The sequence below is a fragment of the Phyllobates terribilis genome, unplaced genomic scaffold (genome assembly GCF_046119375.1).
Source record: "Phyllobates terribilis strain yellow unplaced genomic scaffold, ASM4611937v1 Scaffold_3__8_contigs__length_932513732, whole genome shotgun sequence".
Lineage (NCBI taxonomy): Eukaryota > Metazoa > Chordata > Amphibia > Anura > Dendrobatidae > Phyllobates > Phyllobates terribilis.
Genome location: NW_027362763.1, coordinates 480110422 through 480182510, shown reverse-complemented (window position 1 = coordinate 480182510; position 72089 = coordinate 480110422).

The window sequence follows — 72089 nt, the reverse complement described above, 5'->3', positions numbered from 1 at the left end:
TATACAAAGTGCTGGAGAGTTCTGAAGTGACTAGCAAAGAGTCCTGGCCTAAATCCCACTGAATACCTGTGGAGAGACCCATGTCTGTGGGAGTAGGGTGTGTAAACAAATTGTTTTACTCTGCACCCATGTCTAAGGGTGTAGTGTGCCTAAAAATCACTTAAAAAAATGAGGAGCGCATCAAATAGGGCATATGGCCATGGTGTTGCTGAGGTAGCTGCTGCTGGTGGTGGTTGTGTAACTGCTACAGGGAGAGGACATGGTCGTTTTCTGCCTGCTGCATGCCCAAATGAAACACTTTCCTCTAGTGCACGCAAGCGACAGGACTTTCTGCATCATTTCATAGGGCCAAGTACTGCTACGCAAATGGTGAGGCCAGAAAATGTTGAGGCGGTGTTAGATTGGATGGCTAAGAGTTCCTCCAGTTACTTTGCATTATCTTCCACCCGGTCCCCCGCAGAAAGTGCAGAGTTGGCACCTGAGGACTTTGGTCATCCGGCTTCCACCTCACCCCCTTGCAAATCAGCCAGGCAGTCTAAGCCCCAAGTCATGCAGCAGTCTTTTCTGCTTTTTGATGACTTTGCTGGCTGGGGTTTCGTGGCCCATCCATCTGGCCCTGTCCCAGAAGTGGAAGAGACTGTGTGCACTGATGCCCAACCACTTATCAGGTTGCAGGATGAGTATGTGGCACCCCTGAGGGTTCAGTCGCCACAGGGGTACTGCACCTCAGTTAGATGTGTGGTATCTCCTCTTCCAGGTAAGGATGGAGCACTTCTCAGGACCCCACTTCACCATTCAACACTACACCACTCCTGTCCTGTAGGAGGCCTAAATGCACCAGGGTGCTGCCCCGGCCCGGGATAGAGGAGATGGGGGGAACCAAAGATACGGGGAACCATGTAGTGGGTGAGGGTGGAGGACACACTTTTAAGAAACACTTATTCTTTCATATTTAATCTACGGCCATCTTAAGTTCAAGGTCTTTGATTGTGATCTTCGTCTGTGACTGTGGTCTTCGTCTCTGATTGTGGTCACCCGCCAGAGTCCAGCATAAGGCCGCAGCTGACTGAAGATACACTGAAGGAGCGGGTCAGAGTTAACCACTGTCTCTACCCAGTCAAGGTCCTTACCTAAGAAGGCCTGCAGGGGAGCAGAGGAGATAGGCTCCACAGGCAAAAGGATCCCAGGGGGATACGGACGGAGCGGCATACGCCACCTGTATTCTTTACTCTGGCCTAGTCAGAGGGATTCCTGCTGCAAGAAGGGTGACCGGCCCCCGATATCTGACTTTGTCACTTCACGTCTCAGTCAGAAAAGCCCGAAGGCTTAGGGGATCCCAGGGGGATACGGACGGAGCGGCCTACGCCACCTGTATCTCTTACACTGCGTTTATCCAGTGGGACCCGGCCTTACTACACGTTCGTACCACACACAGTCAGGAGAAGACTTAGTGGGAGAACTTACCAAGGAGAGGAACACACACCAGCGGGGTCTCGACAGGTGCTCTTGATCTACCTGGGAAGTCCTGGACCCCCTTCCCGGTGGCCGCAGTACACCGCGAGTAGCAGAGAGAAGCTTTACCGCTGAAAGATCATCCCAAGTAAGTAAAGACCCGGATGACTTCATACACCATCTCATCTCATTATTTCCTGCACGGCACTGCACCCACCATCTCTTCTCACACTGCCCTGAGGCCTGCTCCACCTGTGGGGAGCCGTCCCATCTTAGCTGCCCGTAACACCGGCCTCCGTGGACTGAAGCAGCGCCGGTGCCCATCACCCCATCACCGGAAACCTCAGGTGGCGTAGTCGAAAAATACCACTCTTAATTGAAAGCCCCATTTACAACTCCTTTTATGTGACCGCCCTGGGCACGGACCGGGTCCAGGCCACGACTGCCTCCCCCGCTGCCCCTACACCGACCCGGCTCCGAGTAAACCCATTTCTCAGGGAGGGCCTCACAAGTACATGGGAGGGCTAGTGCAAACGGTCAGAGGACCACCGCAGCACATCTCTAAAGATGACGAAACACAGTGGAAAAATAATGCGGGGGAGATGAGGTTCTACTCCCCACATGGAGCGAAGGCCATCCTACTGACGTGCGCAGTTCGGAGGAAGAGAAGATCGTCACGCTTGCAGCAAAGCAAAAGATGGAGCATGGTACAAAAGCAAAGCGGGTGGCCCCTAGCCAGCACTTTGGCTGCTAATGTCCACCGCACCGAGGATATGAGCAAACATTGCTAGCTCAAAGCAGCTCTCTGTTGTGGCATTTCTTCAGCCAATGTGCTGATGACAGGCGATGGGTGGTTTGCACGCTGTGCCGCCAGGGCCTGAAGCAAGGCATAAATGTTCTGAACCTTAGCTCTACCAGCAATACACCTTCCACCTACACCGCCACGCCCACCTCCACCTACTCCACCTCCTCCTCCACTTGGACCTCAGCCTCCTGGTTCAAGATGATTATTTTTTATTCTTTTATTTTAAGTCATATCCCTATCAACATTTGTTTGCAGGGCAATTGTCCTGCTCTTTTCCCTATTTTTCTTCGTTTTGCAGCATCCTAGCCCTTAATATAACCATTTTACAGCCATTTTAAAGCACCTAACTTCGGGTCCCCATTAACTTCTACTGGGTTTGGGTTAAAATTTGGATGCCAAACCAAGCTTTATACTACTGTTCGGCTGAACCCGACAAACTCGAACTTCCACGAGTTGCAACCCTAGTGCCAACACTTTAGGCCATGACTATATAAAAATATATATAAAGTGGTGTGAAAGAGCGTTCCTGATCCTGATTTCTTATTCTCTTGCATGTTTGTCACACTTAAATGTTTCAGAACACAACATAAATTTAATTATTAGACACAGATAACACAAGTAAACACAAAATGCAGTGTTTAAATGAAGGCCTTTATTATTAAGGGTATGTTCACACTATGTGTTTTTTTCAGCCTATTTTTTCTGCAGCAGAACCTGGTCTCTTGGCAGGAAAGAAGCTGCATCAAAAACACATGTTTTGGTGCTTTTATTAATGCATTTTTGTTGCGTTTTTCAGGATCCCAAAGTTTAGTTTTGCTTCCACCCACCACAGAAGCATGAACACAGGTCACCAATGCAAGACATACTGGTATGTGAAACCATATCAACCAGAATTTCAAATGTAACAGTGGGGGGAGGTGAATTATTTGGGAATAGTTTACCTAAGACATTGGCAGTGCATTGAGTTTGTAGGACACTATTTACTTTCACACTATGGTCTCACAGGTATTGCTCAATCTCACACCTACGTCAGCCAATTTTTAAAATTGTACACATCACTAATTTAAATAAACTGTCCTAATCCAAACTGCCATCTCAGGTGACCAAGTCAAGATGGTAAAATCACAAAAATAAATGAGTTTCATATACTGCTGTACTTGCTTTTTTTTTTTACTAATAACGCAGCAAAACCTGATAGCTATGTTCACACTAGGATTTTTTTCAGCGTTTTTTCACCATCCACTACTTTCAATGGGTGGAAAATGTTGAACAAATGCAGAAAAAACTCTGAAAGAAGTGACATTCTCTATTGTGCAAAAAAAAATGCAATGTACAAAATACTGATGACACAAAAACCAATGTGTGTGCATGAGGTTTCTGAAATCTCATAGACTTTGCTGATACTGTAAAACGCAGCTGAAAATTTGCACAATAAAATGCATAAAAAACGCTGAAAAAACACCTAGTGTGAACATAGCCTAAGGGAAAAATAAATCCAAACCTACAGGGCCCCCTAAACCTAATAACTGGTTGGGCCACTCTTAGCAGCAATCAAGCATTTTCCATAACTGGCAATTAGTGTTGAGCCACCCCCGTAGTGTTCGAGTTCGGTTCGGTTCGTCGAACACCCGTGTGTTCGCCGAACTGTTCGTCGAACTGTTCGTCGAACACCTTCGAACACCGTTAAAACCAATGGCAGGCAAACAAAAACACATAGAAACACATAGAAAACACCTTCAAAGGTGTCCAAAAGCTGACAAACTGCTCAGAAGACACAACTAACACATGGAAAAGTGACAAGTACATATAGTCATGCGAAAAGAAAAGAGGTGGAGGAGTAAAAGGAGGGGGAGACACAGATATAGGCATGTCATGCCCTTCTAAAATCCAAAAAGTGAGAAGCCGAGACGGCCAGTCCGCTCCTGCCCGTGCCACCTCCGTGTCGCCGGGTTTGTGCCAGAGCCGCGGTGAACCCTGACGGCCAGCCCCCCTCTCCCAATACTGGTGCCTGTCCGCTGGTGGGTCGAGAGAGCCCCCCTGTGGTGGAGGCAGCTCTAAGCTTTTTAATTTAAATTGTCCCTCTAATTTGAATGAATACACTTTAAATCCATTTACAAGGATCTATTGGAGGGCAAGTCTCATGCCAGCAGCCGCGTAATTCCAGCTCCAGTAGCGTCCACTAAAGCTGCTGCAGTTAAAAAGCTTTTATAAGGATCGAGCTCGGCTGTCCACCGCAAGGCATCCTAGTGCCAGTCCCAGCCCCTATGCCTTGGGGTGCCTCCTGATGCTCTTCACTAAGTATCCCGTGGTCCCGAAGCATTTCCTTTGAAAAAATTAAGTGTCCAAACTACAGGTGGTGTAGCTTGCTTAACAGCCGGGATAATCCGCTGACTAGCAGACACTGCTACTAGGCACAAAGTATTTCCTGGGCTAGATGCAGTTAAAAATTTGTAAGTAGATACTCTCGTTGGATGCTGAGAAAGCATTCCATAGAGTCTCCTGGCACGCCATATATGATTCTCTTAAAAAGCTTGGGGTAGGGGTCTAGGGGACCCTTTTATAGCCAAAATCACGGCCCTGTATCACAATACGTCACCTAGGCTGAAGATAAATGGAACTGTAGCACCGAGGGCTCGGTTGCTACAGACGTATTGCACCTCACCCAGAGGTGTGATATCTCACTCTCAGATAAGGATGGAGTGTGGATCAGGACCCGACACCTGCATGCATTACACCACATTGCCGTGGGGCAGGGCGACCAATATGCCCCTGAGATGGGCACGACAGTCCCTGTCCCTGGCTGGAGTGGGGGGAGGGAACACTGAGGAAGGGGAACCCTGCAGTGCAGGAGCAGGGAGGAAGCAGTTCCTGGGTGCATTGAGAAGGGAGTATAAAAGGTGGGCACCATCTTAGTTCAGTGCAGAGAAGTCTGAGCAGAAGTGGCAGGGAGCAGGGGCTCTGCATGAGCTCTGCTCCGGAGGCGGGCCTAGTAACAGAGGCCCAGGCCTGCAAGAGGGAGAAGGAAGGAAGAGGAGCGGAGAAGGCTCCAGGAACGAGGAATGAAGGGATCCCAGGGGTGCGGACGGGCGAGTCGCCACCGCACGCCCGAATCCACCTGCGTGGAGGGGTCAGGCCAAAGGGGGAGACCGGTCCCCGAACTAGTGGAGGCAGGAAACGACCCTCAGCTAGAAACCGGAGGCTCTGACATTTTATGTGGCGCAGCCCCTTGCTCCACCCGCTAGGAAGGCACCACATAGGGTCAGGGAAACTGGCGCCAAGTTTACCAAGAGGAGGCCCGAGGCAGCCGGACAGAAGTGTTGGTAAGAAAGGCCAGACAAAGGACACACAAAGGGGGTCCTGTGAAGCGCTCCAAAGTTATCTGGGAGTTGTCTGAGCCCCTCACCTGGTGAGCACAGTACGACGTGGGCAGCCGTTACCTGCAGACGTGGTCTGGATAATAAGAACTGTGAGTAAAGGCCCTGAACTGCATCACTGACTCCGTGTCGTTACTGCTGCTGCCCTGCACCATCACCCCCATCCTCCGCATACACTGCCCTGAGGCTATACTCCTCCCGTGGGGAGTTATGCTACGCTCTGCTGCACCCACAACACCAGCCTTAGCGGTCTGCCCTGTTGCGGCGGTTCACTCTGACCGCAATCCACGGGTGGCGTAGTCGGACATTTAAACATCAAAACCACATAAATAGTTCCGCCACTGGTTTGACCGCCCTGAGCCACGGAACCGGATCGCCGCCACGAAGACTACAACCACCAGCATCCACCAAAAAGGGTCCGGCTCCGGGTGTCCCAAGGCCCAGGGGGTGCGTCAGAACATTTTCATCACCTTTCACAATCACCAATGGGACAAGGCAGGGATGTCCTCTGTCCCCTCTCTTATACATCCTAGTGATGGAGCACCTGCTCTCATCAATTCGCCATAACCCCAATATTAGGTGGATTGAGGTGGGAGGCACTGAGTACAAGTGCTCTCTATTTGCTGATGATGTCCTAGTATATATCACTCAATCACATATATCCATCCCTGCTGTTATGGCTGAAATAGATCACTTTGTTACATGGTAAAATTTTAAAATCAATGCAGCGAAGTCTGAGGCCCTCGATGTCTCCCTCCCTAAATCCATATAGGATTCCATCCAGTCCAACTTTCCCTTTGCCTGGCCCTCACAGGGTATCAAATACTTAGGAATTCCTATTCATAGAGACCTCTCCCATCTATGTTATCTTAATTTTGGGCCCTTTATTGAACAATTCCATACAGACCATGGTTGGCAAGTTGGAACTGTGAGATTCACTACGTGCACCACTGGTATTTTGTGGAAAAGCACATGTAAGATTCTGCAACAGTCTCTGCTGATACTCCTGCATGCGTGCATCCCTTTCTATGGCAGGAATAATTTCTGCAAATTTACTTTTGTACCGGGGATCTAACAGTGTGGCAACCCAGTAGTCAGGATTATTTCTAATTCTCACAATTCGAGGGTCATGTTGCAGGTAGTGCAGCAAGAAGGCACTCATGTGTGTTGCGCATCCAGGAGCACCAAGTCCCTGTTGTGTTGGTGGCGAGGTAACAATCATGCTTCCTTCCTCTGTCCTCTCCCCCCAACCTCGCACAACAGAAATGTGATCAAGGTCTCCCTCATCTGATGAGTCTTCCATCAGTTCGTCCTCCACTTCTTCCTGGGCTCCTGCACCTTCCTCACTAGTTTGGCTGCTACCATGCGCCCTGGTAAAATCATCTCCCCCACCCTCACATGCCTGCCGCCCTGGTGCTGCCGACCGTCTGGACCTTGCAGATGTTAGCCCTTCCGCATACAACTCCTCCTCCTCTACTTCCTCCACCTCCTCTTGTGCCACCACCTGACTCCGAATTCTGTTTAACATGTGCTCCAGCATGTAAATCACCGGAATAGTCATGCTGATAATGGCATCGTTAGCACTAAACATCTTCGTCGCCATTTCAAAACTGTGCAGAAGGGTGCATAGGTCCCTGATCTGAGACCACTCCTCCAGCGTGATTTGCCCCACCTCTGAATCTCGTTGGCCCAGGCTATACGTCAGAACGTATTGCACCAGGGCTTGTCGGTGCTGCCACAGTCGCTGCAACATGTGCAGAGTTGAATTCCACCGGGTAGGCACATCGCATTTTAGCCGGTGAAGTGGCAGGCCCAACGACTTCTGTAGAGATGTAAGTCGCTGAGCTGCGGGATGCGAACGGCGGAAGTGAGCACACAGCGACCGTGCCCTCTGCAGAAGGCCATCTAGTCTGGGATAGTGGGCTAAAAATTGCTGGACAACCAGGTTCAACACGTGAGCCATACAAGGCACGTGTGTGACATTGCCCCGGCGAAGGGCCGCACCCAGGTTTGCAGCATTGTCGCACACGGCCTTCCCTGGTTTCAGGTCCAGTGGAGACAACCATTCATGAAATTGGTTCTCCAGAGCTGACCACAACTCCTCAGCTGTGTGACTCACATTTCCCAGACATTTCAATGTAAAAACCGCCTGATGACGTTGAGCCCTACTGCCAGCATAGTAAGGAGGTGTGCAGGATCCCTTCTGCGCAGTTAGAAAGCTTGTGGCATGACCAGACAGGCTTTGGGTGCAGGTGGAAGACCGAGAGGAGGTTGAGGAGGCAGAAGCAGTGGAGGAAAAATGACATAAAGAGGATTGACGCACAACTCGTGGGGACGGCAAGACTTGGACAGCAGCCCCTTGTCCTGCTGTCACCATAGTTACCCAGTGCCCAGTCAGCGACATGTAACGCCCCTGTCCATGCCTACTCGTCCAAGTGTCTGTGGTGAAATGCACCCTGTCACACACAGAGTTTCTCAAAGAAGCGGTGATGTTGTGTGCGACATGCTGGTGGAGCGCAGGCACACCTTTCTTTGAGAAGTAGTGCCGACTGGGCATCTGGTACTGGGGCACTGCGACGGACATAAGGTCTCGAAAATCCTCTGTGTCCACCAGGCGGAAAGGCAGCATTTCTGTAGCCAAGAGCTTGCAGATGGTGAAATTCAACCTCTTAGCTTTCTCATGGCTAGGAGAAAATGGTCTTTTACTTGTCCACATCTGAGGGACCGAGGGCTGGCTATTGTGCTTAGACGGGGTTGATAAGGGTGTCCCCGGCAAACTGCCGGTCTGTGAGGAAGATGCAGGCGGACATGTTAGGTTGCCTTGATCCAAAGGTGGTGCTATCGATGTCGGACAGCGCTCAAGACCAGCTGGTGTTACCACCTCCAAAGAAAATGATGACCTGCCAATCACGCTGGCTGTTGCGGGTAAAGAGGTGGCAGGTCTGCGCCCCAAAACAGGTGTGACTGCTGTCCCCCCAGTCACAGAGGATGAAGAGGCCGCGGATGCACAAGATATGGCAGACGGTGGTTGGCCCGGCCGGCTAGACCGCATTGTAGCACACTGAGCTTCCCACTGCAACTTATGCTTCATGTCCATGTGCCGGTTCATGCATGAAGTACTCAAACTATGTATTTTTTGGCCTCTACTTAGCTTTTGCTGACAAATGTTACAGATAACACGAGTTGGGTCATCTTTATCGATCTGAAAAAATGCCCAGGCTATGCAAGGCTTAGCACCCATGCGACCTGAAGAGCCACCACGACTTGTGGTGAGAGGCAGAGTTGTGTTTGAGGATGCAGTTGTTGACGTGCTTCCAGTACTACGTCTCTGTCCAGGAAGGCGCAACCTGACCTCGTCGTCACTAGCATCTTCCTCCACCTCCTCTGCTGACCTCATCTCTTGGCTGACTGTGGGTTGACAGTAAGTGGGATCTCCGACCTCATCATCATCACCCTGTGCGTTATCACACCCGTCGTCCTCAGAGCCAACCTGTTCCTGCCCTGACAAAAAACTAAAGTTGTCGCTCCAATCAGGTATTTGAGTCTTATCATCGTCTTCCTCATTGTCTCCACCAACAGGAGTTACAGTTTGGGAATGAGGGTCTACATTATGGTCAGAACCTTCTGCGTCTGGTCCTGGATCCGACTCATAAAGATTCTGGGCATCAGTGCAGATCATTTCCTCGTCTGGATTCACAGAAGCGCTGGAGTCGACCTCTGATTCCCAGGCTATAGTATGAGTAAACAGCTCTGCAGACTCAACCATCTGTTCTACCTCATACTCAGACGGGCAGCTGGAGATTTGGGAGCTGTGAGGAAGCAAGTGCGATTTGGGTGACACCTTTGAGGACTGGAGTATTTGTGATGTTGAAGTTGATGTGGAGGAGAGCCCACTTAAAGGAGCACTTGATATCCGTTGAAGCACCTGCTGTTTTTGTGCCTCATCTGGAATTTGTAGCGATTGGCGTGGCCGTAAGAAAGGGATCTTATCACATTGTCCGCTAAAAGAAGTAGACATTTTAGTTTGGCTGGAAGATGGTCTTTCTTCTGCACCTACCCCACGGACACAACCTTTTTTCCCCTTCCCAACACGCCTATTCCCCTTTCCACCAGCAGCAGGCCTTTTTCCACTCATTTTGGTGGTTAACTAATTCACAACTCTGGAGTTGTTTGCACAAAAAAACAATGGATGGTAACCGAGCAGAGCTGAGTGGCCAAACTGTGGTATTAGGCCAAAACTATTGGCTGGGTTAGATGCAGAAAAAAATTATTTTTAATTTGCAACCTGATGGAGGTCAGTATAGATGGACTAATAGACCAAGTCCCACACACCGCTAGAAGCCCAAATATTTTTTCAGAGCTAGATGCAGAAATTTTTTTTATTCAATTTGCAACCTGATGGAGGTCAGTATAGATGGACTAATAGACCAAGTCCCACACACTGCTAGAAGCCCAAATATTTTTTCAGAGCTAGATGCAGAAAAAAATTATTTTTAATTTGCAACCTGATGGAGGTCAGTATAGATGGACTAATAGACCAAGTCCCACACACCGCTAGAAGCCCAAATATTTTTTCAGAGCTAGATGCAGAAATTTTTTTTATTCAGTTTGCAACCTGATGGAGGTCAGTATAGATGGACTAATAGACCAAGTCCCACACACTGCTAGAAGCCCAAATATTTTTTCAGAGCTAGATGCAGAAAAAAATTATTTTTAATTTGCAACCTGATGGAGGTCAGTATAGATGGACTAATAGACCAAGTCCCACACACTGCTAGAAGCCGAAATATTTTTTCAGAGCTAGATGCAGAAAAAAATTATTTTTAATTTGCAACCTGATGGAGGTCAGTATAGATGGACTAATAGAACAAGTCCCACACGCTGCTAGAAGCCCAAATATTTTTTCAGAGATAAATGAAGAAAAAAATTATTTTTAATTTGCAACCTGATGGAGGTCAGTATAGATGGACTAATAGACCAAGTCCCACACACTGCTAGAAGCCCAAATATTTTTTCAGAGCTAGATGCAGAAAAAAATTATTTTTAATTTGCAACCTGATGGAGGTCAGTATAGATGGACTAATAGACCAAGTCCCACACACCGCTAGAAGCCCAAATATTTTTTCAGAGCTAGATGCAGAAAAAAATTATATTCAATTTGCAACCTGCTGGAGGTCAGTATAGAAGGACTAATAGAACAAGTCCCACACACTGCTAGAAGCCCAAATATTTTTTCAGAGCTAAATGAATAAAAAAATTATTTTTAATTTGCAACCTGATGGAGGTCAGTATAGATGGACTAATAGACCAAGTCCCACACACTGCTAGAAGCCCAAATATTTTTTCAGAGCTAGATGCAGAAAAAAATTATATTCAGTTTGCAACCTGATGGAGGTCAGTATAGATGGACTAATAGAATGATGCTGTGCCCAAAAGATTTTACTTCACTAGGTGCAGTAAAAAAATTGGTATTCTATACACAGGTGGTATATCTTGCAACACAGATAGGCTACTCCACTGACTAACACACTCTGCAATAGGCCAAAAAGGATTAGCTTTGCTAGATTCAGCCAAATGCTGTGAAAAAAACTTGCACAGCACTGGCACAGACCTGCCTGGCAAAAACTGATAGGAACTGATGTAACCTAGTCCTGAAAAGGACTCCAATTACAATTAGTCTTTACTCCCACAATCTATCTATTTAAGAGCACAGACCTGCCTGATAAAAGTCGTAGGAAATGCTGTAACCTAGTCCTTAAAAGGACTGCTATCACAACTATTCCCTACTCCCAAGCTATCTGTATATTTGTGCGAAAATTGGCTTGAAATTAACAAGGTATAGCGCACACAGCAACAGCGGTGCCGTCTAACACGCAGCTGCAGCAGTGAGAAAATGGTGGCGACGGGGAAAATGGCTTGGTCTTATAGGGCAAGGACATGTGACATACACTGCCAATCACACATGCCCTTGCTTGTGTGAAAAAAAGCACTTCGCTCCGTGTGTGCGCTGCTGATAGGCTGACAGATTGCACCTCCCCACTGCAAATGCGGGAAAGAGAAAAAAAAATGGAGATCTTCATTGTTCCTGCAGAGATCCATCCCCTGCCCCTCCCCCCGCCCCGCTGTACACTCAAACTGCGTATTAACATTAATTTTCATCATTACTGAGAAAAAATCCAGTTATGATTTTGGTGCACGAACAGTTATCGAACATAACCTCGAACAGCCGAATTTTTCTCAAATTGTTCGTGTTCGCCGACCGGCTCGAACACCGCCCAAAACAGCTCGAATTTGAGATTGGCGAACAGTTCGAGTAGAACAACGCTCATCTCTACTGGCAATGAGTCTTTTACAACGCTCTGAAGGAATTTTGACCCATTTATCTTTTCAAAATTGTTGCAATTCAGCCACATTGGAGGGTTTCCGAGCATGTACCGCCTTTTTAAGGTCAAACCACAGTATCTCAATTTGATTAAGGTCAGGACTTTAACTAGGACACTCCAAAGTCTTAATTTTGTTTATCTTAAGCCATTCAGAGGTGGACTTGCTGGTGTGTTTTGGATCATTGTCCTGCTACATAACCAAAGTGCTCTTCAGCTTGAGGTTACAAACAGAAGGCAGGACATTCTTCTTCAGGATTTTTTAGTAGACAGCAGAATTCATTGGTTCATTTACCACAGCAAATCTTCCAGGTCCTGAAGCAATAAAACAACTCCAAACCATCACACTACCACCACCATTTACTGTTGGTATGATGTTCCTTTTCTGAAATGCTGTGTTAAATCTATGCCGGATATAATGGGACATACACCTTCCAAAAAGTTCAACTTTTGTCTCATCGGTCCACAGAATATTCTCCAAAAAGTCTTGGCGATTATCAGGACGTTTTCTGGCAAAAGTTAGATGAGCCTTTATGTTCCTTTTGCTCATCAGTGGTTTTTGTCTTAGAACTCTGTCATGCATGCCATTTTTGCCCAGTCTCTTTCTTATGGTGGAGTCATGAACACTGACCTTAACTGAGGCAAGTGATGCCTGCAGTTCTTTGGATGTTGTTGTGGGGTCTTTTGTGACCTCTTGGATGAGTCGTCGCTGCACTCTTGGGGTAATTTTGGTCGGCTAGCCACTCCTGGGAAGGTTCACCACTGTTCTATGCTTTTGGCATTTTTGGATAATGGTTCTAACTGTAGCTCGCGGGAGTTCCAAAGCTTTAGAAATGACTTTATAACCTTTTCCAGACTGATAGATCTCAATTACTTTGTTTCCCATTTGTTCCTGAATTTCTCTGGATTGCAGCATGATGTCTAACTTTTGAGGATCATTTGGTCTACTTCACTTTGTCAGGCAGGTCCTACTTAAGTGATTGCTTGATTGAGAACAGGTGTGGCAGTAACCAGGCCTGTGTGTGGCTAGAGAAATTTAACTCAGATTCTCAAAGATGTGATAAACCACAGTTAATTTATATTTTAAGAGAGGGGCAATCACTTTTTCACACAGGGCCCTGTTGGTTTGGATTTCTTTTTCCCTCAATAATAAAGATCTTCATTTAAAAACTGCATTTTGTGTTTACTTGTGTTTTCTTTGTCTAATATTTAAATTTGTTTTGTGATCTGAAACATTTAAGTGTGACAAAAATGCAAAAGAATAAGAAATCAGGACAGGGGCAAACACTTTTTCCCACCATTCGCCACCTTACATACCTCCACCCTCTGCCTAAAGCCATGGGGCTTGACACTTTCTACTACCAGACAGGTGGCGAATGGTCATGTAGTCGATGGCAGATATGTGTCACAGAGATGGCTGGTCTCTGTGATATAACCCGAAGTGTTTCTCTAGTACATGTAGCACTATCGTTTGGTGCACCTGGGAGCCGTGTTAGGGGGATGGACGGGTCTAGCTTTCCACATACCTCACCTCTAGGTGTGGTTAACAGCCTATATAATGGAGGTTGTTTGGCACATGGTCTGTGTTTGAAGGGAGAAGGCCTCCTGTGTGTTGTCCCCAGACTGAGCTGTGTGCTGGATGCTTACCAGCCTGTGTGACCTGACCACAGATCCAGTGTACGAGAGACTTTGCTTAAAGGACTGTTTTCTTTTGCTTTTGCCTGGACTAAAGGCAGTTTGTTTGCATTTTGCTTTTGACAGTTTATGAAGTCAATAAACCGGTATGGACATTTAAAGAAACATGCCTCCTCTTTGTCTCTCATCGCACCTAAGTGAGTACAATGCCTACAATTGGTGTTAGATGTACAGGCAGCATTCCCAGCAGACACATGTGACTGCTATAAGAAGGACTGCATGTCCTGGGTGAAGTCTGCCATAAGTCAGCAAGTGACACCGGGCAAGATGGAGGACCTGCTCTAGCATCTGTTGCAGGCACAGCAGAGGCAGCAAGCGCAGCATCAACAGGAACAAGCGCAGCACCAGCAGATGCAACAGCAACAGCAGATGGCACAACAAGAGACCACCAAATTGCTTATGCAGCAGCTCCAGCAGCAGGCCCAACAGGACCAGTGCCAACAACAGCAGCAGCAAATAGATTTGCTCGCAGAGGCGATCCTTGGCTCGGCAACAGCTCAGACGACAAGGTCAGTGGGCGACTTTTCCATCTGGAAGGCGGTAAGGGGAGCTCTGTAGAAAATGACCCAGCGGTAGGATATACACTGTGTGCAGAATTATAGGGCAAGTTGTATTTTAGAGGATTTTTTTTTATTATTGATCAACAACTATGTTCTCAATCAACCCAAAAGACTCATAAATATCCAAGCTTAATATTTTTGGAAGTTGGTGTGTTTTTTTTTTTAGATTTGGCTATCTTAGGAGGATATCTGTTTGTGCAGGTAACTATTACTATGCAGAATTATTAGGCAACGTAATAAAAACCAAATATAATCCCATCTCACTTGTTTATTTTCACCAGGTAAACCAATATTAGTGCAAAAAATTTAGAAATAAACATTTCTGACATGCAAAAACAAAAAACAAAAAAATTAGTGATCAATATAGCCACCTTTCTTTATGATGACACTCAGCAGCCTTCCATCCATAGATTCTGTCAGTTGCTTAATCTGTTTTCGATCAACATTGTGTGCAGCAGCCACCCCAGCCTCCCAGACACTGTTCCGAGAGGTGTACTGTTTTCCCTCCCTGTAGATCTCACATTTTATGATGGACCACAGGTTCTCTATGGGGTTCAGATCAGGTGAACAAGGGGGCCATGTCATTATTTTTTCTTCTTTTAGACTTTTACTGGCCAGGCATGCTGTGGAGTAGTTGGGTGCATGTGATAGAGCATTGTCCTGCATGAAAATCTTGTTTTTCTTGAATGATACCGACTTCTTCCTGTACCACTGCTTGAAGAAGTTGTCTTCCAGAAACTGGCAGTAGGTCTGGGAGTTGAGCTTCACTCCATCCTCAACCCGAAAAGGTCCCACAAGTTCACCTTTGATGATACCAGCCCATACCAGTACCTCACCTCCACCTTGCTGGCATCTGAGTCAGAGTGGAGCTCTCTGCCCTTTACTGATCCAGCCTCTGGCCCATCAAAAGTCACTCTCATTTCATCAGTCCATAAAACCTTTAAAAAATCAGTCTTAAGATATTTTTTTTCCCATTCTTGACATTTTAGCTTATGTTTCTTGTTCAAAGATGGTCGTTTTCCAGCCTTCCTTACCTTGGCCATGTCCCTGAGTATCGCACACCTTGTGCTTTTTGATACTCCAGCAACGTTTCAGCTCTGAAATATGGCAAAACTGGTGGCGAATGGCATCTTGGCAGCTTCACGCTTGATTTTCTTCAATTAATGGGCAGTTATTTTGCGCCTTTTTTGGCCAACATGCTTCTTGCGACCCTGTTGGATATTTGCCATGCAACACTTGATTGTTCGGTGATCACGCTTCAAAAGTTTGGAAATTTCAAGACTGCTGCATCCCTCTGCAAGACATCTCACAATTTTGGACTTTTCAGAGCCCGTCAAATCTCTCTTCTGACCCATTTTGCCAAAGGAAAGGAAGTTGCCTAATAATTAAGCACACCTTATATAGTGTGTTGATGTCATTAGTCAACACCCCTCCTCATTACAGAGATGCACATCACCAGATTTACATAATTGGTAGTTGGCTCTCAAGCCTATGCAGCTTGGAGTAGGACAACATGTATACAAAGTATCATGTGATCAAAATACTCATTTGAATAATAATTCTGCACACAGCGTACAGGCCTTTCTGATGGTGTTTGAAAGAGTCGCCGAGAGAGAGAGACTTCCGCCAGAGCAGTGGGCAGAGGTACTGGCACCATACTTGACGGGGGAGCCCCAGAAGGCTTATTATGACTTGGCTCTGCAGGACACCAATGAGTACGGTAAATTAAAAACCGAAATTCTGTCGTGCTTGGGGGTGAAGATTACTCTCAGGGCACAGTGGGTCCACCGTTGGGCGTATTACCTGGACAAACCCCCTCGCTCCCAAATGTTTGACCTGTTGCACCTGGTCCTGAAGTGGCTGCAGCCAGAGTCGTCTACGCCTGCACAGATGGTAGAGCGAGAGGTAATGGACAGGTTTGTGCACTCCCTACTGAGGCCCATACACACTTGGGTTGCCCAGGGAGATCCCCAGAATGCAGATGAACTGGTCTGACTGGTCGAGAGATAACAGGAGGTTAAAGGTTCCTTGGGAAGGCAGCCCATTCCATACTGGGGCTCACAAGGGGGGGCGGTGGTCCAAAAGGGGGTGGGGAATCCAAGGTCCAAAGGGGCGGGGGAGGTGTTGCCCAAGGTCCCTACTGGTGATGTGATCTGCTGGATGTGCCACGGCCCAGGCCATATAGCCGCCCATTGTCCCCTGACTCCAGAGCAGATTAACTGCAGCATAGGACGCTGCTGTTCATATTACACGTATCCGGCCTGCAATGTGACCTGTTCACCCAATGAGAGGCCACAAGCGTGTCCCTTGAAGGTGAACGGGCAGCAGGTAACGGCACCGCTAGACTCTTGGAGTCTGGTGACCCTTGTGAGGTTCACGCTTCCTCTCCAACTGATCCCAGGGAAAAAAGTCGGCATACAGTGCATTCATGGCGATGCTAAGGACTATCCTATGGCCAGAGTGGACATTTAAATGGCCCACAGTACTGAGTCCAATGAGGTTGGCGTCGTTCAGGACTTCTTGCACCCTATCATTATAGGCCAGGACTTTTGTTTATTTTGGGATCTGTGGGGGATTGGTTCAGGGTTTGCTGGCATGGTTAAGAAACCAGGTAACCCTGAAGAGTAATGATGAGCGAGCACTAAAATGCTCGGGTACTCGTTGTTCGAGTCGAGCAAATTGGAATGCTCGAGTGCTCGGTCCGAGTAACGAGCCCAATGTAAGTCTATGGGAAACTCAAGCATTTTTCTGGTAGCTCCCCCCGGCGGTCTGCAGAGGGACTAAAAATTGCCCAAATTGATGGGAACAGTGCTTAAATGACATGGGAACAGCATGGGGAAAACCCCTGGAAGCATTTCTGATTCCCAGGTCAACGCTGTCAACAATGTTGTCAGAGGTATTACGCCACTTTTACTTTTTTTACAAAAACAAAACCAAAATGGATTTTCCTGGAAAATATGTTAAGGGACATCCTTTTCAGGGTAATGACTTGTATATAAGGCAAAATAAATATACAAAAACAAAAATGCTCCTCCACACCTTGGGCTATGTTCACACGTAACGTTTTTGATGTGTTTTTGCACTTTTGCATTGCTTTCAACCAAGACAAATGCATTCACCAGGAAATGTCATTTTAACATTTTACAACCTTATCTGGCCATGTGGTGTGTGACACATCATCAGACACATCCTGTTTCATTTAGGATGGAGGGACTCTGAAAGTCATAAAGCCAATTTTTATAGGGCCATCAGGCAGCCCTTACTATTCTTAAACGGACAGAAGTTGGCCCTCGCTATTCTTAGGGGGCCATCAGCCGGCTATGCTTTGTTGTTCCCATTATAAATGAGTGGGTCTCCTATACTGTTATTGCATATGCAGTGACTGCAAGGGCTGCCAAAAATTTGGATGCAACCCAGTATCCGTGTGAAGAGACATAGAGGAGAGTCTCAGTAAAAGAAATGTTCCCATTATAAAGGAACAGGTCTCCTATAGTGGTAATGCCCATGCTGTGACTGCAAGTGCTGCCAAAATTTGGGAAAAACCCCACTAACAATTTAAAGACACATAGAGCTGGGCCATAGTAACGAGTATGACATGTTCCCATTAGAGATGAGAGGGTCTGCTATACAGTTATAGGGTATGCTGTGAGTCCTATGGCTGTCAAAATTTAGGAAAAACACCACTAACAATTTAAAGACACATAGAGGTGGGTCTCAGTAATAACATATTCCCATTAGAAAGGAGAGGGTCTCCCATACTGTTTGCCTATGCAGTGACTGCAAGGGCTGTCAAAAATTTGTAGGAACTCCAATGCCCCTTGCAAAAGACGTAGAGGTCGGAGGGCCTCCTGGAAACAATGTTCCCATTATTAGGAAGTGGGTCCCCCATACTGTTTGCCTATTCAGTGAAGCAATGGCTGCCAAAAATTTGGAGGAACTTCAATGTCCCTTGCAAGAGATGTAGATATGTTGATATGGTACATATGGTGGTGATATGGTGGTGGAGGATGAGGATGCAGAGAAGGAGGAGGACAAGAGTAAATAGACAAAATCAGGAAGCATATACCCATGTTTGGGTGTGAAGACAGAGGTGCATGGGAATAGAGTTAGACCTCCCAAAAAAAGACACTGTATTTGTGTTTATGTTACGCTGCTATCATTCAGTGGTGTTGAGAAGTCTGGCCCAATCCAGCCCTTGTTCATTTTTATGAGTCAGCCTGTCAGCATTTTCAGCTCACAGGTGGAGGCGCCTATTGGTTATAATAACACCAGCGGCACTAAACATCCGCTTTGACAAAACACTAGCAGCAGGGCAGGCCAGGACCTCCACAGAGTAGAGAGCCAGCTCATGCCACGTGTCCAGCTTGGATATCCAATAATTATAAGGCACAGAGGAATCATGGAGGACGTTGGTACGGTTGGCAAGGTACTCCCCCTCAGCATCTTCCAAAACTTTTCCCTCCTTGGGAGAGTACCCCGCGCATCAGGGCCTGTGCGATGGGAGAGTCTGAGAAAACTGTCCCAGAACTTTGACAGTGTTCCCCTGCCTCTGCTGGATTGGAGTTGTGTCTCTCTCGCCTGTAATCCTTGGTTGTCCAACGAAGTGTGACCTCTGCCGCCAGTGTTTTCAGATGGGAATTTTTTTAATAGTTCTGCAACAAGGGCCTTCTGGTACTGCCCCATTTTTGTAGACCTGTCCGACTCAGGAATAAGAGATAGAAAGTTCTTCTTGTAGCGTGGGTCCAGAGTTGTCCCCAACCAGTAATGACTGTCACCCAAAATTTTGAGAACGCGAGGGTCACAGGAAAGGCAGCGTAACATAAACTCAGCCATGTATGCCAGACTGCTAACAGACAAGACTTCTGTGTCCTCACCAAGAGGACCACTGACCATGCTTCCCTCCTCATCCTCCTCCTCCCTGTCCTCAGCCGATGCACGCTGAACAGACATTATGCGTTTTCAGATGGGAATATTTTTTACTGCACCATTTTATTAGGCCTGTCCTACGCAGGAATAAGAGACAGAAAGTTCTCCTTGTAGCGTGGGTCTAGAAGTGTCACCAACCAATAATAACTGTCACCCAAAATTTGGACAACGCGAGATTCACGCAAAAGGTAGCGTAACATAAACTCAGCCATGTGTACCAGGCTGCAAAGAAGCAAGACTTCCGTGTCCTCACCAAGAGGACGACTGACCATGCTCTCCTCCTCATCCTCCGCCTCTTCTTTCTTCTCCCTGTCCTCAGGCCATCCACGCTGAACAGATGGTATGACAGTTGTGCAGGTAGTACCTTCTATAGCGCATGAAACTATCTCCTGTTCTTCCTCCTCCTCCTCCACTTCCTCATTGTCACGCAATCCGCTTTGGGATGAGATGAGTCTGGGCTGTGTATAATAACCCTGAATGGTTCTGGTTCCATCTCATCGTGCTCAGCCTGCAATGCATCCTCATTAATTGTGAGCAGAGAGCGTTTCAGAAGTCAGAGAAGTGGGATGGTGATGCTAATTATGGCATCATCGCCACTCACCATCTTGGTGGAGTCCTCAAAGTTATGGAAGATTGTTCAGATGTCTGGCATCCATGTCCACTCCTGAGGTCTTATGTGTGGAGTCTGAACTGAATACTGACGGCCTTGTTGATGCTGGTAGTCAACAACTGCCCTCTTCTGCTCACAAATTCTTCCCAACATCTGCAGTGTAGAGTTCCACATCACAGATCAGTCGGTGAGCAGGTAGCTGCAAACGATGCTGAAGGACGGCAAGGGCGGAGGAAGCTGTAGCTGACTTTTTAAAATGGGCACACAGGCGGTGTACTTTGACAAGCAGATATGGCAGATCCAGGTAGGTTTTGAGAAACCGCTGAACCACGAGGTTAAGCACATGGGCCAGGCATGGTACGTGTGTGAGCTCGCCTCGCCTCAGAGCTGCTACCAGGTTCTGGCCATTGTCATAAATGACCATGCCTGACTGTAGGGTCAGCGGCGTCAGCCACAGATCTGCCTGCTCTTTCAGAGTTGTCCACAACTCTTCAGCGTTGTGCGTTTTTTCACCTAAGCACATTAGCTTCAGCACAGCCTGTTGCCGCTTGGCCAAGGCAGTGCTGCAGTGCTTCCAGCTTGTGACTGATGTGGTCATTTCGGAGATGGAGGCTGAAGAGGAGGAGGTGCAGGAGCTGTAGAATGTGGGGGCAACCTTAATTGACCTAGGGCCCACAATCCTCGGTGTCGGGAGGACGTGTTCCGTCCCAAGGTCCAACTGGGTCCCGGCTTCCACTATATTAACCCAGTGGGCCGTCAGCAAGATGTACCATTCGTGCCCACAAGCACTTGTCTACGTGTCCGTGGTTAGGTGGACATTCTCAGTAACAGTGTTGTTGAGGGCATGTCTAATGGTGTGGGACACGTGCTTGTGTAATTCGAGGACGGCACACCGGGAGAAATAGTGGCGGCTGGGGACCGTCTACCGATGGACGGCCACCGACATCAGGTAACGGAAAGCTTCCATCTCCATGAGCCTAAAAGGCAACATTTCGAGTGCAAGCATTCGCGAAATATGTTCAACAACAGGTGCAGGGCAGGAGGCATCTTGACATGCGCCATGGACAGGAGATTGGCATGCACGCTGAACAGCGGAACAAGCAGTGGTGTCACCCGCAGACATTGTTGCTGGACTCTAGGGTTCGGTCCACTTAGTCGTGCACTTTGCTGCCATGTGCCTGATCATGCTGGTGGTGGTCAGGCTGCTAGCTTTGCTACCCCTGCTGATGCTGGCCTGGCAGGTGGTGCAAATGGCCTTTTTGGGGTTATCTGCAGAGTCTTTAAAAAATAACCAGACTCAGGAAGACCTAACAGTTGTACTGGCAACTTCTGTTGTGTTGGCATTACAAGGAACACTTTCCTGTCTTGTGTCTGTGGCCACCACACTGCTTCTTCCTGCCTGTTGTAGTGCTATGCCTCCCTCCCCCTGTGTGCTGCTGTCCTCGCTCTGTATGTCCCCTTGCCAGGTTTGGTCATTTACTATATCATCTACCACCTAGTCTTCCACTTCCGCACCCTGGTCCTCCTCCTGACTTTCTGGCCATTGTGTCTCATCATCATCATCATCATCCACCTCTTGCGACAGTAATTGCACTTTTCCACAGTCGCCTTCGTGTGACCATAGCTGCTCTAAAATTTGAACATCGCTACACACGTTCTCCTCTTGACTCGCTTGAAGCTGGTCAGGCGAACAGCTCTTCTGAGTGTCCAAGTGTGGAATCAGATGTCTCCGGGCACTGCGCATGGTGGGAGGAAGGAGGATCAGGGTGAGGAATTTGTGGTCCAGACTCACGGCTATTGAGACTTGACCATGTGGAAGACAGGGTGGTGGTGGTGGTCGCAAGGTGACTGGAAGCACCAACAACCTTTTGACTCTGCTCTGTGTTCAATACTGGTGTTCCGCGATCCCCTAGTAATTGGGACAGGAAGATCAAGCAACAAGAAGTGGGTGTTTGTTGTGGCACAATTTCAGCTCGGCCTCTGCATGCACCATCACCATCACGTACACTTCCCTGTCCCTTGCCACGCACCTTGCCCATTTTTAATGGAGTACAATATTTTCCACGTTCATGAGAAATGGCTGATTTTGGAACGCAGTTATATGTGATACGTCTGAACAGTCTTTTAAGTGATATGTCTGACAGAGAACCACGGTTTTAAATAGCAGGCCTGTAATTTACTAATACTATTCTTCACAGACACCTAGTGTGAATAGCTTGACCGAAACACTGCAACAGAATGGAAAAGGAGGCCAATATTTTCCACGTTCAGTTTAAATTTCTGGATTTTTATCGCTGAAATATGAAACAGATCTGGCTTTATTCTGCAGTGAGAACAAGCAAATGGAGCAGAAAAATGGTGTACTCTGGATTGCTTTTTAAACAAATAACCAGGATTAAGATAAAAAAAAAATTTGCCCTGGCCCCTTGATATCTGGGGCTATGTCTACAAATATCTGTAATTATTGCAGCAGAGAGGACGTTCAATGGACCCTATGGTGCTATATCATACACTGCCATCTGCCACATACACTGCCTGCCTGCCTAGCACTGATTATATGCAGCTGGATTAGTCCTCAGAAGGACTGTTAGTTCAGTTGGATATATATATATGTTGTGGAATACCTATACTAACTATAAAGAAACAAATCTCTCCCTGACACAGCAGCACCTCTCCCTATTCTGCCTGATTCCTGGGTAGAATGTGACGAGCATAGCGGCATCAGGTCTTATAAAGACCTGATGATGCTGTGCGACCAGCCAATCACTGTAATGCCCACAACCAACATGGCTACGGCATTACAGTGCGTGGCAGGCAATCCCTGCATGTTCATTGGCTCTCTAAATAGCGCCAAACATGCAGAGAGGGGACCCAAGTTCCTGCCCAAGCAACCCAAAAATACTCACCGAGCGCCAAGCTTGTCGAGCACAGTGATGCTTGGGCAAGTACCGAGCAGTGGCAAGCACGTTCGCTCATCACTACTGAAGAGGTATCACCACACCCTGAGTCAGATGGGTTTCCCTTTTGTTTCCTTGTGGGGGATGAGGAGATAGGGTCCCCTGAGTCTGACATTTCAGAGTCAGGGGTGACCAGTGAGAATTTTGGCTCTACCAAACATAGGGACCTAACTCTGAAGGAAGCCTTCAATAATGTCACGGTCATAAATCGGGTAGCACAGGAGCCAGGGGCTGACACAAGGTTTCCCTATTTTATGATAAGTGGGGAATTGTTGTACCAGGTCATGAAAGTGAGGGAAGAGCTGGTGGAACAGTTAATAGTGCTGGGTCCCTATATACGGAAAGTCTTGGATATGGCCCATTCGCACATCTTGGGGGGACATCTAGGGGTGGAAAAAATGCAGGAACGGATTATGCAGAGGTTCTATTGGCCCGGGTGTCACCGGGAAATATTAAAGTATTGCAGGCCCTGCCCTACATGCCAGTTAACCTCCCCAACCTCTCACTTTCGAAGTGTCATTTGTGTCATTGCCCATTATTGAAGTGCCATTCGGGAGAATTTCCATGGACTTGGTTGGTTCCCTGGTTAAATCTGCTCGTGGGCATCAATATATCTTGGCCATCCTGGACTATGCCACATGCTATCCGAAAGTAATTCATCTGAGAAACTCCTCCCTCTAAGAGTATAGCCCACAAGTTGGTTCACGTTTTTTCCCGGACAGGTTTACCGAATGAGATCCTGACCGGCCAGGGAACTCCCTTTATGAGTAAGTGATGAGGGAGTTGTGCACGGTCCTGCAAGTCTCCCAACTGAGGACTTCAGTATACCATCCACAGACAGGTGGCCTTGTTGAAAGGTTTAATAAAACTCTGAAGAGCATGCTGAGGAAGGCTATAGAAAAGGAGGCAGAGATTGGGACTTTCTCCTATCGTATCTGTTATTTTCCATCCGAGATGTTCCACAGGCCTCTACGGCTTTCTCGCCATTCAAACTCCTGTATGGCCTACATCCGCGGGGTCTCCTGGATGTAACAAAGGAAACTTGGGAAGCCGAAGTCACACCACACAGGAGTGTCGCTATGGTGCAGGAGAGGATTGCGAAGGTGATGCTCAGCGCAAAAGAACATCTTCTGCAGGCACAAGAGGTGCAGGCCAGGGTCTACAACTGCTCAGCCAGAGTGCGGCAATTCAATCCTGGTGACAGAGTCCTCGTTCTGATTCCTACCGTGGAAAGCAAGTTCTTGGCCAAGTGGCAAAGGCCGTATGAGGTGGTGCAAAAAGTTGGTGAGGTGAACTACACGGTTCATCAACCGGGACGAGGTAAGCCATACCAGATATACCATATCAACCTCATCAAGCTGTGGCAAGACAGAGAGGCTGTGGAAGCTCCATGCTTGCTGGGCAAGCCAGAAGGTGACGTTGGAGGAGTCACAGTAGCGGAAACGCTCATGAAGGCCCAAAAACAGCAGTATCGGGAGTTGCTACAGAAGAACAGGGATCTGTTCTCAGAATTGCCAGGCTGCACAAAGGTCATAGAACATGAATTTCTGATGGAACCACATGTGCAGGTGAACTTGAAGCCCTATCGGATTCCTGGGGCTCGACGAGAGGTGATCTCCAAAGAGGTGGCTCATATGCTTAAACTCGGAGACATTGAAGAATCCAAGAGAGGTTGGTCGAGCCTGATTGTCTTGGTCCCAATGCCCGATGGTGAATGGAGATTCTGCAATGACTATCAGAAGTTGAATGAAGTCTCAAAATTCGACACATATCCCATTCCACGCGTCGATGAGCTGATCGAGCAACTTGTGCCAGCAAGGTACATAACCACCTTGGATTTGATCAAGGGTTATTGGCAGATCCCCATGGCACAGGGAGCCAAGGAGAAGACTGCATTTTCTATGCCGGGCGGATGCTTCCAGTATGTCCTGATGCCATTTGGACTGCAGGGGACCCCCGCCACCTTCCAGAGAGCCATGGATCGAATCCTTGTGCTCCATAAGAAATACACCGCGGCATACCTGGACAATATTGTTATATTCAGCCCAGACTGCGAGGTCATCTGGAAAAGGTCCAGGTGCTGCTTGATGCTCTAAGGAAGGTGGGGTTTTCAATTAACCCGAAGAAATGTGCCATGGGGAAAGAAGAGGCCAAATATCTCGGATATGTAGTGGGTAGAGGCGAGATTAAACCCCAAATCAGTAAAGGGGAGGCAATCCAAACCTGGCCGAGACCGCTGTTGAAAAAGCAAGTTAGAGCTTTCCTGGGAATCGTGGGATACTACAGAAGGTTCATCCCAAACTTCGCCATGATGGCCGCACCCCTGACCAAATCAGCCATGATCAAGTGGACTGCAGAGGCGGAGACGGCCTTTCAAGAGATGAAAGTGGCTCTGTGTAAGCAACCTGTTCTGGTTGCCCCCGACTTCAAGAAAGAGTTTGTACTACAGACAGATGCCTCTGATGTTGGTTTAGGGGAAGTCCATTCCCAGGAAATACACGGTGGAGGAGCACGCTGTCCTCATGTGAGAAAAATTATTCTGTCATAGAGAAGGAATACTTGATCATCAAATGGGCGGTGGACATGTTACGGTACTATCTGTTAGGTCGAAAATTTAGATTGGTATCCAACCATGCCCGACTCAGATGGATGAGGGAAACAAAGGGGAAAAATGCCAGGGTCACCTGGTGGTTTTTAACCCTGCAGGATTTTAACGTCTATGTAGAACATAGAGCAGGGAATCTACATGGTAATGCCTATACCCTATCAAGAATCTCCTGTCTGGTAGTAGAAAGAGTCAAGCCCCATGGCCTTAGGCAAAGGGTGGAGGTATGTAAGGTGGCGAATGGTCGCTTAGTCAATGGTTGGTATGTAACACAGAGATGGCTGGTCTCTGTGATGTAACCCGGAGTGTTTTTCTAGTGCATGTAACACTAAGAGGATCATTTGGAGCACCTGGGAGCTGGGCTAGGGGTAGTTTAGAGAGATGGATGGGTCTAGCTTTCCACATACCTCACCTGTTTGGCACATAGTCTGTGTTTGAAGGGAGAAGGCCTCCTGTGTGTTGTCCCCAGACTGAGCTGTGTGCTGGATGTTTACAAGCCTGTGTGATCACAGGTCCAGTGTACCAGAGACTTTGCTTAAAGGACTATTTTCTTTTGCTTTTGCCTGGACTAAAGGCTTTTTGTTTGCATTTTGCTTTTGACGGTTTATGAAGCCAATAAACCGGTATGGACATTTAAACTAACATGCCTCCTGTTGGCCTCTCATCGCACCTGAGTGAGTACAATACCTACTATATATATATCTATATATATATATCTACTGTATATATATACATATATACAGTACAGACCAAAAGTTTGGACACACCTTTTTATTTAAAGATTTTTCTGTATTTTCATGGTTATGAAAATTGTACATTCACACATCAAAACTATGAATTAACACATGTGAAATTATATACTTAACAAAAAAAGTGTAAAACAACTGAAAATATGTCTTATATTCTAGGTTCTTCAAAGTAGCCATCTTTTGCTTTGATGACTGCTTTGCACACTCTTGGCATTCTCTTGATGAGCTTCAAGAGGTAGTCACCGGAAATGGTTTTCACTTCACAGGTGTGCCCTGTCAGGTTTAATAAGTGGGATTTCTTGCCTTATAAATGGGGTTGGGACCATCAGTTGTGTTGTGCAGAAGTCTGGTGGATACACAGCTACTGAATAGACTGTTAGAATTTGTATTATGGCAAGAAAAAAGCAGCTAAGTAAAGAAACACAAGTGTCCATCATTACTTTAAGAAATGAAGGTCAGTCAGTGCGAAAAATTGTGAAAACTTTGAAAGTGTCCCCAAGTGCAGTTGCAAAAACCATCAAGCGCTACAAAGAAACTGGCTCACATGAGGACTTCCCCAGGAAAGGAAGACCAAGAGTCACCTCTGCTTCTGAGGATAAGTTTACCTGAATCACCAGCCTCAGAAATCGCAGGTTAACAGCAGCTCAGATTAGAGACCAGGTCAATGCCACACAGAGTTCTAGCAGCAGACACATCTCTTCAACAACTGTTAAGAGGAGACTTTGTGAAGCAGGCCTTCATGGTAAAATAGCTGCTAGGAAACCACTGCTAAGGACAGGCAACAGGCAGAAGAGACTTGTTTGGGCTAAAGAACACAAGGAATGGACATTAGACCAGTGGAAATCTGTGCTTTGGTCTGATGAGTCCAAATTTGAGATCTTTGGTTCCAACCACTGTGTCTTTGTGCAACGCAGAAAAGCTGAACGGATGGACTCTACATGCCTGGTTCCCACCGTGAAGCATGGAGGAGGATGTGTGATGGTGTGGGAGTGCTTTGCTGGTGACACTGTTTGGGATTTATTCAAAATTGATGGCATACTGAACCAGCATGGCAACCACAGCATCTTGAAGCGGCATGCTATTCCATCCGGTTTGCGTTTAGGGTTAGGGTGACTATGACTATGAAAATTGTACATTCACACTGAAGGCATCAAAACTATGAATTAACACATGTGGAATTATATACTTAACAAAAAAGTGTGAAACAACTGAAAATATGTCTTATATTCTAGGTTCTTCAAAGTAGCCACCTTTTGCTTTGATGACTGCTTTGCACACTCTTGGCATTCTCTTGATGAGCTTCAAGAGGTAATCACCAGAAATGGTCTTCCAACAATCTTGAAGGAGTCCCCAGAGATGCTTAACACTTGTTGGCCCTTTTGCCTTCACTCTGCGGTCCAGCTCACCCCAAACCATCTTGATTGGGTTCAGGTCTGGTGACTGTGGAGGCCAGGTCATCTGGCGTAGCACCCCATCACTCTCCTTCTTGGTCAAATAGCCCTTACACAGCCTTGAGGTGTGTTTGGGGTCTTTGTCCTGTTGAAAAATAAATGATGGTCCAACTAAACGCAAACCGGATGGAATAGCATGCCGCTGCAAGATGCTGTGGTAGCCATGCTGGTTCAGTATGCCATCAATTTTGAATAAATCCCAAACAGTGTCACCAGCAAAGCACTCCCACACCATCACACCTCCTCCTCCATGCTTCACGGTGGGAACCAGGCATGTAGAGTCCATCCATTCACCTTTTCTGCGTCACGCAAAGACACGGTGGTTGGAACCAAAGATCTCAAATTTGGAATCATCAGACCAAAGCACAGATTTCCACTGGTCTAATGTCCATTCCTTGTGTTCTTTAGCCCAAACAAGTCTCTTCTGCTTGTTGCCTGTCCTTAACAGTGGTTTTCTAGCAGCTATTTTACCATGAAGGCCTGCTGCACAAACAGTTGTTGAAGAGATGTGTCTGCTGCTAGAACTCTGTGTGGCATTGACCTGGTCTCTAATCTGAGCTGCTGTTAACATGCGATTTCTGAGGCTGGTGAGTCGGATAAACTTATCCTCAGAAGCAGAGGTGACTCTTGGTCTTCCTTTCCTGGGGCGGTCCTCATGTGAGCCAGTTTCTTTGTAGCGCTTGGTGGTTTTGGCAACTGCACTTGGGGACACTTTCAAAGTTTTCCCAATTTTTCGGACTGACTGACCTTCATTTCTTAAAGTAATGATGGCCACTCGTTTTTCTTTACTTAGCTGCTTTTTTCTTGCCATAATACAAATTCTAACAGTCTATTCAGTAGGACTATCAACTGTGTATCCACCAGACTTCTGCACAACACAACTGATGGACCCAACCCCATTTATAAGGCACGAAATCCCACTTATTAAACCTGACAGGGCACACCTGTGAAGTGAAAATCATTTCCGGTGACTACCTCTTGAAGCTCATCAAGAGAATGCCAAGAGTGTGCAAAGCAGTCATCAAAGCAAAAGGTGGCTACTTTGAAGAACCTAGAATATAAGACATATTTTCAGTTGTTTCACACTTTTTTGTTAAGTATATAATTCCACATGTGGTAATTCATAGTTTTGATGCCTTCAGTGTGAATGTACAATTTTCAAAGTCATGAAAATACAGAAAAATCTTTAAATGAGAAGGTGTGTCCAAACTTTTGGTCTGTACTGTATACTATTGTTATCCATTACAATACTTAAGGTAGACAGTAAAAAAATGTCAGTCTTAAGCTAGACAGTTTTAACATGTACCAGAAGTCACAGAGACATTATTTGTGGTAGCCTGGCAACTCTTAATAGGTTTCCCACATACAGGCTAACCATATGCCACCCCATTTACCAGATCCAAGGGGTCTAGAATTACACAGGGGCCCCTGGGATGGGGCCACGTTGTAGGCTGCTGTTCAGTGGAGTACTTTGTCAACAGGAAGATTCATCACAAGGGGTTGGTAATAGTAGGTCATAGTTAGGGACAGAATCGTAAGTCAAAAACACAGGCGTAGGTCAGAGCAAGAATAGGAAATGCAGAAGAGAAAGTGAGCAACAGGAGTGTTCCAGAGATAGTATAGATCAGGGGTATCAAACTCAGCTGAGTAAATGGGCCGCACATAGAAAAAAATTTGAATTTCATAGGCTGCAGTTATTGTGAGATGACATTCCGTTTTTAGTGATACAATTTTATTTTCTATATGACTTTTTGATCACTTTTATTACATTTTTTTGTGGCACTATAATTAACAAGCTACATTTGTGGAAAGCTGGGTTTTTTTTTAACGGTGATCATTGTATGGGTCGTAGTACAGTTTAATAGCTTGAGATTTTTCTGATACAGCAATACCAAACGTATACTTTTACTATTTACTTTTATATAAAACAGTGTTTTAGTGGCAAGCTATCTTTTCATGATTTTTTAATAATGTCCCCCCTCTTGTAATAATGTTCTCCACCCTGTAATAATGACTTTGCAGCCTGTGATTGGCTGCTGTGGTTTTTTTTTGCAGCAATTCGGTGGCTGGTTGAAAGGTGATGTCGTCACTTGCTGTGCTGGGCCAGAACACACAATGGATCAGCCTGCTATGGAACCAGGTTGATGCCGATAGGTAAGTATTAATTATTTTAGTTTATTATTTTATTGGACAAGCTTTTATTTTGCCAGGTGAAACCACTTAAAAAAATAATATTACAACAGGCTCACTAGTGGAGGCTGCAAGCTGATGGAATTTTGTTCTTTAGCTATATTGTGCCTGAAGTAATGAAGTTATATGAATGCTGTTGGTCCTGGGTGGACATTCACTTCAAGGATATTATATCAATTTTCCTGCTTTTATGCCACCCAAATTTGATGATGAAATACAGATTTTATTAGTTAGGTAGCTCTGAAATGTGTTTGTGAAAAAGAACACCTATATGGGAATTTTGTAATTGGCATGAAAATCATTTTAAGTACCATTTTTATAACAATTTGGAGACAGTAGGATCAAAGTAAGCATTGCTTCCATTAATCAAGTTATGAAGTATACAGACTTTTATTAAAAAATCGTCTTGTTTCAAAGAGTTGAAAAGTATTAATTTATGAGACAGTGAAATAATTTTCTCAGCCAAAAAACATATGAAACATGACCTACAATCCTGGCTGAAATAAACCAGAATTTAATGATTCAGTTTATTCAATTGTGATGCTTAGTTGAGTGTTGAGATATTGTGAAAGAAATCAATGAACTATTACAACGGCATGTGCCACATTTTGTAGAAAGAGGCATGATTCACGCAATTAAAGCCAGTATAAAGAACACAAATGGCAAACGTTAATTGAAAGTTTTTACAATATGAGTTAATTTATTCAAATTATCTCATTTAATTAGGCATAGTTTATGCTATAAGCCTCAGCAGCCATAACGCATAAGCTGCATTATGTAATGCTTACCCTAGAAAACATTGCCAAATTCAGACACCTCAGGAATCAATTGCTCTGAGATGAATAAATGTTTGACTTCATTCATTTCGTTGTTCTTTAATTGGCATCTCTTGTTATCTAGTGTTGAGCCACCCCCGTAGTGTTCGAGTTCGGTTCGGTTCGTCGAACACCCGTGTGTTCGCCGAACTGTTCGTCGAACTGTTCGTCGAACACCTTCGAACACCGTTAAAACCAATGGCAGGCAAACAAAAACACATAGAAACACATAGAAAACACCTTCAAAGGTGTCCAAAAGCTGACAAACTGCTCAGAAGACACAACTAACACATGGAAAAGTGACAAGTACATATAGTCATGCGAAAAGAAAAGAGGTGGAGGAGTAAAAGGAGGGGGAGACACAGATATAGGCATGTCATGCCCTTCTAAAATCCAAAAAGTGAGAAGCCGAGACGGCCAGTCCGCTCCTGCCCGTGCCACCTCCGTGTCGCCGGGTTTGTGCCAGAGCCGCGGTGAACCCTGACGGCCAGCCCCCATCTCCCAATACTGGTGCCTGTCCGCTGGTGGGTCGAGAGAGCCCCCCTGTGGTGGAGGCAGCTCTAAGCTTTTTAATTTAAATTGTCCCTCTAATTTGAATGAATACACTTTAAATCCATTTACAAGGATCTATTGGAGGGCAAGTCTCATGCCAGCAGCCGCGTAATTCCAGCTCCAGTAGCGTCCACTAAAGCTGCTGCAGTTAAAAAGCTTTTATAAGGATCGAGCTCGGCTGTCCACCGCAAGGCATCCTAGCGCCAGTCCCAGCCCCTATGCCTTGGGGTGCCTCCTGATGCTCTTCACTGAGTATCCCGTGGTCCCGAAGCATTTCCTTTGAAAAAATTAAGTGTCCAAACTACAGGTGGTGTAGCTTGCTTAACAGCCGGGATAATCCGCTGACTAGCAGACACTGCTACTAGGCACAAAGTATTTCCTGGGCTAGATGCAGTTAAAAATTTGTAAGTAGATACTCTCGTTGGATGCTGAGAAAGCATTCCATAGAGTCTCCTGGCACGCCATATATGATTCTCTTAAAAAGCTTGGGGTAGGGGTCTAGGGGACCCTTTTATAGCCAAAATCACGGCCCTGTATCACAATACGTCACCTAGGCTGAAGATAAATGGAACTGTAGCACCGAGGGCTCGGTTGCTACAGACGTATTGCACCTCACCCAGAGGTGTGATATCTCACTCTCAGATAAGGATGGAGTGTGGATCAGGACCCGACACCTGCATGCATTACACCACATTGCCGTGGGGCAGGGCGACCAATATGCCCCTGAGATGGGCACGACAGTCCCTGTCCCTGGCTGGAGTGGGGGGAGGGAACACTGAGGAAGGGGAACCCTGCAGTGCAGGAGCAGGGAGGAAGCAGTTCCTGGGTGCATTGAGAAGGGAGTATAAAAGGTGGGCACCATCTTAGTTCAGTGCAGAGAAGTCTGAGCAGAAGTGGCAGGGAGCAGGGGCTCTGCATGAGCTCTGCTCCGGAGGCGGGCCTAGTAACAGAGGCCCAGGCCTGCAAGAGGGAGAAGGAAGGAAGAGGAGCGGAGAAGGCTCCAGGAACGAGGAATGAAGGGATCCCAGGGGTGCGGACGGGCGAGTCGCCACCGCACGCCCGAATCCACCTGCGTGGAGGGGTCAGGCCAAAGGGGGAGACCGGTCCCCGAACTAGTGGAGGCAGGAAACGACCCTCAGCTAGAAACCGGAGGCTCTGACATTTTATGTGGCGCAGCCCCTTGCTCCACCCGCTAGGAAGGCACCACATAGGGTCAGGGAAACTGGCGCCAAGTTTACCAAGAGGAGGCCCGAGGCAGCCGGACAGAAGTGTTGGTAAGAAAGGCCAGACAAAGGACACACAAAGGGGGTCCTGTGAAGCGCTCCAAAGTTATCTGGGAGTTGTCTGAGCCCCTCACCTGGTGAGCACAGTACGACGTGGGCAGCCGTTACCTGCAGACGTGGTCTGGATAATAAGAACTGTGAGTAAAGGCCCTGAACTGCATCACTGACTCCGTGTCGTTACTGCTGCTGCCCTGCACCATCACCCCCATCCTCCGCATACACTGCCCTGAGGCTATACTCCTCCCGTGGGGAGTTATGCTACGCTCTGCTGCACCCACAACACCAGCCTTAGCGGTCTGCCCTGTAGCGGCGGTTCACTCTGACCGCAATCCACGGGTGGCGTAGTCGGACATTTAAACATCAAAACCACATAAATAGTTCCGCCACTGGTTTCACCGCCCTGAGCCACGGAACCGGATCGCCGCCACGAAGACTACAACCACCAGCATCCACCAAAAAGGGTCCGGCTCCGGGTGTCCCAAGGCCCAGGGGGTGCGTCAGAACATTTTCATCACCTTTCACAATCACCAATGGGACAAGGCAGGGATGTCCTCTGTCCCCTCTCTTATACATCCTAGTGACGGAGCACCTGCTCTCATCAATTCGCCATAACCCCAATATTAGGTGGATTGAGGTGGGAGGCACCGAGTACAAGTGCTCTCTATTTGCTGATGATGTCCTAGTATATATCACTCAATCACATATATCCATCCCTGCTGTTATGGCTGAAATAGATCACTTTGTTACATGGTAAAATTTTAAAATCAATGCAGCGAAGTCTGAGGCCCTCGATGTCTCCCTCCCTAAATCCATATAGGATTCCATCCAGTCCAACTTTCCCTTTGCCTGGCCCTCACAGGGTATCAAATACTTAGGAATTCCTATTCATAGAGACCTCTCCCATCTATGTTATCTTAATTTTGGGCCCTTTATTGAACAATTCCATACAGACCACGGTTGGCAAGTTAGAACTGTAAGATTCACTACGTGAACCACTGGTGTTTTGTGGAAAAGCACATGTACACCGCGTTCCAAATTATTATGCAAAAAGTGTTTAGGAGTGATAAGGGAAGAATTTGTTTGTTTGTCAGTTAAACTCATTGATGGTGATGTGTGTCAGGGCTCTTTATATCACTGTAAGCAATTGCAGACACCTGTGCTAATTAGTTTGGCAGGTGTGTCCAATGAAAGGCAAGACTACTTAAGAAGGCTCTCTCACATTATTAAGCAGCCTACATTTTCTGCCAAAATGGGAAAGAAAAAGGATGTGTCGGCTGCTGAGAAGCAACAAATTGTGGAGTGTTTAGGTCAAGGCATGACTACAATCAACATTGTGCGATGATCAGGATGAAGTGTCTTGGCAATCAAGAAGTATGTAGCTGATTCACAGTACACACGTGTGCGTGCTGATAAAGGCAAATTGAGGACTCTTTCCTACAGGCAATTACGTCAGGTTGAAAGAGCAGCGGCAAAAAAGCCTTGTCATAGCAGCAGACAAGTTTTTGAAGCTGCTTGTGCCTCCAACGTCCCCCGAACAACAAGATGCAGGGTCCTTCAGAGGTTTGCAGCTGTGCATACGCCATCCTGTCGACCTCCTCTATCCACTTCACACAAGCAGAAACGGCTCCAGTGGGCCAAACATTACATGAAGACTGATTTCAAAACTGTTTTGTTCACGGATGAGTGCCGTGCAGCGCTCGATGGTCCAGATGAATGGAGTGGAGGATGGCTGGTTGATGGACACCCCACGCAAACACGGCTACAGCGCCAACAAGGAGGAGGTGGAGTAATGTTTTGGGCTGGAATCATGGGGAGAGAGATTGTCGGCCCCTTTAGGATCCCTGAAGGCGCTAAAGATGAACTCCATAATGTATGTGGATTTTCTCAAACAGCACTTCCTGCCATGGTTCAAGAAGAAGAACCGTGTATTTCACAGCAAGATCATTTTTCTGCATGATAATGCACCATCTCATGCTGCACATAAAACATCTGCATCTCTGGCTGATATGGGCATAAAAGGGGACAAACTTATGGTGTGACCCCCATGCTCCCCTGACCTCTACCCCATTCAGAACCTTTGGAGCATCATTAAAAGGAGTGTCTATGATGGCGGGAGGCAGTTCACATCTAAGCAACAGCTCTGGGAGGGTATTCTGTCCTCATGCAAAACAATTGAAGCAGAAACCATCCAAAACCTGACAAATTCAATGGACGAGAGAGTTCAGAAGCTCCTTTCGAACAAGGGGTCCTATGTGAAAATGTAACATCACCTAGAATAAAGTTTTGAGTTGAAAACTGTTTGATTTCAGTTTCTAACAACCTGCTAATGCTTATAATTTCAAAAATGACCATTTTTTTGGTCTTTATTAAAATGAAAAGGTTGATCGAAAAGTTTGGGGGATCTAAGAGTGTGGCAACCCAGTAGTCATGATTACTTCGAATTCTGACAATATGAGGGTCATGCTGCAGGTAGTGCAGCAAGAAGGCACTTATGTGTCTTGCACATCTCGGAGCCCCAAAATTATTTTCCGGGCTAGATGCAGCTAAAAATTATTTTTAATTTTAAATCTGGTGAAGCTTATTATAGATGGCCTAATAGGATCAGTGCTGCACACTGCTACAAAGCCCAAATTATTTTCCAGTCAAGATACAGATAAACATGATTAGTAATTTGAAAGCTTAAAACGGTTGGTAGGGTGATTTTAACCAATCATCAAGCTTTTACTCTCCCCAGGATGACACAGGGGTAGAAAAGTCGTTTCGGATCCATGATTTGTTCATCTTTATGAACGTGAGTCTGTCTACATTATCAGTGGAGAGCCGCGTGCGCTTATCTGTCAGCACACCACCAGCAGCGCTGAACACACGTTCAGACAGAACGCTGGCTGCGGGGCATGACAAGATCTCCAAGGCGTAAGTGGCTAGCTCCGGCCATTTATCCAGATTGGAAGCCCAAAAAGAGCAAGGGTCCAGTGACACAGTCGTGGCTTCAATGTTTACTTGGAGATACTCCTGTACCATCGTCTCTAGGCGTTGACTATGTGTCAGACTTCTTGTCTCCTGTGGCCTTGCAAAGGATGGGCTAAAAAAGTGGTGAAATGATTCCGCAAAATTGATGTTACCAGCAGATACTGTGGTTCTGTTACGGTTTGAGTGCTGAACACTTGACGGTCCCACGGTTGGCAAGTTGGAACTGTGAGATTCACTACGTGCACCACTGGTATTTTGTGGAAAAGCACATGTAAGATTCTGCAACAGTCTCTGCTGATACTCCTGCATGCGTGCATCCCTTTCTATGGCAGGAATAATTTCTGCAAATTTACTTTTGTACCGGGGATCTAACAGTGTGGCAACCCAGTAGTCAGGATTATTTCTAATTCTCACAATTCGAGGGTCATGTTGCAGGTAGTGCAGCAAGAAGGCACTCATGTGTGTTGCGCATCCAGGAGCACCAAGTCCCTGTTGTGTTGGTGGCGAGGTAACAATCATGCTTCCTTCCTCTGTCCTCTCCCCCCAACCTCGCACAACAGAAATGTGATCAAGGTCTCCCTCATCTGATGAGTCTTCCATCAGTTCGTCCTCCACTTCTTCCTGGGCTCCTGCACCTTCCTCACTAGTTTGGCTGCTACCATGCGCCCTGGTAAAATCATCTCCCCCACCCTCACATGCCTGCCGCCTTGGTGCTGCCGACCGTCTGGACCTTGCAGATGTTAGCCCTTCCGCATACAACTCCTCCTCCTCTACTTCCTCCACCTCCTCTTGTGCCACCACCTGACTCCGAATTCTGTTTAACATGTGCTCCAGCATGTAAATCACCGGAATAGTCATGCTGATAATGGCATCGTCAGCACTAAACATCTTCGTCGCCATTTCAAAACTGTGCAGAAGGGTGCATAGGTCCCTGATCTGAGACCACTCCTCCAGCGTGATTTGCCCCACCTCTGAATCTCGTTGGCCCAGGCTATACGTCAGAACGTATTGCACCAGGGCTTGTCGGTGCTGCCACAGTCGCTGCAACATGTGCAGAGTTGAATTCCACCGGGTAGGCACATCGCATTTTAGCCGGTGAAGTGGCAGGCCCAACGACTTCTGTAGAGATGTAAGTCGCTGAGCTGCGGGATGCGAACGGCGGAAGTGAGCACACAGCGACCGTGCCCTCTGCAGAAGGCCATCTAGTCTGGGATAGTGGGCTAAAAATTGCTGGACAACCAGGTTCAACACGTGAGCCATACAAGGCACGTGTGTGACATTGCCCCGGCGAAGGGCCGCACCCAGGTTTGCAGCATTGTCGCACACGGCCTTCCCTGGTTTCAGGTCCAGTGGAGACAACCATTCATGAAATTGGTTCTCCAGAGCTGACCACAACTCCTCAGCTGTGTGACTCACATTTCCCAGACATTTCAATGTAAAAACCGCCTGATGACGTTGAGCCCTACTGCCAGCATAGTAAGGAGGTGTGCAGGATCCCTTCTGCGCAGTTAGAAAGCTTGTGGCATGACCAGACAGGCTTTGGGTGCAGGTGGAAGACCGAGAGGAGGTTGAGGAGGCAGAAGCAGTGGAGGAACTTTGACATAAAGAGGATTGACGCACATCTCGTGGGGACGGCAAGACTTGGACAGCAGCCCCTTGTCCTGCTGTCACCATAGTTACCCAGTGCCCAGTCAGCGACATGTAACGCCCCTGTCCATGCCTACTCGTCCAAGTGTCTGTGGTGAAATGCACCCTGTCACACACAGAGTTTCTCAAAGAAGCGGTGATGTTGTGTGCGACATGCTGGTGGAGCGCAGGCACACCTTTCTTTGAGAAGTAGTGCCGACTGGGCATCTGGTACTGGGGCACTGCGACGGACATAAGGTCTCGAAAATCCTCTGTGTCCACCAGGCGGAAAGGCAGCATTTCTGTAGCCAAGAGCTTGCAGATGGTGAAATTCAACCTCTTAGCTTTCTCATGGCTAGGAGGAAATGGTCTTTTACTTGTCCACATCTGAGGGACCGAGGGCTGGCTATTGTGCTTAGACGGGGTTGATAAGGGTGTCCCCGGCAAACTGCCGGTCTGTGAGGAAGATGCAGGCGGACATGTTAGGTTGCCTTGATCCAAAGGTGGTGCTATCGATGTCGGACAGCGCTCAAGACCAGCTGGTGTTACCACCTCCAAAGAAAATGATGACCTGCCAATCACGCTGGCTGTTGCGGGTAAAGAGGTGGCAGGTCTGCGCCCCAAAACAGGTGTGACTGCTGTCCCCCCAGTCACAGAGGATGAAGAGGCCGCGGATGCACAAGATATGGCAGACGGTGGTTGGCCCGGCCGGCTAGGCCGCATTGTAGCACACTGAGCTTCCCACTGCAACTTATGCTTCATGTCCATGTGCCGGTTCATGCATGAAGTACTCAAACTATGTATTTTTTGGCCTCTACTTAGCTTTTGCTGACAAATGTTACAGATAACACGAGTTGGGTCATCTTTATCGATCTGAAAAAATGCCCAGGCTATGCAAGGCTTAGCACCCATGCGACCTGAAGAGCCACCACGACTTGTGGTGAGAGGCAGAGTTGTGTTTGAGGATGCAGTTGTTGACGTGCTTCCAGTACTATGTCTCTGTCCAGGAAGGCGCAACCTGACCTCGTCGTCACTAGCATCTTCCTCCACCTCCTCTGCTGACCTCATCTCTTGGCTGACTGTGGGTTGACAGTAAGTGGGATCTCCGACCTCATCATCATCACCCTGTGCGTTATCACACCCATCGTCCTCAGAGCCAACCTGTTCCTGCCCTGACAAAAAACTAAAGTTGTCGCTCCAATCAGGTATTTGAGTCTTATCATCGTCTTCCTCATTGTCTCCACCAACAGGAGTTACAGTTTGGGAATGAGGGTCTACATTATGGTCAGAACCTTCTGCGTCTGGTCCTGGATCCGACTCATAAAGATTCTGGGCATCAGTGCAGATCATTTCCTCGTCTGGATTCACAGAAGCGCTGGAGTCGACCTCTGATTCCCAGGCTATAGTATGAGTAAACAGCTCTGCAGTCTCAACCATCTGTTCTACCTCATACTCAGACGGGCAGCTGGAGATTTGGGAGCTGTGAGGAAGCAAGTGCGATTTGGGTGACACCTTTGAGGACTGGAGTATTTGTGATGTTGAAGTTGATGTGGAGGAGAGCCCACTTAAAGGAGCACTTGATATCCGTTGAAGCACCTGCTGTTTTTGTGCCTCATCTGGAATTTGTAGCGATTGGCGTGGCCGTAAGAAAGGGATCTTATCACATTGTCCGCTAAAAGAAGTAGACATTTTAGTTTGGCTGGAAGATGGTCTTTCTTCTGCACCTACCCCACGGACACAACCTTTTTTCCCCTTCCCAACACGCCTATTCCCCTTTCCACCAGCAGCAGGCCTTTTTCCACTCATTTTGGTGGTTAACTAATTCACAACTCTGGAGTTGTTTGCACAAAAAAACAATGGATGGTAACCGAGCAGAGCTGAGTGGCCAAACTGTGGTATTAGGCCAAAACTATTGGCTGGGTTAGATGCAGAAAAAAATTATTTTTAATTTGCAACCTGATGGAGGTCAGTATAGATGGACTAATAGACCAAGTCCCACACACCGCTAGAAGCCCAAATATTTTTTCAGAGCTAGATGCAGAAAATTTTTTTATTCAATTTGCAACCTGATGGAGGTCAGTATAGATGGACTAATAGACCAAGTCCCACACACCGCTAGAAGCCCAAATATTTTTTCAGAGCTAGATGCAGAAAAAAATTATATTCAATTTGCAACCTGCTGGAGGTCAGTATAGAAGGACTAATAGAACAAGTCCCACACACTGCTAGAAGCCCAAATATTTTTTCAGAGCTAAATGAAGAAAAAAATTATTTTTAATTTGCAACCTGATGGAGGTCAGTATAGATGGACTAATAGACCAAGTCCCACACACTGCTAGAAGCCCAAATATTTTTTCAGAGCTAGATGCAGAAAAAAATTATTTTTAATTTGCAACCTGATGGAGGTCAGTATAGATGGACTAATAGAACAAGTCCCACACGCTGCTAGAAGCCCAAATATTTTTTCAGAGATAAATGAAGAAAAAAATTATTTTTAATTTGCAACCTGATGGAGGTCAGTATAGATGGACTAATAGACCAAGTCCCACACACTGCTAGAAGCCCAAATATTTTTTCAGAGCTAGATGCAGAAAAAAATTATTTTTAATTTGCAACCTGATGGAGGTCAGTATAGATGGACTAATAGAACAAGTCCCACACACCGCTAGAAGCCCAAATATTTTTTCAGAGCTAGATGCAGAAAATTTTTTTATTCAATTTGCAACCTGATGGAGGTCAGTATAGATGGACTATTAAACCAAGTCCCACACACTGCTAGAAGCCCAAATATTTTTTCAGAGCTAGATGCAGAAAAAAATTATTTTTAATTTGCAACCTGATGGAGGTCAGTATAGATGGACTAATAGACCAAGTCCCACACACTGCTAGAAGCCCAAATATTTTTTCAGAGCTAGATGCAGAAAAAAATTATTTTTAATTTGCAACCTGATGGAGGTCAGTATAGATGGACAAATAGACCAAGTCCCACACACTGCTAGAAGCCCAAATATTTTTTCAGAGCTAGATGCAGAAAAAAATTATTTTTAATTTGCAACCTGATGGAGGTCAGTATAGATGGACTAATAGACGAAGTCCCACACACTGCTAGAAGCCCAAATATTTTTTCAGAGCTAGATGCAGAAAAAAATTATTTTTAATTTGCAACCTGATGGAGGTCAGTATAGATGGACTAATAGACCAAGTCCCACACACTGCTAGAAGCCCAAATATTTTTTCAGAGCTAGATGCAGAAAAAAATTATTTTTAATTTGCAACCTGATGGAGGTCAGTATAGATGGACTAATAGACCAAGTCCCACACACCGCTAGAAGCCCAAATATTTTTTCAGAGCTAGATGCAGAAAAAAATTATATTCAATTTGCAACCTGCTGGAGGTCAGTATAGAAGGACTAATAGAACATGTCCCACACACTGCTAGAAGCCCAAATATTTTTTCAGAGCTAAATGAAGAAAAAAAATATTTTTAATTTGCAACCTGATGGAGGTCAGTATAGATGGACTAATAGACCAAGTCCCACACACTGCTAGAAGCCCAAATATTTTTTCAGAGCTAGATGCAGAAAAAAAATATTTTTAATTTGCAACCTGATGGAGGTCAGTATAGATGGACTAATAGACCAAGTCCCACACACTGCTAGAAGCCCAAATATTTTTTCAGAGCTAGATGCAGAAAAAAATTATTTTTAATTTGCAACCTGATGGAGGTCAGTATAGATGGACTAATAGACCAAGTCCCACACACTGCTAGAAGCCCAAATATTTTTTCAGAGCTAGATGCAGAAAAAAATTATTTTTAATTTGCAACCTGATGGAGGTCAGTATAGATGGACTAATAGAACAAGTCCCACACGCTGCTAGAAGCCCAAATATTTTTTCAGAGATAAATGAAGAAAAAAATTATTTTTAATTTGCAACCTGATGGAGGTCAGTATAGATGGACTAATAGACCAAGTCCCACACACTGCTAGAAGCCCAAATATTTTTTCAGAGCTAGATGCAGAAAAAAATTATTTTTAATTTGCAACCTGATGGAGGTCAGTATAGATGGACTAATAGACCAAGTCCCACACACCGCTAGAAGCCCAAATATTTTTTCAGAGCTAGATGCAGAAAAAAATTATATTCAATTTGCAACCTGCTGGAGGTCAGTATAGAAGGACTAATAGAACAAGTCCCACACACTGCTAGAAGCCCAAATATTTTTTCAGAGCTAAATGAAGAAAAAAATTATTTTTAATTTGCAACCTGATGGAGGTCAGTATAGATGGACTAATAGACCAAGTCCCACACACTGCTAGAAGCCCAAATATTTTTTCAGAGCTAGATGCAGAAAAAAATTATATTCAGTTTGCAACCTGATGGAGGTCAGTATAGATGGACTAATAGAATGATGCTATGCCCAAAAGATTTTACTTCACTAGGTGCAGTAAAAAAATTGGTATTCTATACACAGGTGGTATATCTTGCAACACAGATAGGCTACTCCACTGACTAACACACTCTGCAATAGGCCAAAAAGGATTAGCTTTGCTAGATTCAGCCAAATGCTGTGAAAAAAACTTGCACAGCACTGGCACAGACCTGCCTGGCAAAAACTGATAGGAACTGATGTAACCTAGTCCTGAAAAGGACTCCAATTACAATTAGTCTTTACTCCCACAATCTATCTATTTAAGAGCACAGACCTGCTTGATAAAAGTCGTAGGAAATGCTGTAACCTAGTCCTTAAAAGGACTGCAATCACAACTATTCCCTACTCCCAAGCTATCTGTATATTTGTGCGAAAATTGGCTTGAAATTAACAAGGTATAGCGCACACAGCAACAGCGGTGACGTCTAACACGCAGCTGCAGCAGTGAGAAAATGGTGGCGACGGGGAAAATGGCTTGGTCTTATAGGGCAAGGACATGTGACATACACTGCCAATCACACATGCCCTTGCTTGTGTGAAAAAAGCACTTCGCTCCGTGTGTGCGCTGCTGATAGGCTGACAGATTGCACCTCCCCACTGCAAATGCGGGAAAGAGAAAAAAAAATGGAGATCTTCATTGTTCCTGCAGAGATCCATCCCCTGCCCCTCCCCCCGCCCCGCTGTACACTCAAACTGCGTATTAACATTAATTTTCATCATTACTGAGAAAAAATCCAGTTATGATTTTGGTGCACGAACAGTTATCGAACATAACCTCGAACAGCCGAATTTTTCTCAAATTGTTCGTGTTCGCCGACCGGCTCGAACACCGCCCAAAACAGCTCGAATTTGAGATTGGCGAACAGTTCGAGTAGAACAACGCTCATCTCTATTGTTATCGTCTCACAAATCTCAAATAAAATAAAAGCTGTTGAACTTCCGTCTAGCTATTTTAACCCCTTTACGACCTTGGGATTTTCCGTTTTTGCATTTTCGTTTTTTGCTCCCCTTATTCCCAGAGCAATAGTGTTTTTATTTTTTGGGCAATATGGCCGTGTGAGTTGTACTTTGAAACGCCATTACTAGTTTTACCTTATCGTAAACTGGAAAACGGGAAAAAAATTCCAAGTGCAGGGAAATTGCAAAAAAATGCAATTCCACAGTTGTTTTTCTTTTTTTTTTCTTTCCACGTTCACTGGATGTTAAAACTGACCTGCCATTATTATTCTCCAGGTCATTACGAGTTTGTAGACACCAAACATGTAGAGGTTCTTTTTTATTTAAGTGGTGAAAAAAAAAATCCAAAGTTAGCTTAAAAAAAAAAAAAAAATGCCGCTATTTTCCGAGACCAGTAGCGTCTCCATTTTTCGGGATCTAGGGCCGGGTGAGGGCTTATTTCTTGCGTGCCGGGCTGACGTTTTTATTTATACCATTTTGGGGTAGATACGATGTTTTGATCGCCCATTATTGCATTTTATTGCAATGTTGCGGCAACCAAAAAAACGTAATTCTGGCGTTTGGAATATTTTTATCATTACGCTGTTTACCAATAGGATTAATTCTTTTTTTGTATTGATAGAACCCGGCAATACCAAATATGTGTATGTGGGGTTTATTTTTTATTATTTTATTTTGAATGGGGCAAAAGGGGAGTGATTTAAACTTTTATATTTTTTAAATTTTTTAAATATTTTTAAAAACTTTTTTTTACACTTTTTGCTTGCTTCTATAGTCTCCATAGGAGACTAGAAGCAGCAACTGTCTGATCGCCTCTGCTACGTAGAGGTGATGAGCAGATCACCTCTATGTAGCAAAAATGCTCCTGTACTATGAGTGCCGACCACTAGTTGGCGCTCAAAGCGATCTTTACATGACAACCACTGGGGTCTGCTGCAGACCCAGGGTTGTCATGCCCACCCATCAGTGACCTGCGATCATGTGACAGGGTCACCGATGGTTGGGGTAAGTGACGCACTTCCGACGCGGCGCTGTTAAATGCTGCTGTCAGAGATTGACAGCGGCATTTAACTGGTTAACAGCCGCGGATGGATCACGATTCCACCCGCGGCTGTTGCGGGCACATGTCAGCTGCAAGAATCAGCTGACATGTGCCCGGTTCAGTGCGGGCTCAGCGCCGGAGCCCGTGCTGAGCCAGGGGTGATGGCCTGGGGCGTACTAATACGCCCCAGGCCAGTAAGGGGTTAATTTCTCAAAGAGTTTTTGCTTTACAAGTGAGAAACAAATTTTATATAATTTATATAATGTACTAATATTTTGTATGGAGTGGTGAGTAGTTACTTATTATTAACACATGACTTGACATACATGGCTGCTTTGCCTCCCTCTTACCTGTCAATCAAACAAAAAGGAACAGGAGGGACACCGTTCTTCTGAAAGGCCCAGTAAGACTAGAAAAAAATTGGAGGTGCACTTTCCTGTAAGATACACTGTAAGGCTGAGTTCACACGATGCGTTTTTCATGCGTTTCCGCGGCGTTTTTGCAGTTGCGTAAACGCCGCGGAAACGCATGAAAAACGCATGGTAGAAGGGCAGCAATGTTCCCCAATGGAAATCCGCATGTGCTGTGCCCATGATGCGGATTTTTCCGCAGCGTAAGGGTATGTGCACACGATGCAGAAATGCTCAGGATTTTTTCCTGAGCGTTTCTGCATCTCTCTGGCAGGAAAAAACGCATGCGGATTGTACATGCGGTTTCCTGCCAGGGACATGCGGAAATGAAGCGGTCTTCACTTTTATTTCCGCATGCGGGTTGACAAGCGCTTCCCAAGCGATTTTAGCATCACTTGGAAAGTGCTTGTCAACTTCACACTATATAAATCCATGCAGCCGGCATGGATTTATATAGTGTGTGATGTCAAAAAATAAAAAATAAATCTATACTTACCCTCTGATGGCCCCCGGTGTCCTGCTTCATCGGTCCCGGCTGCCGGCAGTGAAGACTGTAGGACCTTCCGACGTCAGCGTCACGTGACCCGTCACATGACTCTGACATCAGCGAAGGTCCTTCATTCAACCGTGAAGTGCGCGGGAAGCCGGCAGGACGCAGCGCGGGCCGTCAGAAGGTGAGAATATATATATTTTTTATTTTATTCTTTTTTTTTTTAATGGTACCTGGGTCTGGATCCACACCCGGGTACCATCCGCACATTAGACCGCACGGAATGCGCATCAACATATACAGTGATGCGGATTCCATGCGGTCTAATGCAAGTCAATGGCGGCAAAAGAGCAGCGTTTCCGCAAAATTAATTGACATGCTGCGGATTTTTGACCGCATCATGGGCACAGCACATGCGGATTTCCATTGGGGAACATTGCTGCGTAAACGCCGCGGAAACGCATGAAAAACGCATGGTAGAAGGGCAGCAATGTTCCCCAATGGAAATCCGCATGTGCTGTGCCCATAATGCGGATTTTTCCGCAGCGTAAACGCTGCGGTCAAAAATCCGCAGCATGTCAATTAATTTTGCGGAAACGCTGCTCTTTTGCCGCCATTGACTTGCATTAGACCGCATGGAATCCGCATCACTGTATATGTTGATGCGCTTTTCATGCGGTCTAATGTGCGGATGGTACCCGGGTGTGGATGAGAGGACTCTCATCCAGACCCAGGTACCAAAAGAATAAAATAAAAAATATATATATTCTCACCTTCTGACGGCCCGCGCTGCGTCCTGCCGGCTTCCCGGGCACTTCGCGTTTGAATGAAGAAGGACCTTCGCTGACGTCAGAGTCATGTGACGGGTCACGTGACGCTGACGTCGGAAGGTCCTAAAGTCTTCACTGCCGGCAGCCGGGACCAATGAAGCAGGACACCGGGGGCCATCAGAGGGTAAAGTATAGATTTATTTTTTATTTTTTGACATCACACACTATATAAATCCATGCCGGTTGCATGGATTTATATAGTGTGAAGTTGACAAGCACTTTCCAAGTGATGCTAAAATCGCTTGGGAAGCGCTTGTCAACCCGCATGCGGAAATGAAAGTGAAGACCGCTTCATTTCCGCATGTCCCTGGCAGGAAACCGCATTTACAATCCGCATGCGTTTTTTCCTGCCAGAGAGATGCAGAAACGCTCAGGAAAAAATCCTGAGCATTTCTGCATCGTGTGCACATACCCTTACAATTACCTATTTACATGTAAGCTATGTGTTTACATTTATATCTTCAGAAACTATGAACCAGTGTTTCACATTGCAGAAAATTGACCTCATGAAGTATGATTTAGATAATTTAATATCTGATTAGGGATCCATGGTAGAAACACTGGAGATTGTTTTCCTGTTGAAGGTGCTTGCTTTTAGGACATGAATTTATTTTCCCTTCCTACCCTGTAAAAGCTTCTGGCTGTATTTTTTTAATCTTTTAAAGATAGGTCACATAGTTTTAGTTTTTGAAAAAACTGTTTTAATTGTTCAGTTTATCAATTTACAATGTACACCACACGACCATATTATATGCTGCCACATTTTTCATTTCCAGCTGCGAACCTACATATAGCTATATCGCATTGTAGCATTTTAGAGTTTTAGGGTTACATAATTTAAGTGACATTTTTGTTAGAGAGGGACAGTTAAAAATAAAAGAAAAATGCAAAAAAAGCAAAAAATTTTAAATTTTGCAACTGTTTTATAAGTTGCATTTACCAATTGTGGCGCAATAACTAGAGATGAGCGGATCTTTTGAAATTTTAATTAGCCAACTTTGCCTTTAACCCCTTTACCCCCGAGGGTGGTTTGCACGTTAATGACCAAGCCAATTTTTACAATTCTGACCAGTGTCACTTTATGAGGTAATTACTCTGGAACGTTTCACCGGATCCCACTGATTCTGAGACTGTTTTTTCATAACATATTGTACTTCATGACAGTGGTAAAATTTCTTTGACATCACTTTCTGAAAAAAATGCAAATTTGGCTAAAATTTTGAAAATTTTGCAATTTTCAAACTTTGAATTTCCATGTCCTTAAATCAGAGAGATAGGGCACACAAAATCGTTCATAAATAACATTTCCCACATGTCTACTTTACATCAGCACAATTTTGGAGCCACATTTTTTTTTTGTTAGAACGCTATAAGGGTTAAAAATTGACCAGCGATTTCTCATTTTTACAACAAAATTTACAAAACCATTTTTTTAGGGACCACATCACATTTGAAGTGACTTTGAGGGGCCTTTATGACAGAAAATACACAAAAGTGACACCATTCTAAAAACTTCACCCCTCAAGCTGCTCAAAACTACATTCAAGAAGTTTATTAACCCTTCAGGTGCTTCACAGCAATTTTTGGAATGCGGAAGAAAAAAATGAACATTTATTTTTTTTCACAAAAATTTGTTGTGCAATTCCTCCTGAGCATGCTGATACCCCATATGTGGGGGAAAACCACTGTTTGGGCACACGGCAGGGTTCGGAAGGGAAGGAGCACCATTTGACTTTTGAATGTAAAATTTGCTTGAATAATTAGCGGACGCCATGTTGCATTTGAGGAGCCCCTGATGTGCCTAAACAGTGGAAACCCCCCACAAGTGACCCCATTTTGGAAACTAGACCCCTCAGGGAACTCATCTAGATGTGTGGTGAGCACTTTGAACCCCCAAGTACTTCACAGAAGTTTATAACATTGAGCCGTAAAAATAAAATTTTCACATTTTTCCAACAAAAATATTTTTCAGCCTCCAATTTAGCATTTTCATAAGGGTAACAGGAGAAATTGAACAATGCCATTTGTTGTGCAATTTCTTCTGAATAAGCCAATACCCCATATATGGGGGAAAACTACTGTTTGGGTGCACGGCAGGGTTTGGAAGGGAAGGAGCGCCATTTGAATTTTTGAATGTAAAATTTGCTTGAATAATTAGCGGATGCCATGTTGCATTTGGGGAGCCTCTGATGTGCCTAAACAGTGGAAACCCCTACAAGTGACCCCATTTTGGAAACTACACCCCTCAAGGATTTTATCAAGGGGTATAGTGAACATTTTGAACCCAGAGGAACGACACAGAATTTGATAACATTAGGTAATCATATTGAATAAGTTGTCATTAGTCTTGCGTGCAAGTGCTTGCTACTTGAGTTTGCATCGGGTGCTCGGGTATGCACCAAGTATGGCGGGTGCTCAAGTGACATGCTCGAGTCACCGCCCGCATGTTAGGCACCCATAAAAAAATCTGCGGGGATCGCTCGTGCATGGCAGGCAATCCCCGTGAGGCTTTTTTGGCTGCAAAACATATGGGGCAGAGACTTGAGCATGTCACTCGAGCAGTCGCTATACTCGGCGAATCCCCGAGCAAATTCAAATAGCGAGCACTTGTGCTCAATTTTAGTCACCATATCATCATCATTTTTTTTTCTTTACTTCTGAAAAAATCCCAACCCCAACACAAGCCTAACCCCAATCCTAATACAACCCCAACCCTAATACAACCCCAACCCTAACCCTATCCTTAGCCCATCCCTAACCCTAGCCGAACTCTAACCCTAACCTTAGCACAACCCTATGTTAGAATCTATGTTGTTTTACTTTTCGGCCATCTTTTTATTGTTTGCTGGCTTCTAGTCTTTTCCTCTGGTGCTGGATGTCTTGGTCACGTGATTTCCTCACTCTTTATTACTCAGCACTACTTCGTTTCTGCAACTAACTTTTCTGTTAGGAGGTCTCCTGTTTTTGCTCCCAGTCCTTAGATCTTTTAGGGACCCCTTTCCCTTTCCTTAAGGTCTTCTTTTGAGTTCAATGCAGGAGTGTTGGTGGAGCTATTCACAAGGAATAGGGCACCCATCCCAGCGTAGGGTTTAAGCTTAGTCTCAGTGCAGGGAGAGCTTTTCCCTCCTATTCCATAGTTCTTAGTTGCAGTACATAACACCCTAACCCTAGCACAACCCTAACCCTAGCACAACCCTAACCCGAGCACAACTCTAACCCTAACCCTAGCACAAGCCTAAGCCTAACCCTGCACTTGGGGACACTTTCAAAGTTTTCCCAATTTTTCGGACTGACGGACCTTAATTTCTTAAAGAAATGATGGCCACTCGTTTTTCTTTACTTAGCTGCTTTTTTCTTGCTATAATACAAATTCTAACAGTCTATTCAGTAGGACTATCAGCTGTGTATCCAACAGACTTCTGCACAACACAACTGATGGTCCCAACCCCATTTATAAGGCAAGAAATCCCACTTGTTAAACCTGACAGGGCACACCTGTGAAGTGAAAAAACATTTCCGGTGACTACCTCTTGAAGCTCATCAAGAGAATGCCAAGAGTGTGCAAAGCAGTCATCAAAGCAAAAGGTGGCTACTTTGAAAAACCTAGAATATAAGACATATTTTCAGTTGTTTCACACTTTTTTGTTAAGTATATAATTTCACATGTGTTAATTCATAGTTTTGATGCCTTCAGTGTAAATGTACAATTTTCATAGTCAATAAATACAGAAAAATCTTTAAATGAGAGGGTGTGTACAAACTTTTGGTCTGTACTGTATATATATATATATATATATATATATATATGTAGCACCCCGAGGGCTCGGTTGCTGCAGAGGTATTGCACCTCACCCAGAGGTGTGATATCTCACTCTCAGGTAAGGATGGAGTGTGGATCAGGACCCCGACACCTGCATGCATTACACCACATTTCCGGGGGACAGGGCGACCGATATGCTCCAAGTAGAGCACGACAGTCCCTGTCCCTTGCTGGAGTGGGGGGAGGGAACACCGAGGAAAGGGGGAACCTGTAGTGCATAGGAGGGAGAGGGCAGTTCCTGGGTGCACCTAGAGGGAGGTATAAAATGTGGGCACCATCTTAGAGACGGGGAGAAAGAGTGAGTTCAGACAGAGAGAAGAGGGAGCAGGAGGTGGGAGGAGAGGCTCTGCATGGGCTCTGCTCCGCAGGCAGGCCTCAGACAGAGGCCGGAGCCAGGAGGAAGCAGAAGGAAGGAGAAGGAAGGAAGAGGAGCGGAGGAGGCTCCAGGAACAAGGAACGAAGGGACCCCAGGGGTGTGGACCGGCGAGTCGCCACCACATGCCCGAATCTACCTGCGTAGAAGGGTCAGGCCAAAGGGGGAGACCGGTCCCCGAAACTAGTGGAGGCGGGGAACTACCCTCAGCTAGAAACCGGAGGCTGTGACATTTCACGTGGCGCAGCCCCTCGCTACACCCGCTAGGAAGGCACCATATAGGGTCAGGGAAACTGGCGCCAAAGTTTACCAGAGAAGGGCCGTGGCAGCCGGACAGAAGCGAGGTCACTGGTGGGGTATGACAGGCCAGAGAAAGGACACACAAAGGGGGTCCTGTGAAATGCTCCAAAGTTATCTGGGAGTATGCCGAGCCCCTCACCTGGTGAGCACAGTGCGGCGAGGGACTTTATGACCAGCTGTAGTAACGTGGATAAAGAACTGTGAGTAAATACCCTGGACTGCATTACAGGACTCTGTGTCATTACTGCTGCTTCCGCGCACCATCACCCCCAACATCCACACTTGCTGCCCTGAGGCTACACTCCTCCCGTGGGGAGTTATACTATCCCCTGCTGCACTCCCAACACCAGCCTCAGCGGTCTGCCCTGCAGCGGCGGTTCATTCTGACCGCAATCCACGGGTGGCGTAGTCGGACATTCGGTATAGAGACCTCCATTTGAGTTGACCACCCTGAGCCACGGGACTGGGTCCCCGCCACGCAAGGACTACAACCCCCAGCATCTGCAACGGGTCCGGTTCCGGGTATCCCCACACACGCGCGGCCCTTATATATATTTCATTTTCTGACACTTTTTGATCTTTTACACTATGTCCCACTATGGGACTTTCACTTTTTGCAGCCGGATTGGCTGTATAGCACAGGAATGCAACATAATCCGCGTGATATGCAGCCTGTCAGCGCTGCACAGGGAGAAGTTACTTTGGTCGAGCACTGCTCATGACCAAAGTAACTTCCTGCCTCCTGGTGACCCGAATGTTGTCATGATGACATTGGGTCACCATGACAACATCCGGGACTGGACTCAGATGTCACAGGACACCGCCAGAGAAGGTAAGTATCACGCTTACCTCCTCTTGCCACTGGAGTGGCCAAATAATCAGTTTGGTACATTCTGCAAAAAAAAAAAACAGCACACTGGTGAGCTTAGGAATTCAAGAAAGCACGGACTTCCATGGAAGTCAGCAGTGATGGAAGATTGCAGGATCCTTTCTAGTGAAGAAAAACGACTTCACAGAATCCACCCAAGTAAAGAGCACGCTCCAGGAAGTAGGTGTTTCAATATCTAAGTCTACCATAAAGAAAAAACTTCATGAGAACAAATATAGTGCGTTCTCCACAAGGTGCAAACCATTAATCAGCCTTAAAAATCGAAAGGCCAGATTAGACTTTGCCAAAAAACATCTAAAGAAGCCAGCCTAGTTCTCAAAAAGCATTCTTTGGACAAATTTAATTATTATCAACCTGTACCAGAATGATGGGAAGAAAAAATTACAGAGAAAACTTGGAATGGCTCATGATCCAAAGCACAACACATTTTGTGTAAAATATGGTGGAGGGAGTGTGATAGCATAGGCATGCATGGTGTCACGGTTCTGACTCGCCCCCTGGGCCGTGGGGCACTCGGATCCGGGCAATAGGGGAACGATGGGAGTAGTAGTGGCAACCCGGTTCCGTGGCTCAGGGTGGTCAGGCCAGTGGTAGTCCGTTATGTGCTGATGATTATGTCCGACTATGCCACCCGTGGATTTGCGGTCATTAGGAACCGCCGCTGCAAGGCAGACCGCTGGGGCTGATGATGTATGCAGCTGGGATGGTGTGACTCTCCACGGGAAGAGTGCGGCCCCAGGGCAGTGTAGTGGATGTTGGGAGTGATGGTAGTGAGAGTCCCAGTGCTGATAGTGCTGGAGGAGCAAGGAGCACGCAGACAACAGGTTGCAGTCCAGGGTCTTTACTAGAACAGGTAAATTGACCCACAAACAGTCCCAGCTAGGAGGGGACCTGGATGTCTGAGAGCAATGGGGAAATTGGCCCTGGTCAGGGTGAGGGTGTAGGCCTACCGTGCTTTCTGTGCTCCTTCTGGCTATCTCCTCGTTATAGGGTAACAGCCCACGTTTCCGAGCTTTCCGTGTATTCTCGCCTGTATGGCCTGCGACGTGGGTTCCTTTCTGCTCCCAGCCTTGTACGGCTTTGCTGGTCCCTTCTGTTGTGGCAGAGCCTCCAGGCTTCTTAGGCCAAGGAATATATAGTCTCCTGCGGACTGGTTATCTGCTGGAGAATGTGAAATCCTTCCAGCCTCAGACACCAAAGTCTGGTAAAGTAAGTCCTTTATCTGCCAAGACAGGCTCACTTCGCCTCTTGTCTCTGGCTTGTGGCTCTCCTACTGCCACACTTCCTCTTAGGATGCAATACAACTGTCCCTCTCTGCTCTGGGACCTGAATCCTGAGACAGGTCGTCCAGCTCTCTCTAACCCTGCCCCCAGTACCAGCTTTTATAGGGGCAGCCTGCTCCCCCTACTGGCCTGAGACAGGAGGTACTGCATGCTAATGTTCTCCAGACTAAAGAACCTCCCCCTTGCTCTCAGACACAGCTTTATTACATTTCGTGGCATCCAGGCCAGGGTGACACATTCCCACCTAGTGAAATTTAGTACTCCGGGACTAAACAATAAACAAAGACAATATGCATACCATAAAACATTAACAGACAGACGACGCACAGATTGAGTTCTTAAGGTCACAGTGTGGTCTGTGACCGGGTGTCCATATCACCAACACAACGGGGAGCCTTAACCAGGTGGGGGTCTGTCCTACCCCAAGTCCTTTACAGTCTTAGTTCATTCCTGGGTTAGGCTCCGAACGCAGTCCATACAAGGTCCCGGTTATAAAAAGTCCATAACCTTTGAGTCCTTACGGTAGCTGCAAGAAACTGAAACACAGAATTACCAAACATGCATGTAACTTGGCAAACATTTCAACATTTGGTAACAGGGTTATTTACAATTTTAGCGCGCTCTATATTTTCCAGCGAGCGGGTATCTGTCCCTTTGTGCTCCTGGTTGACCTCCTTAACCCACTGTCTGGTGGTTGGACCGACTTGGCTTTCCCCACTAGCGTTAGGGGTACAGCTACCAGCTGGGTGTACAGGTAGGGCAGGCAGCTGTCTGCGGGTCCTTTGGCTTACCACAGGCATGGCAGGCTCACTGTCAGCAGAGGGTTGACTCTCCTGGGCTGCTGATACAGGCTCTTCTGCCTCTGGAACCGCTTGCTCCTCTTCACCTTCCGGCTCTGATGTTGGTTGTTGCTGTGCCGGTTGCAGGAAATGCAGGACGGGTACCACTATGGCATCATTTATTCGAGTCAAGGACTGAGGGAACTCTCCGAGAACGGTGCTGATCATTTCTTCCTTGTCCTCTGCGGGTTCAAGGTCACTCTGATCCTCTTCTGCACTACGGAGTTGCTCGGGGCACCTTTTGAGGTGGTCTCTGGAGACGGTACTAGTGGTTTCTCCTCCGTCCTTGGTGATCACGCACACCTTCGGGTTGTCGTGATCAGACTGCAGTACGGTGTGGGGTTCCCTTTCCCACTGGTCGTCCAACTTATGTAGCCTTCTCTTCCGCTTCAGGACTTGCTCACCAGGTTCTAGGGGACCAGCAGGGGCGTGTTGGTTGAAGAGTTTTTCTTGCCTCTCTCTCACCTGGGCCAGGCTCTTCTCCACACTCTCCTGTACCTTCTTGTACTGCAGTTGCCTTTCCGTATCCCAGTCCGCATCCGAGGAGGTGTCCTCAGGTGTTAGGACTCCCATCTCCAGGTCAACGGGCAGCTTACCTGGTCTGGCTCGCATCAGGTAAGCCGGGGTGCAGTTTGTAGCATTCACCGGGATATGAGTGTATAAGTCTATCAGATCCGGCAGTTTTTCTGGCCACAGGCTGCGTTCCTCCAGGGGCAACATCTTTAGGAGATCAATGACTATGTTGTTCATTTTCTCACACATCCCGTTGGTTTGTGGGTGGTAAGGCGTTGTACGAATCTTCTTACAGCCATAGAGGTTGCAAAACTCCTGGAAGATTTCAGCTTCGAAAGCTGGACCCTGGTCCGTCAGGACCTGTTCCGGATACCCGTGTGGACGGCAGAAGTATTGCTGGAAGGCTCTGGCCGCCGTTCTGGCTGTCAAATCTTTCACCGGGACCACCACTAGAAAACGGGAATAGTGGTCCACGATTGTCAGGGCGTAGATGTATCCTGACCGGCTTGGAGCCAATTTGACATGGTCCAGAGCTACCAGCTCAAGAGACTGCGTGGTGACGATGGGCCTCAAGGGTGTCTTCTGGCTGGCACGGTCCTTCCTCCTTAGGTGACAAGGGCCACAGTCTCTGCACCACTTCTCTACAGCCCCTCTCATGCCGACCCAAAAGAACCGTCCTCTTTGCAGGAACTCCAGTTTCTTCCAACCGAAGTGCCCCGCTCTGTCATGGTAAGCCCCCAGGACCATAGCTGCATCCCGCCTTGGCACCACGACTTGCCAGGTCAGCTCGTGCGTCCGGTGGTTGACAATCCTTCTGCACAACTTGCCTTCGTAGAGGAACAGCTTGCTCTTCTCTTTCCATAGCTGCTTGGCTTCCTCTGGAGCATCCGGATCTATGCGGGCATCTTCCTGGGTCAGTAGATCTTTCCCCAGGCGGATGGCAGGGTCACTATCTTGGGTCTCGGCCCAGCTGTAGTGAGGTAGGGGATTGATCATCACGGTTGTTAGATCCTCCTCCTTCACGTGGTGGGAGTATTGAGCGGCTCCATACCGGTGAAACGCGGTGAGTTCTACCTCCTCCAGCTCTTCTGGGTCTTCGTCACCTTCAGGTAAGTGAGGCATCCTCGATAGGGCATCAGCGTTGGCATTGGTTTTGCCGGCCCGGTACTTGATCACGAAGTCATAGTTGGAGAGACGGGCCATCCACCGCTGTTCTAGGGCACCCAGTCTTGCATTGTCCAGGTGTGTCAACGGGTTGTTGTCCGTGTACACGGTGAACTTTGCGGAGGCCAGGTAATGCTTGAAGCGTTCCGTCACGGCCCACACCACCGCCAAGAATTCTAGCTTGAAGGAGCTGTAATTCTCCGGGTTCCTCTCAGTGGGCCTCAGCTTCCGGCTGGCGTACGCGATCACCCTTTCTCTGCCCTGTTGGTTTTGGGACAGTACGGCTCCCAGTCCCACATTACTGGCATCTGTGTGGAGAATGAAAGGCTGGCCGTAATCAGGGTAGGCCAGGATCTCATCCCACGTGAGGGCCATCTTTAGCTGGCGGAAGGACTCCTCTTCCGGTTTATCCCACTTGAAGGGTGGCTTTTGACTTCGGGACTTAGACTGTCTGATCAGGAGGTCCTGCATAGGAGCTGCCATCTTAGTGAACCCGGGGATGAACCTTTGGTAGTAGCCTGCCAACCCGAGGAACTGTCTCACCTCTTTGATGTTTGAGGGGCTTGGCCAGCTCTTGATTGCCGTGACCTTGTCAGGGTCGGGGGCCACTCCTTCCGCGCTTACCACGTGCCCTAGGTACTGGACCTTTGGTTTCAGCAGGTGACACTTCGATGGTTTCACCTTCAGGCCATAGCCTGCCAGGGCTTCGAACACCTCGGCCAGGTGCTTCAGATGGTCCTCGTAGGTCTTCGAATAGACGATCACGTCGTCCAGGTAAAGGAGGACCGTCTCGAAGTTTCGGTGCCCTAGACAGCATTCCATCAGCCTCTGGAAGGTCCCTGGTGAGTTGCAGAACCCGAAGGGCATACAGTTGAACTCACTCAGTCCCATCGGGGTGGTGAAGGCGGTCTTCTCCTTGTCAGCCTCTGCCACAGGAACCTGCCAGTAACCGCTAGTAAGGTCCAAAGTAGAAAAGAAGTTAGCTGATTTTAGTGCGGCTAAAGACTCCTCTATTCTAGGCAGCGGATATGCGTCTTTGTGTGTGATACGGTTGATTTGTCTATAGTCCACGCACATTCTCATGGTGCCGTCTTTCTTTTTGACCAGAACCAAGGGGGCTGCCCAGGGGCTACAGCTGTCTCTAATAACCCCAGCTTCTTTCATTTCTCTTAGCATGCCCTTGGCGTTCTGATAATGTGCAGGGGGTACAGGCCTGTGTCTCTCTTTTATTGGTGGGTGGCTCCCTGTGGGGATGTGGTATTCTATCCCCTTTACTCTGCCGAAGTGTAGCGGGTGCTTACTAAAGACTCTCTCGTACTCCTGTACCACCCGGTAGACTCCTTGTTTTTGGTGCAGGGGAGTGGAGTCAGCACCCACATGGAGTTTCTGGCACCAGTCCTCCTTTTGTTTCTGGGAGCCATTACCCTCCGCCTGAGGAGATGGATGCAAGGGTTCCACGGCCCTGATAGCTTTGTGTCCGACCACAAACAGCTTGGCGAGTGTAGCGTGCCTGGGTAAGTGTACCTCCCTCTCCCCAATGTTGAGGATGCGGACGGGCACCCTTCCATGACGGACATCAACCACCCCCCGGGCTGTCAAAATGGTGGGCCTGCTGTCTGAGTACACGGGTTCTACCATGGCTTGGTAGTCTCTACCTCTCAACCCGATTGCAGTCCGACATCAGATCATCATTTCACTTTTGGGAGGCATGGAAATGGGGAATGGGTCACACAGTCTTACGCTACCGATCTCACCACCAGACAGTTCTACCTGCTGCCGTCTCATCAGGGCTTTTATCTCCTTGTTGAGGACTCTCTGTTGGCTGGAACTAGCATTCACCGCCACCTGTTGTAAGATTACAATTACCTCTGAAAGACAATTTTCAATCATGTTAGTACCCACAGTTATTTTAGGGTGACTTTCACGACGGTCAATGTCCACAATAATCACTCCCTGTGCCGGCAGTTCAACTTTACCAATTTTAATGGTCATCTCCTTGAACCCCATCTGCGGCACGGGTAAGCCATTACTGGCATCAGTCCAATACTGCTTAAAAAGTACATAAGGGATAGTGGTTACTTGTCACCCAGTATCCAGCAAGGCGCTCATGGGGATACCGTCCAGCACCACGGGTAAAACCGGGCGCCCCCCAACGTACTTATCACGCCAATTATAAGGGCCTGGTGATCTTATGCCTGGGGGTTGGCCCTCTGCCCCAGGTTGGACCCGTTTAAATTACAATACCTGGAAATGTGTCCGGGCTGGTTGCATCGACGGCAAATGGGCTGTCCATCCTCTGCGTAGCGGTCTGTGGGCCTCCCACGGAACGACGGGATCCTCCTCTGTCGACGCCACGGGACATCCTCCGGACTTGAAGCCAGCTTGATGGGTCTTGACGGGTCCACTTGAAATGCCTGGACGGTCCTGGTCAACGCCGCGACTCTCCTGGTCAGCTCCTGGACTTGGTGGTGCAGGTCTTTCGACTGGGCTTGGTTCAGGGCCTGTGCATCAGCCCCCACGGGGTCCATAGAGAAGGGCGCCGCCTCCTAGTGGTAGGTGAGAGCAGGGCGCCGGGGGTTTATAGCGCCACTGGTTGCAGATTCACGGAGCACCCTTATGGCCCTGTCCTTAAATTGGGCAAAGGTCAGGTCAGGGTTCTGAAAGAACATGAGGTGCAGTTGGGCCCTGTGGGCGCTAGACAGCAGACCTTCTATGAATTGTTCTGTTAGCAGCTTATCCGTTTCCTGCACACTGCCAGGGTCAGTTTGTTGAATAGCCCTCAAGGCTTCCTGCAGATTTAGGGTATAGTCTCTGATGCTGTCCTGTGCCCGCTGCTTACATCCATAGAACCTCATTTTAATCTCAGCGGAGGTACGTGTGTCAAAGGTACCCCGCAGCCAGGCCAGAATACCCTTTTCTCCTCTGTGGGCCATGATTTTACCTCCCTCTGGGCTGCGCCAGTTAACTGCCCTGTTAGTATGCTGACCTTCTGTTCCTCTGTCAGGGGGTAGACTTGAAACAAACTGTACAGCCTTTCCTTGAAGTCAGTTAGGGCATGGGGCTCCCTTGAGTACTTGGGCAGCCAGGCCGCTCCAGGGATGTAGGGCAGGGAAAAGGGCATCACCGCTGCTGCAGCTGCGTTGGTGGTAGTGGGCACCTCTGTGTCCGACATCTTCCTCCCCCCTAAGCGTGGCCTACCTTCCGACGATCCTCTTCTGTAGACCGCGGCTCCGCTGCTGCTGCTCTGGACGAGGACCTTGCGTCGCATCCTGATGACGTCAGCGTCACTCTCTCTCCCTTCCAGGACCTTGCGCAGCGTCGGTGCGTGGGGCGGAGCTTCGGATCTCGCGCGGTTTGGACGTCCACACCCCTCTTCTTCCCGGGCGGCGTCCTGAAGATGGCGTCCGATGGCGGGAAAACGGCTGAAGATGGCGGGAACCGATGGAAGATGGCGGGAGACGGCTGGAAATGGCGGGAAACGGCTCCGAATGGCGGGAAACCTCTTTTCAGGTAAGTGCAAAGTCTTTTCTAGGCACGCAATACCCGTTTGTGGCGGGTTGGTTGCAATCCTGCCGACTACGCCAAAGCTGACTCGCCCCCTGGGCCATGGGGCACTCGGATCCGGGCAATAGGGGAACGAGGGGAGTAGTAGTGGCAACCCGGTTCCGTGGCTCAGGGTGGTCAGGAGAGTGGTAGTCCGTTATGTGCTGATGATTATGTCCGACTACGCCACCCGTGGATTTGCGGTCATTAGGAACCGCCGCTGCAAGGCAGACCGCTGGGGCTGATGATGTACGCAGCTGGGATGGTGTGACTCCCCACGGGAAGAGTGCGGCCCCAGGGCAGTGTAGTGGATGTTGGGAGTGATGGTAGTGAGAGTCCCAGTGCTGATAGTGCTGGAGGAGCAAGGAGCACGCAGACAACAGGTTGCAGTCCAGGGTCTTTACTAGAACAGGTAAATTGACCCCAAAACAGTCCCAGCTAGGAGGGGACCTGGATGTCTGAGAGCACCGGGGAAATTGGCCCTGGTCAGGGTGAGGGTGTAGGCCTACCGTGCTTTCTGTGCTCCTTCTGGCTATCTCCTCGTTATAGGGTAACAGCCCACGTTTCCGAGCTTTCCGTGTATTCTCGCCTGTATGGCCTGCGACGTGGGTTCCTTTCTGCTCCCAGCCTTGTACGGCTTTGCTGGTCCCTTCTGTTGTGGCATGGCCTCCAGGCTTCTTAGGCCAAGGAATATATAGTCCCCTGCGGACTGGTTATCTGCTGGAGAATGTGAAATCCTTCCAGCCTCAGACACCAAAGTCTGGTAAAGTAAGCCCTTTATCTGCCAAGACAGGCTCACTTCGCCTCTTGTCTCTGGCTTGTGGCTCTCCTACTGCCACACTTCCTCTTAGGGTGCAATACAACTGTCCCTCTCTGCTCTGGGACCTGAATCCTGAGACAGGTCGTCCAGCTCTCTCTAACCCTGGCCCCAGTACCAGCTTTTATAGGGGCAGCCTGCTCTCCCTACTGGCCTGAGACAGGAGGTACTGCATGCTAATGTTCTCCTGACAAGAGAACCTCCCCCTTGGTCTCAGACACAGCTTTATTACATTTCGTGGCATCCAGGCCAGGGTGACACAGTTCCACCACTCACGGTGTCCTATGGACGCTGTGAATGACAGTTCTTCTGCCCGATGGGATCGAGAACTTGCTGAGCTGTCAGGATTGTGAGTGACAGCTCAACTACTCAATCTGAGGCAGATTAAAACAAGGTGTATCCCATCCACCAATCCATGTCCCATGCAGACTTGGGACAGCCCCTCTGTAGCACCCTGAGGATTCGGCTGCTACAGGAGTATTGCACCTCAACCCAGAGGTGTGATATTCCACTCCCGGGCAAGGATGGAGAGTGGAACTGAGCTCAGTCAGCTGCATGCACTACACACATCCCATTTCCGAGGAACAGGCCGACGGTACTCCCACTTAGAAATGTGCAGGTACGACCGAGTCTGTTCCTGGCTGGAGTGGGAGGGGGGTGGTACATCCCATGTAGTGTAGGGGCAGATAGGGGGAGCAGTCTGGGTAGTGATAGGAGCTCATTGGGTGCTGGTCACCTGAGCTCACACATAGAGGGATATATAAGGTGGGCACCAACTAGAATCAGGGTCAGTGGTAGAGAACAAGTCAGTTGGAGAGGAGCCTGTCTGATGCAGAGAACAAGTCAGCAGAGAGAAGGAAACAGCAGCCCTGGAGAGAGAGAGTGGAGCAGAGAAAGACCCAGAGGGGGAAGACAAAAGGGACCCAAGAACCCAAATTAGAGCACCGGGTGAGGAGTCAGCAAAAGGGTACCGGAACCCAAACTGGTGGGGGCAGAAAGCACACCCCAGCCAGAGACCGGAGACCGTGGGCAGCGTCTGCCACGGTCACCCATCACATCCACCCCGAAGGCACACCACATGAAGGGTCAGGGAACCCAGGGCCAAGGGTGTCCCAACAGAAGGCCCGAGGGAGCTGGACCTAGGTGGATCACTGGTGGGGACGGCTGAAGAAAGGACAGAGGGAGAGCTCAGGGCCACGCTCCGGACTTGTTTGGGGGTTGGCTGGATCCAGGACCTGGTGGACGCAGCACGGCTCGGGTGGTCACTCGCAGCTGGAGTGACCAGTACAACATCTGCAGTAAGTAAACACCCTTAACTGCACTACCCGACTCTGTCTTCATTGCCGTCTGCACTGCACCACCACAACCCCCATCCTCTGCACCTGTCCCCCCTGAGGCTATACCCCTCCCGTTGGGGGTTATCTCATCAAGCTGCGCACCCACCATCAGCCTCAGCGGACCCTGCTGCAGCGGCGGCCACAGTGACCGCATCACAACGGGTGGCGTAGTCGACACAAAAGAACTTTAGTAACATCTGTAGAACTGCCACATCACACTGAGCTTGACGCCCTGGGCACGGGACCGGGTCACAGCCGCTCGGAGACTACAACCCCCCCATCTGATCCGGTGCCGGGTATTCCCCTCAAAAAGGAATATGTCCCAGGGGGCGCGTCAACTTTGGCGTAGTCGGCAGGATTACGTGCCCGCAACACCCGGGTACTGCGTGCCTGAAGAAAAGTGCAAGTTTACCTCAGAAAGAAGTCTCCCGCCGGTTCCGGAGGGTCCACGCCATCGGACCCCATCACAAGTCGTTTCCCGCCGATTGTCCGCCATTTCCAACTTGTTCCCGCCATCTGCAGAGTTTCCCGCCACTGGGCGACGCTTCCCGCCAAAACCGCAGATTTCCCGCCTTGGAAGAGCAGCGGACGCCATTATGGGCGTGCCAAAGGAGAGCAAGAGGCCACCTCCCATCGTGGGCCAGGACCGAAAATGGCGCCAAAAGTGGAAACCGCCCCCACCAACAGAGACTGTGATGCTAGAGGTGTCTGTCAGCGTGAAAGAACCGCCCCTGGAGCTGACAGTCACCCAGTGGCCCCGGGACCGCCCTCGAAGTGGGAGGAGACGAAAGAGAAGAGAAAAGATGGGTGTCGCTTGGAGCAGTCTGGAGCGAGCGCACCCGGAGGCAAGAGGTCTAACGAGGAGTAGCGGAGGAGCTTACCCGGAGATGGAGGGAAAGCAGAACAGCACCGGCCCGCTGGCCAGGAGTCTGCTAGAGACCGAGGAAGGAGGGCAGAGCAGCACCGGCCCGCTGGCCAGGAGCCTGCCGGAAGAAGAGCAGAGCAGCACCGACCCGATGGTCAGGAGCCTGCTAGAGTCCACAACCCCGCTAGGTCTAGCGGAGATCTTAGCGCAGCTCCCCCGAGACCGGGAGTGTGCACAAACTGCCTTGGAGGGCCTCGCACGGAGGATGGCCCGGGTACAGCGCGAGATACTGGCGGAGTGGAGCCGGGAGATGACCCAGCAAGCTGAGACCAGTCAACGGAGCACGCTACCCTGGAAGAGGAAGCAGACCGCCTCTGAGGATGGCGCGGGAGGACCCAAGGCCGGAGACGGCGCCGAGAAGGGAGCCGAACGCATGGAGGCAGGTAAAGGGGACGCCTATACCCCAAGCCGTGACACCGCTTACCTGCCCCAGCTCCCCGTCGCAGAGCCCGAAAGTCCCCCTGCTGTGCCCGTAGCCGCCATGTCACCGCTATGGACTAGGCCCCGACCGGAAGCCGCCGCAGCGACCCCTGTGACGTCACGCGCCTCGACCCGGAGCGTGACAAAGCAGGAAATACCACCAGCCTGGTCGCAAGGCCTAGTACCCCCGGGCGCCGCATCACCAACAGCGCCCCCTACCTCCGCGGAGCCTCCGGCCTGGCCGCAAGGCCAGGTAGCCCAGGGCGCCGCCGTATTAACGGTGCCCTTCACCTTCCAGGTGCCCCAGGCCTGGCCGCAAGGCCTGGGCAACCCGGGCGCCACCACCACCGCGCCCGTAAAACCAAGGGTGCCACACCTGGGGGAGGACTTGTTCAGCCAGCTCACATGGCCGGACGGGCGGCCCTTCATCTGGCCCGAAGGATACCATGAGCTGGAGCGGCAACAAAGACTAGGGCCCTTGTGTGAGCCCCTGATCCCGGCTCCGAAGCCCGTGACTCGGGTCTCGCCTCCTTTAGAAGAAGCCCAATTCGAGTGGGACCCCACGGGAGAAGATTTGATGGGGTTCACCGGAGAAACTCGGGCAGTCGCCGCTGAGCGTACTGAGTGTTGTCGTCAGCAGCTAGCAGAGTTTGCCAGAGAACGGGAGGAGAGGCGGGTCAGAGAACAACAGGCCCAAATCCGGAGCGCGGAGCAGAAGAGCCGGACTAGGAGGAACCCCCGTGCAGCGCACTGTCCCCGCACCATCGGGACGGTGATAAAGTTCAACCCGCAGCATGGGTGGGGCTTTATTCGGGACCGTAACAACCGCGGTGACGTTTTTGTGACCCGCAGAGACGTCGAGTCCCACCTGCCGGAAGGTCACAAAGGCCGTGACCTCTACGTAGGAGACGAGGTCACCTTCACCCGGCACAAGTGTGCCAAAGGACCTTACGCCCTCCACGTACACCGCTTGACGGAGGAGGAGTTGCGGTACGGGGAGGAGGAGCCAGAGGACCCGGGCGGGTCTGAAGCAACACCGTATCGCCAAGAAAAAGCAGGAGGGAGCCGTCGTTGAGGACGGGAGTAGAGACTGTATATAGTTGCCCGTCGGGGCACAGTGAACCGTTGCTGCTAAAATAGTCCCCGTTGGGACCAGTGAACTGTTTACCCGTTAACCCCTTCATCCTACAGGCTGAGGACTGTGAGCAGCCATTCCCTTCCCTCTACCTGGCCGAGGACTGAGAGCGGCCACTACCCCTGTAAATAGTTGCGCGTCCTAAAGCGCCCCCTACCGGTTTTATAGAAGACCAGTTTTTGCAAAGTGACTGTCGCACTTTTCCCGGACACACGTTGCACAGTGTCCGGAGGAGAAACTTGAAACAAGAGACGACGAGAAAGTTTTATCTGCTAAGATATGTTATTTATATAATGTTTTATATGTTTTATATGTTTATATGAAAAATTTTGTATGTTTTGGTGTTTATGTCTTTACAGCCCGGGGACGTGCTGTGATTTACCAGGGGGGAATGTAGCACCCTGAGGATTCGGCTGCTACAGGAGTATTGCACCTCAACCCAGAGGTGTGATATTCCACTCCCGGGCAAGGATGGAGAGTGGAACTGAGCTCAGTCAGCTGCATGCACTACACACATCCCATTTCCGAGGAACAGGCCGACGGTACTCCCACTTAGAAATGTGCAGGTACGACCGAGTCTGTTCCTGGCTGGAGTGGGAGGGGGGTGGTACATCCCATGTAGTGTAGGGGCAGATAGGGGGAGCAGTCTGGGTAGTGATAGGAGCTCATTGGGTGCTGGTCACCTGAGCTCACACATAGAGGGATATATAAGGTGGGCACCAACTAGAATCAGGGTCAGTGGTAGAGAACAAGTCAGTTGGAGAGGAGCCTGTCTGATGCAGAGAACAAGTCAGCAGAGAGAAGGAAACAGCAGCCCTGGAGAGAGAGAGTGGAGCAGAGAAAGACCCAGAGGGGGAAGACAAAAGGGACCCAAGAACCCAAATTAGAGCACCGGGTGAGGAGTCAGCAAAAGGGTACCGGAACCCAAACTGGTGGGGGCAGAAAGCACACCCCAGCCAGAGACCGGAGACCGTGGGCAGCGTCTGCCACGGTCACCCATCACATCCACCCCGAAGGCACACCACATGAAGGGTCAGGGAACCCAGGGCCAAGGGTGTCCCAACAGAAGGCCCGAGGGAGCTGGACCTAGGTGGATCACTGGTGGGGACGGCTGAAGAAAGGACAGAGGGAGAGCTCAGGGCCACGCTCCGGACTTGTTTGGGGGTTGGCTGGATCCAGGACCTGGTGGACGCAGCACGGCTCGGGTGGTCACTCGCAGCTGGAGTGACCAGTACAACATCTGCAGTAAGTAAACACCCTTAACTGCACTACCCGACTCTGTCTTCATTGCCGTCTGCACTGCACCACCACAACCCCCATCCTCTGCACCTGTCCCCCCTGAGGCTATACCCCTCCCGTTGGGGGTTATCTCATCAAGCTGCGCACCCACCATCAGCCTCAGCGGACCCTGCTGCAGCGGCGGCCACAGTGACCGCATCACAACGGGTGGCGTAGTCGACACAAAAGAACTTTAGTAACATCTGTAGAACTGCCACATCACACTGAGCTTGACGCCCTGGGCACGGGACCGGGTCACAGCCGCTCGGAGACTACAACCCCCCCATCTGATCCGGTGCCGGGTATTCCCCTCAAAAAGGAATATGTCCCAGGGGGCGCGTCACCTCCAATAGGTTATAAAAATTGGATGTACTCCAAAAATTCAAAGCACCAGATATCTTCCTTCCACAAAAATATTTTTTATTGACACCAGTGTATATACAGGAAAATAAGCAATGTTTCGGCCATGCAGGGCCTTTGTCAAGCCGAGAAAAAAAGTGCAATCTGAGGTAGAGGTGTGAGTATTGTGAATGACAGTTCAGCCGTCCTCCTTTTTTCACTATCTGCTTTTTATTGTGTGTTTTTAAATGAAATGCTCAATAAAGATTTATATAATTTTTAATTTTTGGCATGTGCTTAATTCAGAATAATTGTATATGGGGTATCTATTGATTTATTCGTAAGCTTTGGAATTCCCTGGTTCACTTATCAGTATTTCCTTCGGTATAGGTTATTATTCAGCCGTTCTATCTGCCTGGGTCTGTGGGATCTTCTCCTTGTGTCATGCATTCTGGGTGATTACAGAGTTTTATAGCATTCTTGTAAAGAGGTGGCATGGAGTGGTAGTCGTGGACGAGTCTACTAAGCAACCATCAGCGAGCACCCCAGCACCTCGCATATGAATAAACGGATAGAGTCAGCGCTTTTAAATAAAACCAACTTTACTGACAGATTGCAGTGTACAGGCAGGTGCAGCAGATGTTCTCAGGCCCAGGTCTTATGCAGGGACAATAAGCCGTTTCTCTACCTTCCGACTCAGTTTATCACAGCAGGCAGACTTTCACCTTCAGCACACCCTCTGTCCTGGTTGCCGCTTGTCCTAGGGAAGATGTGCTACTCGGATAAGGCTCCTATTCCTTTTCCACAATCCCTGTTCTCTCTCGCTGTGCTACTCGGATATAGATATATATATACAGCTCCTGCTGAGGGCTGTCAGCACTCTCTCTCTCTCCCGCGCACCTTCTAACCCTGGCCTGGGTCTATGGCTGCCGGACTCTGTTTAGTGCCTAGTCTCTGTCCTCGGATCCGCGCACCTTCTAACCCTGGCTCAGATCTCTGGCTGCCGGACTCTCTGGTACTCACATGGATCCTTGATGTCTTGTGTACTGGCCTCTTCTCTGAGCGCATTTACACCATCACTGGTCCTTACTCATGGGCTTACGGCCCCACTGCCTCGACTCCTTCTTTGCCCCACGTCTTTACACAAGCTCCCTTTCTCTGGAGCTCTTCTCTGACACCTTGTCCTGGGCATGGCTGCCCGGACACTGCCCCTTGACTTCCTGTCTCTTGTCTCTAAGCTCACTGCCTCTGCTCCTCCCGGCTACGCTCCTCTCCCTGGCCAGCTCTGCCATGCTGCTGTAACTAGGCAACTACTGCACTGTACAATACAGGGAGAACACATAAAAGCATCAACATTACATTAGACATTACACTCACACGGGGACAACTACTGCTGCTCGTGGGAATAATAACAGAGAAAAGTCCTTCTTAAAGGGGTGGTGGCGTCCATCCCCCTTACACTCTGACAATGGTCAGACCATTGCCCGTTGGAGCTTAGCTCAAGTGGTGTGTATTTGCTTTGTGCTCTGAGTTGTAATCTGATCTCCGTTGCCGACCTTGAATTTACCTTTGACTATCCATTTTACTTACCCCTTTGTCTTGATCTGCTACCTTCCTGATACCTTGACCTCAGACTGTCACCTGACTATGCTTTTGTCTTTTCCCTTTGTCTATTACGAGCCCTATTGGTACTGACCCTGGACCTCTTGACTATCCTGCCTCACGACCAGTCAGTAAATGGTGACAAGCGTCACATTGAGTAGTGAATAGCGTTATACATGGCTTCCAATTGCACTAGGTCACAAGTGTTTATTGATGATGTGATTGAAGACAGAAGTAGCCGGATGAATTCTGTAGTGTACAGTGCTATTATTTCTGCTCAGATTCAACCAAATGCAGTAAGGTTGTTTGGATGGCGCTTAACAGTACAGATGGCCAATGACCCAAATAATACTGTAAAAGCAACCTAGGAGTTTTTTAAAGCAAAGAAGTGGAATATTCTGCAATGCCCAAGTAAATCACCAAATCTCACCCCCATCAAGCATGCATTTCACATGCTTATGACAAAACTTAAGGCAAAAAGACTAGTGTTGAGCGAGCACTAAAATGCTCGGGTGCTCGAAGCTTGGGCCGAGCTCGCCGTGATACTTGGGTGCTCGACCCGAGCAACGAGCCCAATGTTAGTCTATGGGAGACCCGAGCAATTTTGCGGTGGCACCCCCGGCAGTCTTTTAAAAGCCTAACAAGTGCCCAAATTATAGTGACAGTGCTCAAATGACATGGGGACAGCATGGGGATCGCCCCAGGAAGCATTTCTGACCCCCAGGTCACTGCTGTCAACAACGTGGTCAGAGGTATTAAGCCACTTTTAAGGGCTCACAATAAAACGCTCAAAAGCTAAACTAAAACTGATTTCCTGTGAAATATGTTAAGGAAGATCCTTTCCAGGGTAAAGACTTGTGATTAAGGTAAAATAAATAACCCCCCCAAAAAATACTCCTCCACACCTTGGGCTATGTTCACAAGTAGCATTTTTTATGCGTTTTTGCACTTTTGTATTGCTTTCAACAGTGACAAATGCATTCACCGGGAAATGTCATTTTAACATTTTACAACCTTATCTGGCCATGTGCTGTGTGACACATGCATACAGTGCTGAAAAGACATGGGAACAGCATGGGGAAGACCCCTGGAAGCATCTCTGACACCCAGGTCACTGCCTAAAAGTGTGCCCATCAGAAGTCATCCTTGCCGCATCAGAAGATGCAGACTTGAAACTATCCCCGTGCAAGTTCTTGTCCCAGGGCACTGTTCAATTGTACCTCCCCCATTCCTTGCAATGCAAGCGCAAATATGCAGCCAACCACCCACCCCCAGGCTGCAATACCATACTGCTTGCTTGCACTTGAAATTGGGCCTTTTAGGCATGTGGAGGCGGAATCTGGCCATCAAGTCATGGCTGCGTTGGCGGCCTAGAATCCATACTCAGTCCCCAGACGCCCGACGGCCGGGTGTCCACACTTGGTCCCCAGCCGCCAGGGGGCGGCCGGGTGTCCATAAACGGTCCCCAGCCGCTCCTATTTCTCCTGGGAACATCCCCCCACACACTTTTCTTAGCCCGGCCTGCTTTAGGGCAGCATTGGACGAGCCCACCAGAGAACCAGACTCCTCCGGTGGGCCCTGGCTTCTCCATCAGGGGAGTTGAGAGTGCCAGGGTGAGGACCATGATGATGATGATGATAGAAGTTAGCATCTGCTTTGTATTCTTGGAATGCAAGTGCATGTATGTAGTAGCGGCTAGGCCTGAGGTGGTCAGCGTTTTGGCGCATATCCTACCTCCTCTGAGGATTGCTGGATGTTTTCCTGCTACTATCCCAGTTCTATGACTCCCATTAAAACAAAGCTTCAGGTGATAAATGATGGATGAGGTAGTGGCAAAGGAGAAAGAGCAGGAGGAACAGGGACCATTCACATCAATATCAGGCCAGTCAACCACGTATGTCTTGTAGGATATGTTTCTGTAACAAAATGAGCGGTTCGGCTACACAGTTATAGGGCATACAGTGAGTGCAATGCCTACCAAAAATTTTGAGGCACTCCAATGCCCCTTGGAAATGACATGGAGGTCAGAGGGCCTTAACTAAACCGTTATTTCCATTTATAGCAACTGGGTCTCCTGTACACTCTTGGCCTAAGCAGTGAATGGAAGGCTTTCCAAAAATTATGAGGAACAACAATGCCCCTTGAAACAGACGAGGATTACAGCGTACTAAAAACCTTCTACCCATTTTTGGGGAGTGGGTCTCCCTTAGTTTTCGCCTTTGCATTGAAAAGCAAAAGCTGACTAAAATTAGGAGGAAATGCAATGCCTGTTGGAAGAGTCGTGGAGGTTAGAGGTAATTAAAAACAACATTTCAATGCCCCTTGGAAGAGCTGTGGAGTTCAGAGTGGCTTAAGAAGACGCTTGTAATGCCCCTTTGAAGAGACGTGGAGGTCACAGTAGCTTAACAAGATGGTTTTAATGCCCCTCGGAAAAGACGTGGAGGTCCCAGTAGCTTAACAAGACAGTTTGAATGCCCCTTGGAAGAGACGTGGAGGTCACAGTAGGTTAACAAGACGCTTTTAATGCCCCTCAGAAGACACGTGGAGGTCCCAGTAGCTTAACAAGATTCTTTTAATGCCCCTCGGAAAAGTGGTGGAGATCACAAAAGCTTAACAAGATGATTTTAATGCCCCTCAGAAGAGACATGGAGGTCCCAGTAGCTTAACAAGATGCTTTTAATGCTCCTCGGAAAAGTGGTGAAGGTCACAGTAGCTTAACAAGACGGTTTTAATGCCCCTTAGGAAAAGTGGTGAAGGTCGCAGTAGCTTAACAAGACGCTTTTAATGAACCTCAGAAGAGACGTGGAGGTCCCAGTAGCTTAGCAAGACGTATTTAATGCCCCTCGGAAAAGTGGTGGAGGTCCCAGTAACTTAGCAAGACGCTTTTAATGCCCTTCAGAAGAGACGTGGAGGTCCAGTGTAGCTTAACAAGACACATTTAATGCCCCTCAGAAAAGTGGTGGAGGTCACAGTAGCTTAACAAGACGCTTTTAGTGCCCCTCAGAAGAGACGTGGAGGTCCCAGAAGCTTAACAAGACACTTTTAATGCCCCTCAGAAGAGACGTGGAGGTCCCAGTAGCTTAACAAGACGGTTTTAATGCCCCTCGGAAAAGTGGTGGAGGTCACAAAAGCTTAACAAGACGCGTTTAATGCCCCTCGGAAAAGTGATGGAGGTCGCAGTAGCTTAACAAGATGCTTTTAATGCCCCTCGGAAAAGTGGTGGAGGTCGCAGTAGCTTAACAGGATGCTTTTAATGCCCTTCAGAAGAGACGTGGAGGTCCAGTGTAGCTTAACAAGACACATTTAATGCCCCTCAGAAAAGTGGTGGAGGTCACAGTAGCTTAACAAGACGCTTTTAGTGCCCCTCAGAAGAGACGTGGAGGTCCCAGAAGCTTAACATGACACTTTTAATGCCCCTCAGAAGAGACGTGGAGGTCCCAGTAGCTTAACAAGATGGTTTTAATGCCCCTCGGAAAAGTGGTGGAGGTCGCAGAAGCTTAACAAGACGCTTTTAATGCCCCTTGGAAAAGTCGTGGAGGTCGCAGTAGCTTAACAAGACGCTTTTAATGCTCCTCGGAAAAGTGGTGGAGGTCACAGTAGCTTAACAAGATGGTTTTAATGCCCCTCGGAAGAGTGGTGGAGGTCCCAGTAGCTTAACAAGACGATTTTAATGCCCCTCAGAAGAGACGTGGAGGTCCCAGTAGCATAACAAGATGCTTTTAATGCTCCTCGGAAAAGTGGTGAAGGTCACAGTAGCTTAACAAGACAGTTTTAATGCCCCTCGGAAAAGTGGTGGAGGTCGCAGTAGCTTAACAAGACGCTTTTAATGAACCTCAGAAGAGACGTGGAGGTCCCAGTAGCTTAACAAGACGGTTTTAATGCCCCTCGGAAAAGTGGTGGAGGTCCCAGTAACTTAACAAGACTCTTTTAATGCCCTTCAGAAGAGACGTGGAGGTCACAGTAGCTTAACAAGACACATTTAATGCCCCTCGAAAAAGTGGTGGAGGTCACAGTAGCTTAACAAGACGTTTTTAATGCCCCTCAGACGAGACGTGGAGGTTCCAGTAGCTTAACAAGACTCTTTTAATGCCCCTCAGAAGAGACGTGGAGGTCCCAGTAGCTTAACAAGATGGTTTTAATGCCCCTCGGAAAAGTGGTGGAGGTCACAAAAGCTTAACAAGACGCTTTTAATGCCCCTCGGAAAAGTGGTGGAGGTCGCAGTAGCTTAACAAGACGCTTTTAATGAACCTCAGAAGAGGCATGGAGGTCCCAGTAGCTTAACAAGATGGTTTTAATGCCCCTCAGAAAAGTGGTGGAGGTCCCCGTAGCTTAACAAGACGCTTTTAATGCCCTTCAGAAGAGACGTGGAGGTCCCAGTAGCTTAACAAGACACATTTAATGCCCCTCGGAAAAGTGGTGGAGGTGACAGTAGCTTAACAAGACGCCTTTAATGCCCCTCAGAAGAGACGTGGATGTCCCAGTAGCTTAACAAGACGCTTTTAATGCCCCTCAGAAAAGACGTGGAGGTCCCAGTAGCTTAACAAGACGGTTTTAAAGCCCCCTGGAAGAGACGTGAAGGTCCCAGCGGAATAAAAAGACAATATCAATGCCCCTTGGAAGAGTGGTGGAGGTCGCAGTAGCTTAACAAGACACTTTTAATGCCCTTCAGAAGAGACGTGGAGGTCCAGTGTAGCTTAACAAGACACATTTAATGCCCCTCAGAAAAGTGGTGGAGGTCACAGTAGCTTAACAAGACGCTTTTAGTGCCCCTCAGAAGAGACGTGGAGGTCCCAGAAGCTTAACAAGACACTTTTAATGCCCCTCAGAAGAGACGTGGAGGTCCCAGTAGCTTAACAAGATGGTTTTAATGCCCCTCGGAAAAGTGGTGGAGGTCACAAAAGCTTAACAAGACGCTTTTAATGCCCCTCGGAAAAGTGGTGGAGGTCGCAGAAGCTTAACAAGACGCTTTTAATGCCCCTTGGAAAAGTGGTGGAGGTCACAGTAGCTTAACAAGACGCCTTTAATGCCCCTCAGAAGAGACGTGGATGTCCCAGTAGCTTAACAAGACGCTTTTAATGCCCCTCAGAAAAGACGTGGAGGTCCCAGTAGCTTAACAAGATGGTTTTAAAGCCCCCTGGAAGAGACGTGAAGGTCCCAGCGGAATAAAAAGACAATATCAATGCCCCTTGGAAGAGTGATGGAGGTCGCAGTAGCTTAACAAGACACTTTTAATGCCCCTCGGAAAAGTGGTGGAGGTCGCAGTAGCTTAACAAGACGCTTTTAATGCCCCTTACAAGAGCCATGCAGTACAGCATCTTAAAAACATTATTCCCATTATTGGGGAGTGTGTCTTCCATAGTATTTGCTTATGCCTTCCAAGCAAAAGCTGCCAAAAATTAGGATGGAGGAACTTGCAATGCCCCTTACAAGAGCCATGCAGTACAGCATATTACAAACATTATTCCCATGATTGGGGAGTGGGTCTCCCATAGTATTTGCTTATGCCTTCCAAGCAAAAGCTGCCAAAAATTAGGACAGAACAACTTGCAATGCCCCATACAAGAGCCATGCAGTACAGCATATTACAAACATTATTCCCATGATTGGGGAGTGGGTCACCCATAGTATTTGTTTATGCCTTCCAAGCAAAAGCTGCCAAAAATTAGGACGGAGGAACTTGCAATGCCCCTTACAAGAGCCATGCAGTACAGCATATTACAAACATTATTCCCATGATTAGGGAGTGGGTCTCCCATAGTATTTGCTCATGCCTTCCAAGCAAAAGCTGACAAAAATAAGGATGGAGGAACTTTCAATAATGGCAACACGGACCACGGTCACCCTGGTGGTATAGTGGTGGTGGAGGCTGAGGATAAGGAGAAGAACATAAAACAGCCGAAATGAGGAAGCGTATCCCCATGTGTGGGTGTGAAGCGGTGAATGTGAATACACCTCCCGAAAAAGCACAGTGGCTTTGACTTTATGTTACTCTGCTGTCATTTGGTGGTGATGAGAAGTCCGGCCCAATCCAGCCCTTGTTCATTTTCATAAGGGTCAGCTTGTCAGCATTGTCAGTTGACAGGCGAGTGCACTTATCAGTTATAATTCCCCCAGCGGCACTAAAAACACGCTCCGATAACACGCTAGCGGCAGGGCAGGCCAGGACCTCCAAGGCGTACAGAGCGAGTTCATTCCAAGTGTCCAGCTTGGATACCCAATAATTAAAAGGCACAGAGGAATTACGGAGGACGCTGGTACGGTCGGCAAGGTACTTCCTCACCATCTTTTGAAACTTTCCACTCCTTGTGAGAGTACCCCGCGCCTCAGGGCCTGTAAGCTGAGCGGGTCTCA